This window comes from Pyrus communis, chromosome 8 (assembly GCF_963583255.1).
Source record: "Pyrus communis chromosome 8, drPyrComm1.1, whole genome shotgun sequence".
NCBI classification, from domain to species: Eukaryota; Viridiplantae; Streptophyta; class Magnoliopsida; order Rosales; family Rosaceae; genus Pyrus; species Pyrus communis.
In genome coordinates this window covers 397,229-466,692 of record NC_084810.1, presented here as the reverse complement: position 1 = coordinate 466,692, position 69,464 = coordinate 397,229, and the positions used below count along the sequence as shown (strand labels likewise).

At 38.0% G+C, this 69,464-nt stretch overlaps 9 protein-coding genes and 1 long non-coding RNA gene across 14 annotated transcripts in view; 5 read left to right on the top strand and 5 right to left on the bottom strand.

Moving 5' to 3' along the window:
* The window catches only part of LOC137741665 (uncharacterized), an 855-nt gene extending 111 nt beyond the window's left edge, over window positions 1-744 (top strand). Inside the window, exons 1-3 of the long non-coding RNA XR_011069323.1 lie at window positions 1-87; window positions 444-552; window positions 654-744. The exon at window positions 1-87 is cut by the window's left edge and continues 111 nt beyond it. This is a non-coding gene — a long non-coding RNA (uncharacterized lncRNA). The remainder of the gene's footprint in view (window positions 88-443; window positions 553-653) is intronic.
* A 15,813-nt stretch (window positions 745-16,557) lies between these two features.
* Window positions 16,558-19,475, top strand: LOC137743636 (probable E3 ubiquitin-protein ligase BAH1-like 1). The gene is made up of 6 exons (XM_068483563.1): window positions 16,558-17,093; window positions 17,638-17,882; window positions 17,987-18,241; window positions 18,668-18,805; window positions 18,937-18,995; window positions 19,095-19,475. The coding sequence occupies exons 1-6, from the start codon at window positions 16,946-16,948 to the stop codon at window positions 19,198-19,200; spliced, it is 951 nt and encodes a 316-aa protein (XP_068339664.1). The 5' UTR covers window positions 16,558-16,945; the 3' UTR covers window positions 19,201-19,475.
* A 3,081-nt stretch (window positions 19,476-22,556) lies between these two features.
* Window positions 22,557-24,767, top strand: LOC137743363 (ankyrin repeat-containing protein At5g02620-like). Its single transcript, XM_068483247.1, has 2 exons — window positions 22,557-23,294; window positions 24,133-24,767. Exons 1-2 carry the CDS (start codon window positions 22,637-22,639, stop codon window positions 24,726-24,728), a joined length of 1,254 nt encoding a protein of 417 aa, XP_068339348.1. The 5' UTR covers window positions 22,557-22,636; the 3' UTR covers window positions 24,729-24,767.
* A 273-nt stretch (window positions 24,768-25,040) lies between these two features.
* On the top strand, window positions 25,041-25,628 carry LOC137741774 (ankyrin repeat-containing protein ITN1-like). The gene has a single exon (XM_068481492.1). It carries the CDS (start codon window positions 25,041-25,043, stop codon window positions 25,626-25,628), a length of 588 nt encoding a protein of 195 aa, XP_068337593.1.
* Window positions 25,629-25,906: 278 nt separating this feature from the next.
* LOC137743362 (nucleolar protein 16-like) lies at window positions 25,907-27,733 on the bottom strand. The gene is made up of 3 exons (XM_068483246.1): window positions 27,318-27,733; window positions 26,265-26,386; window positions 25,907-26,177 (listed from the first exon to the last, which is right to left on the bottom strand). The coding sequence occupies exons 1-3, from the start codon at window positions 27,664-27,666 to the stop codon at window positions 26,061-26,063; spliced, it is 588 nt and encodes a 195-aa protein (XP_068339347.1). The 5' UTR covers window positions 27,667-27,733; the 3' UTR covers window positions 25,907-26,060.
* Window positions 27,734-28,600: 867 nt separating this feature from the next.
* LOC137741902 (ABC transporter C family member 14-like) lies at window positions 28,601-36,390 on the bottom strand. Of its 2 annotated transcripts, none has more exons than XM_068481598.1 (12): window positions 36,078-36,390; window positions 32,692-34,878; window positions 32,260-32,580; window positions 31,947-32,033; window positions 31,233-31,862; window positions 30,955-31,119; window positions 30,560-30,854; window positions 30,156-30,370; window positions 29,712-30,017; window positions 29,527-29,590; window positions 29,185-29,424; window positions 28,601-29,088 (listed from the first exon to the last, which is right to left on the bottom strand). In XM_068481598.1, exons 2-12 carry the CDS (start codon window positions 34,795-34,797, stop codon window positions 28,988-28,990), a joined length of 4,530 nt encoding a protein of 1,509 aa, XP_068337699.1. In that variant the 5' UTR covers window positions 34,798-34,878; window positions 36,078-36,390; the 3' UTR covers window positions 28,601-28,987. The 2 variants fall into 2 exon arrangements, with proteins under 2 accessions (XP_068337699.1, XP_068337700.1); XM_068481599.1 differs by lacking the exon at window positions 36,078-36,390 and adding an exon at window positions 35,158-35,745.
* Window positions 36,391-44,101: 7,711 nt separating this feature from the next.
* Window positions 44,102-48,156, bottom strand: LOC137741703 (fumarate hydratase 1, mitochondrial). Its single transcript, XM_068481413.1, has 17 exons — window positions 47,906-48,156; window positions 47,698-47,815; window positions 47,475-47,624; window positions 47,252-47,362; window positions 47,089-47,172; window positions 46,908-47,006; window positions 46,723-46,773; window positions 46,582-46,631; window positions 46,178-46,259; window positions 45,941-46,035; window positions 45,780-45,846; window positions 45,604-45,654; window positions 45,358-45,453; window positions 44,941-45,039; window positions 44,801-44,830; window positions 44,652-44,717; window positions 44,102-44,448 (listed from the first exon to the last, which is right to left on the bottom strand). The coding sequence occupies exons 1-17, from the start codon at window positions 48,049-48,051 to the stop codon at window positions 44,362-44,364; spliced, it is 1,482 nt and encodes a 493-aa protein (XP_068337514.1). The 5' UTR covers window positions 48,052-48,156; the 3' UTR covers window positions 44,102-44,361.
* Window positions 48,157-60,074: 11,918 nt separating this feature from the next.
* LOC137742431 (probable polygalacturonase) lies at window positions 60,075-63,759 on the top strand. Of its 4 annotated transcripts, none has more exons than XM_068482296.1 (7): window positions 60,082-60,383; window positions 60,988-61,072; window positions 61,494-61,811; window positions 62,026-62,146; window positions 62,242-62,416; window positions 62,512-62,582; window positions 62,671-63,759. In XM_068482296.1, the coding sequence occupies exons 2-7, from the start codon at window positions 61,061-61,063 to the stop codon at window positions 63,336-63,338; spliced, it is 1,365 nt and encodes a 454-aa protein (XP_068338397.1). In that variant the 5' UTR covers window positions 60,082-60,383; window positions 60,988-61,060; the 3' UTR covers window positions 63,339-63,759. The 4 variants fall into 4 exon arrangements, with proteins under 4 accessions (XP_068338395.1, XP_068338394.1, XP_068338397.1 ...); XM_068482295.1 differs by having other exon boundaries at window positions 60,082-60,399; XM_068482294.1 differs by having other exon boundaries at window positions 60,075-60,383; window positions 60,988-61,076; window positions 61,494-62,146.
* Window positions 63,760-64,677: 918 nt separating this feature from the next.
* LOC137741773 (major allergen Pru ar 1-like) lies at window positions 64,678-65,998 on the bottom strand. The gene is made up of 2 exons (XM_068481491.1): window positions 65,815-65,998; window positions 64,678-65,039 (listed from the first exon to the last, which is right to left on the bottom strand). Exons 1-2 carry the CDS (start codon window positions 65,996-65,998, stop codon window positions 64,678-64,680), a joined length of 546 nt encoding a protein of 181 aa, XP_068337592.1.
* An 825-nt stretch (window positions 65,999-66,823) lies between these two features.
* Window positions 66,824-69,464, bottom strand: part of LOC137742647 (kinesin-like protein KIN-14I) — a 5,817-nt gene continuing 3,176 nt past the window's right edge. The window contains exons 12-19 of the mRNA XM_068482568.1: window positions 69,398-69,464; window positions 69,111-69,289; window positions 68,802-68,963; window positions 68,451-68,704; window positions 68,192-68,355; window positions 67,920-68,114; window positions 67,232-67,719; window positions 66,824-67,145 (exon numbers count right to left, since the gene is read on the bottom strand). The exon at window positions 69,398-69,464 is cut by the window's right edge and continues 40 nt beyond it. Coding sequence (XP_068338669.1) covers window positions 67,022-67,145; window positions 67,232-67,719; window positions 67,920-68,114; window positions 68,192-68,355; window positions 68,451-68,704; window positions 68,802-68,963; window positions 69,111-69,289; window positions 69,398-69,464 — 1,633 coding nt within the window. The 3' untranslated portion in view covers window positions 66,824-67,021. The remainder of the gene's footprint in view (window positions 67,146-67,231; window positions 67,720-67,919; window positions 68,115-68,191; window positions 68,356-68,450; window positions 68,705-68,801; window positions 68,964-69,110; window positions 69,290-69,397) is intronic.

Below are 69,464 nucleotides of genomic sequence, written 5' to 3'. Positions count from 1 at the left end.
TAGTTACTGTTCTTATCGCAGACCAAACCATTGAGATAATAACACTGCATGTAACATTCTTTCGAAGAAATCCATATGTCGATATTGGTAAGTATCGTTTTTCTATTTGTTCACATTGTGGTATTTTAACCAACACTTTGTTATTATAAAGGAAGTAGCTTCATTTTTCACAACTTGATATTTCCAATTTGGTGGATGTACATTATTAACACATTTGAACACAGTTGACCATCTATGCACAGTGTTCAAATTATAGTTTCTGTTTTGGGATTTCTTTATCAAACCCCTTGGGATTTCGTGTGTAAAATTTAGTGTTCCTCCCTTTTGGCTGATAGAATTAGGTTCAAGCTTTATTGTCTTCAGATTATATTTAGTCATGTTAGAAGTTAAATTGCAAAGACTTGATTCTGTAATTAATATTTTGTTTGTTTTCTTTGGTTTAGGTTTGAACTAAAAGCAACTAAGAAATGAATGATGCACATTCGCAATGATATAGAATGCTTACATTGCAACTTCAGCTATACAACTTTTGCCACCCCAATTGATCGACGGGTATATAACCTTCTATTTACACCCTACCAAACAGTGTGTTCTCCTACTTTTCATCCAGCTTTTATCTAATATACATTTGTCATTTTCAATCTTTGTTATAGTGAGACAAAACTAATCAGAGACAAATGCACAAAAGTTGATGAGGTGCTATAAAATTGCTAAAAAAGGTAACCATACTATATTCTTATTTTCTTTACCGTATAATTCCATTGTCATATAAATTTATTTCATGTGTTACAATATTTTCTTTCCTTACCTAGGGTGCTTTCTTATCAATCAACAGTATTGGAGAAAAACTTTGAGCGTTGCAGTAAACAACATTTGTCATATTGTCATTCTAGATTATGTAATATAACTTCCTACAATTTTTGGTGTCTGTTGGATAGATTTTCATATGTAAATAGTATAAATCTTTTATGGCATAGACTTTACATCTTTGAAACATAAGCTTTATTACAATTTTTATTAATCCCGCAGCAACGCGCGGGTAGAACTTTCTAGTAGTTACTAAACGGGTCCTTCAATTTGGTTTTGTTCATATTCGCTATTGTTTCTCCAGCATCTAGATTTTAATTATTTTATATGTCATCAAGTTATGCAAGGCGATATTAATTTTTCTCTTCTTTTGGCATTTGATAACCATTGAATCATACAAAAATGTTGCGTAGAGTTGGGAGTAAGAATCTCTCCCCTCCTCTCATAATCTTTTTTTTTGTCTTATTCTTTATATAAAAAATTCCAAATAAGATGTAAATATGACGTAATTGTAACCGTTTAAATAGAATATGATGGAAGGAGAGAGAAATTAAGAATTAAGAGAATAGAGTTGGTCATTTGGAAAGTTGACTAGTAGTGAAAAGTGATGCTGGGATGGATTGGGATATGGCGGGTGGCTAGCTGCTAGTATGTACTAGTGTAATTACACAAACAATTCGGAACCAACTCATGATTTTGATTTGGGTAAAATACAAAAAACTACATCAACTATTGGTGTCACGACACTTTCATACCTTATCTTTTAAAATTGACAATGTCATACCTCATCTTTAGAATTTGTGTCAATGTTATACCTTCTATTAGCTTGGGCGTTTATTTTTCAGTTAAATGCTGACATGGCTTGATCCGGACCCATATTCTATTAAAAAATTATTTAAAAAAAAATTTCATTTAATAATTTTTAAATATTAAAATAATTAAAAAAAAGTAAAAATTTAAAATAAAAAAAATAAAATAAAACCCTCACGTTCCCTTTCCCCCACCCCCCCCAACAGTCGCTCTCTTCTCCTCCATCTTCATCTTCTTCCCCCTTCCAGGGCCCTTCCTGCAACCTAGAAAAAAGAAGAAAAAAAAAATCCAATTTATCTCCCCCCCCCCCCCCACTCGTGATTTTGCCCAACCCCCTTTCTTTCTTCCCCCCCTCCTGTCTTCCCTAAATCCGCACCCACCCTCGCACTCATTACCTGCAACCCAAAAAAAATACCCAATTTGTCTGTCCCCCCACCCAACCTACAGAAGAAGAAAAAGAAAAAGAAGAAGAAGAGAGAGAAGGAAAAAAAAAAAAAAAAAAAAAAGGAAACCCAGTTCGTCCGCCCCCTCCCCCGGGGGCGGACACCCACCCTCTTCCCTCCACATCCATTCCCCCCATTTTCTGGACACCCAGGTTCTCAACTTTCAGAATCGCCCTGGTGAAGGTTTCCTGATTCCACGTCCACGGGATCTGGGCTTTTTTTTTTTTTGGGTTGCAGGTAGTGGGTGCGAGGTTAGGTGTAGAGGGTAGGGTGCGAAGGTGGGGAGGTTGGGTGCAAGGAGAGGTGGGGGTTAGGGGGGGGAAGACAAATTGGTTTTTTTTTCCTCTTCTTTTTCCGGGTTGCAATTGCAGGAACGGGGAAGGGAACGAACTGAGAGTTGTTTTTTTCTTTTTTTTTTTAAATTTTTTTATAACTTTTTTTTATTATTTTAATATTTAAAAAATATTAAATGATTTTTTTTAGTTTTTAATCACTTTTTAATAGAAAATGGGTCTCGGATCAAGTCGCATCAGCATTTAACTAAGAAATTCACGCCAAGCTAACGATTATTATAATATTGGCACAAATTCGTAAGATGAGGTATGACATTGTCAATTTTAAAATATGAAGTATTAATGACACACCCCGACCCAGAAAGTCCATTTGGACCTTGAATCGAGCTGTGCTGGCCGACACCTGGAAGGTGACGAAGCCATAAAATGTGATAGTGTGCAAAAAGTGAATAAATTTGAATCTAAAAGTGTCTAAGTACCGGAGTGCGCTACGAGCGAGAGCGAACCCATTTCACACGCGATGTCAGAGCATAAGTAAGGTACAATAGTATGGGTAAGAATCATACCCTCAAAAATATCCATTAATACTAAGATTCACCACAGATTGTTGTCAATACGAACTCAGCAGCTAAAACCTGGAGGGCACCAAACAGAAGGTGTGAGTAAGCAATAAAACCAAGCTTCCCAAAGTTATTACCTCTCAAAAAGTAATGCCCTAATGTAAAACCCGTATCGTTTTCCATAAGACAGTACAACATATATACATATATCCAAACCATACTCAGAAATGACCAAAACCACGGTTTGCCATTAACTCCACCATACATTAATAAGTAGGCCAAATGAACTAAATCAATACAAAGTGATATATCAGTCAGAGTCATCTAAAATGACTTGTACAACTTATCCGTATCTCATCAATCATGGCTAGCATATAAGTCGGAGTCACCTCTAGTGACCTGTACGACGACTTATCCATATCTTATCAATCCTGGCTAGCATATAAGTCGGAGTCACCTATAGTGACCTGTACGACTTATCCATATCTCATCAATCCTGGCTAGCATATAAGTCGGAGTCACCTATAGTGACCTGTACGACTTATCCATATCTCATCAATCCTGGCTAGCATATAAGTCGGAGTCACCTATAGTGACCTGTACGACTTATCCATATCTCATCAATCCTGGCTAGCATATAAGTCGGAGTCACCTATAGTGACCTCTACGACTTATCCATATCTCATCAATCCTGGCTAGCATATAAGTCGGAGTCACCTATAGTGACCTGTACGACTTATCCATATCTCATCAATCCTGGCTAGCATATAGCTCAATAAGTATACCTGCACACGAGTCGGAACCACCTAAAGTGGTCTGTACGACAGGACTGGGTGTAAATAATTAAGCTCAAGTGCTACGATCACGTGAAGACTGGGTGAATAATCGCGGGTCACCTACGAGTCGGAACCACCTAAAGTGGTCTGACGACAGGACTGTGCACCTACCTTGAATCCAAGGTGAGCATAAGGTGCGGGAGGTGAACATCACGTGAAGGACTGTGCCCTGGCCACGGGCGGGAGCACTAACACCGGGGTGCAGGTTTATGAGCTCTCAATGCATCTCAATATAACATGTGCAACTCATGGCAACCAGTACGACAGTATCGAAGTTGCCTAACACATAACTGTAGTCGTGCTATAACGCAATCGATTCAACTAGCACCATAAACTCACCTGAACTTACCTGGGTGTCCTGAGTTCACCTTTGCACTTGAAAGCATTCCCAAGTAATATACATATTGATATACTATGATGCAATCTAATACTCAACCATGTCGTAGCATGTTCAATTATAAACAATACAGTGAGAAGTGTACAATCAATAACGCCTTACTCCCAAACTACTTATTTTCAGGGATAATTATCCATGACGACCCAATTAACACTAATTTAGCTAACTAATTCATAAAACTAAAACTTGCCTTTACCAATTTCCTTCGCCTTACTCAATTTCCCAAGCAAGGCTTTTGTCTCAAATATTTTATGGCTGCATCTAACGTCTCGTTAGACTGCCTACGTACCCTAAATAGGGATCAAGCCATTCGTAGTTCATATCGTACTTCAAGCATTCACAATAATTATATATGAAAGTAATATACCTAATCAATTTAAAAGTGTCGATAGAACTCTCAATAATATGTACGATAAAAAGGAAAAGATCCACTTACTTGGAGTCCACGCTATGATTCTCTAGCGCACACATCGATGCGTCTTGAATGATCGGTCCCTGTGACCAATTATCAAATCACATCTCAGAACTCTTATCCGAAGAGTACGTAATTCACATAAACACAACCTCAATGACATTCTAAAATAGTTTGATACCCATTGACCACAAGTCAACCGTCGATCAAAGATCGTCGGTAGGGTTTACAACCCTGTATAACTTAACCCGGAAGATCCGCATATCAGATTTCCAATCCGCAACTCCCAACGATCCACAATATGTTTCAAGAATAACATACTAAAATTTCATTATGATCCAACGGTCAGATCTCCGCCAATTGCCTAAAACAAGTGGCCATGGACATTTATTTTACTAACTTACAAATCCAATTCAGGAAGATCCGTAAGTCGGATTCCCGATCTGTAAATTCCTATAATCTTTAAATATTACGTATTATAATATATCCCATTTTGGTGACGATCCAACGGTCGGATCATCGATTCACATTTCTATCAAGTAACGTATCGTAACGAATTTAGGTTCCAACTATCAACCTACGTCATTCAAATGACAAAACTGAATTCAAGACATTTGACATAGCCTAAAAATAGCATTGGCGGCCCACTGGCCACGCGCCGCCGCACGCGCCGCCGCGGGTGGCGGTCGGCCGCCCCGACTCGCCGGAAAATTCAACTATTTCCAAAAATTCTCAAACTTCACAGAAATGAAGATCTCAGTGAGTGGAGCAACTTTCATACCTGCCACGAAGTCCAAAAGTGGACGGAAGATGGTCAATTTTGCCCACGAAGCCGGCGGATGCCTAAAACTTCCCGACGTCGATTCGTCGTCTACGGTGGTCCAACGGGGTCAAGGTTGGTTGGGTTTTGCTCCTGGGATGATGGGCTACAAAGCCCAAGTGGTGGAATCGGCCATTGCTTTGCCGATTTGCCGGAAAATCGAAAAGGGTGGCCGGAGCACCATTGATTTTCGTCAACTTTCGTGGCCTCAAACCGCCTCATACCATGGTCAATCAAGGTGGTTCTTGGGTGGGTTTTGTAGAGGGGAATGAGAGCTTCAAGATGGTGGTGGTGGCATCGAAAAACTCCACCGGAGTTGGCCGGAATCGGCCTTGGAAGATGGGTGGTCGCGGGTTAGAAAAACCCACGGGAAAACTTCTTTTTTTTTTTTTTTTTTTTTTTTTTTTTTTTCTTCTTTCTCTTTCCCCATTTCTGATTGGGCTTCACCTTAAATAACCAATTTCGAACGTCCGTAACTGTATCGTTATAATCCGGACTCGCAAACGGCTTTCGCCTATGCGTTCACATCCACAAGTATTACGAGAATATGTTAAAAGAATAAATCATACGTCTCTCTAGACGATGGTCAACGGAAGTCAAAGTCCTTGCCTCTAGGGCAATTTCGTAAATTCACGCTTTTAAAATAAAATAAAAACGTAAAATTTGGATCGGGTTGTCACAATCTACCCACCTTAAGAAAATTTCGTCCTCGAAATTTAAAATCATCAATCCAAAGTAGAATACTCAATATTAAAGAGATATATGTATGTAACTACATACACGAGGAAGACACAAAGTGATAGCGACTACATAAAAGAGAATGACATTCCGTCATGATCGGAGTGTAGTGACTCTTCTTTCATGCCTCCAAATTCCTACTATCCTCTCGTAAACGTGTTCAAAGCGTAACGCACTTCGAAATTAAGCATGTAATATTTTTGGGTCAAGCCCAAACAACCATTAACGAATTAAATAAGTAAATACAAATATTAACGTAGAATAATCTACTTGTTTACTTGCTTAACAACCCAACGAATAAGTTATTAATATTACGGTCTGCACCCCGCAAAACCGACAATTCACTGTTGTCTTGATAAGCAAGTAACAATTCCCGAGGGTGCAATATTACCATCTTGCCCCTCAATGGGAAATACACATGCCAGCCTCGATCGTACTCATTCACTACCTTCTGAGGCAACATCGTCAATAACATAAATTTTCTACATCACAATCTCAATCAAATATTTGTTCGCAATAATCTGCTGTAAATCACAAACTGCACATACAATATTTGTATTATATTTCGAAGGATACCATACTCCTAAACAGGAATGTAACCGTAGTTACCCATAATTCTAACAAAAGTATGCGTTCATTAAATATGCGTTGTGCGTAAAATCTCCATACATCAACTCCAATGATACCATAGTTAACCCGAAATTGTAACCGTGGTTACAAGTGACTAAAATGGAGATAAGGATATACTGCAACCATGCTACTGGTCGGACAAACAAGATGCAACTCGCCCACAAAGGTCTGAGTAACTCATTTCAAACTAATCGTTAATCTAGGGATAGAAATGCAATAAGGAACAACTTCTAATACTCAAAACCTTCCTAACGACTTCCAAAGGCTTGGAAGTGAAACATGTAACACGATGAAATATAAATACACCAAGATGATAATCTTGTCAGGTTTCTGTTTACTGAAATTGGTATAAAAGTCTAGGAGTAGTTTTCTCAAAAAGTCATCGTCATCTGGACGTACTTAGAAAATTGTAGTTGTCCAGAAAATTTTGAACTCTATAACCTCAATATCCTCACAACATTAATCAAAGGCAAGGTCCATCTAGAGTGAGGATTCATTTAAAACACATCAAAGGAAGCCTCGATTTTATCTCTTCCCTACTTCCACATTTGGTCACGTCACAAAGAGAACTTCTAGATCACATCACCCGAAGAGGTTGACTACATCCCACTTCTATCTTAGTGGTCTTCACAAGTGTCTTATTGTTGAAATTTCAACACCCATTTTCAGAAAATAACTATTGTCAATACTTCAATTTTTTGAGCAAGAAGAATATTGTTTTCTACTTAAGTAAACAACCACCAATTGGAACATCATATAAGCGTATCATTGGTTTAGCATCACGATTAATGAATTTCACATTCTTTACATATACCACACATCTCGAACTGCGCATATAAAAAGATACTTCCTAACTCCATTCATACAAAATGATTAAAATCATTTGAACCATTTCTTGATAGATTAAAGGTAACTCTATATCAATACTCATATTTCCCAACCAAATAGAATAGAACATGCTGGAAGTGTGCGAGAGTAGATACACGATAATGCACTCATAGATGCTAATTTAATTCTACTATTGCCTCTGACAAAACTTAGCTTGTTCCAAAAAGTAAATGTAATAAAAAGTTCTAAGATCAATGAAGATTTGGACACACTTTACTGCATAAAAGTCCCAATCAATATTCCAATAAAATTAGAAATTGTTAATTCTAAGTCATAAGTATGATGGTTCATCTTTAGCGGTTCTACCACCGAGAAACATAAGCGTTAACCTACTAAGAAAGTCTGAATCCGAATTGACTCGTCACATCAATCGACAATCACTATGCATCATCAAAATCTCCATCGAGAAGTGTCATTTAGCCTTCGAAATAAGGTAATGACTGTTGACTTTAGGTCAATAAATAAGATGGTTCGTTTCAAACGGTTCTAATCGTGAAAAATAAAAGCAATACTCGGCCATGTTGCCATACCAACTTACCAATGTGGTGGTATCCGCGGTAAGATTTTTGGGATATGACGCCAAAAGTATACGTCATCAAAATTTGCAGTACTACTAACCAACTCTACGACACGAACTAAAAGGTCTTCACAGTTTCCTCGACACTTATAACAATCTAACAGTGAGATATCATCTCGCATTTCGATTCTAATGTCTATGGAAGTGATCGAGAGGTGGTTAGTCAAAGGGTTTTCGTTTACCTAGATAAGTGATAGGGTAAAAACAACAATCATGAGTTTAACGTCCTATTGCAACGCTTATTCCTAAGCTTCCACGATCCTAATTTATTCGGCTCAAGCGAAGTAGTTCATTGATCCTAGGAGGATTTGATGATTGCTTTTCGGATTTCTACAACTCCCAGGATATGACAACTTACATTCGCAAGCCTATTCTCACACATTTAATAAGTACAACTACGAAAGCAAAAATCTGGAATAGCGTTGATTGAAAAATCTCAATGCTAGAAAAAGACCTTGCTTAATATCTACTTTCAAAAAGACTTCATCGACAGTCGATCTTCCTCCTAAAGATCCAACATGAACACAAGTACGCTTGAAGATATTAGTGCTAATAGGGACCGAACAATAATTATCCCTCCGATGATCTTTCGCGAAATGTTACTAAGAAATCAAGACTAACTAAGATTTCCAATCTTTAAAGAATCAATACTAACGGCGGTAGGACAATGATAGAATTATATGGTAATATCTCTGGCGATACCTGATTATCAAAACATTAATTTAGGTCATCAACTTGCCTCAAATCTACACTTCCCCCCCTCAAGGGAAATCTTCGTTTTAGTTCTATGGACATGGCCAAAATGATTTTATAAAATGTCGTCAAGGCCACAAGATTGTCCAAAACTGAAGAAAAGTTAACATATTTTTCCATATTCGACGAGGTGGCATCATTCGAACGTCAGACACAAAAACCAAGAGTGCTCACATCACGCGTGTGATGAACACCATACTGCCCAACATATGCTCTGATACCAAACTGACACACCCCGACCCAGAAAGTCCATTTGGACCTTGAATCGAGCTGTGCTGGCCGACACCTGGAAGGTGACGAAGCCATAAAATGTGATAGTGTGCAAAAAGTGAATAAATTTGAATCTAAAAGTGTCTAAGTACCGGAGTGCGCTACGAGCGGGAGCGAACCCATTTCACACGCGATGTCAGAGCATAAGTAAGGTACAATAGTATGGGTAAGAATCATACCCTCAAAAATATCCATTAATACTAAGATTCACCACAGATTGTTGTCAATACGAACTCAGCAGCTAAAACCTGGAGGGCACCAAACAGAAGGTGTGAGTAAGCAATAAAACCAAGCTTCCCAAAGTTATTACCTCTCAAAAAGTAATGCCCTAATGTAAAACCCGTATCGTTTTCCATAAGACAGTACAACATATATACATATATCCAAACCATACTCAGAAATGACCAAAACCACGGTTTGCCATTAACTCCACCATACATTAATAAGTAGGCCAAATGAACTAAATCAATACAAAGTGATATATCAGTCAGAGTCATCTAAAATGACTTGTACAACTTATCCGTATCTCATCAATCATGGCTAGCATATAAGTCGGAGTCACCTCTAGTGACCTGTACGACGACTTATCCATATCTTATCAATCCTGGCTAGCATATAAGTCGGAGTCACCTATAGTGACCTGTACGACTTATCCATATCTCATCAATCCTGGCTAGCATATAAGTCGGAGTCACCTATAGTGACCTGTACGACTTATCCATATCTCATCAATCCTGGCTAGCATATAAGTCGGAGTCACCTATAGTGACCTGTACGACTTATCCATATCTCATCAATCCTGGCTAGCATATAAGTCGGAGTCACCTATAGTGACCTCTACGACTTATCCATATCTCATCAATCCTGGCTAGCATATAAGTCGGAGTCACCTATAGTGACCTGTACGACTTATCCATATCTCATCAATCCTGGCTAGCATATAGCTCAATAAGTATACCTGCACACGAGTCAGAACCACCTAAAGTGGTCTGTACGACAGGACTGGGTGTAAATAATTAAGCTCAAGTGCTACGATCACGTGAAGACTGGGTGAATAATCGCGGGTCACCTACGAGTCGGAACCACCTAAAGTGGTCTGACGACAGGACTGTGCACCTACCTTGAATCCAAGGTGAGCATAAGGTGCGGGAGGTGAACATCACGTGAAGGACTGTGCCCTGGCCACGGGCGGGAGCACTAACACCGGGGTGCAGGTTTATGAGCTCTCAATGCATCTCAATATAACATGTGCAACTCATGGCAACCAGTACGACAGTATCGAAGTTGCCTAACACATAACTGTAGTCGTGCTATAACGCAATCGATTCAACTAGCACCATAAACTCACCTGAACTTACCTGGGTGTCCTGAGTTCACCTTTGCACTTGAAAGCATTCCCAAGTAATATACATATTGATATACTATGATGCAATCTAATACTCAACCATGTCGTAGCATGTTCAATTATAAACAATACAGTGAGAAGTGTACAATCAATAACGCCTTACTCCCAAACTACTTATTTTCAGGGATAATTATCCATGACGACCCAATTAACACTAATTTAGCTAACTAATTCATAAAACTAAAACTTGCCTTTACCAATTTCCTTCGCCTTACTCAATTTCCCAAGCAAGGCTTTTGTCTCAAATATTTTATGGCTGCATCTAACGTCTCGTTAGACTGCCTACGTACCCTAAATAGGGATCAAGCCATTCGTAGTTCATATCGTACTTCAAGCATTCACAATAATTATATATGAAAGTAATATACCTAATCAATTTAAAAGTGTCGATAGAACTCTCAATAATATGTACGATAAAAAGGAAAAGATCCACTTACTTGGAGTCCACGCTATGATTCTCTAGCGCACACATCGATGCGTCTTGAATGATCGGTCCCTGTGACCAATTATCAAATCACATCTCAGAACTCTTATCCGAAGAGTACGTAATTCACATAAACACAACCTCAATGACATTCTAAAATAGTTTGATACCCATTGACCACAAGTCAACCGTCGATCAAAGATCGTCGGTAGGGTTTACAACCCTGTATAACTTAACCCGGAAGATCCGCATATCAGATTTCCAATCCGCAACTCCCAACGATCCACAATATGTTTCAAGAATAACATACTAAAATTTCATTATGATCCAACGGTCAGATCTCCGCCAATTGCCTAAAACAAGTGGCCATGGACATTTATTTTACTAACTTACAAATCCAATTCAGGAAGATCCGTAAGTCGGATTCCCGATCTGTAAATTCCTATAATCTTTAAATATTACGTATTATAATATATCCCATTTTGGTGACGATCCAACGGTCGGATCATCGATTCACATTTCTATCAAGTAACGTATCGTAACGAATTTAGGTTCCAACTATCAACCTACGTCATTCAAATGACAAAACTGAATTCAAGACATTTGACATAGCCTAAAAATAGCATTGGCGGCCCACTGGCCACGCGCCGCCGCGGGTGGCGGTCGGCCACCCCGACTCGCCGGAAAATTCAACTATTTCCAAAAATTCTCAAACTTCATAGAAATGAAGATCTCAGTGAGTGGAGCAACTTTCATACCTGGCACGAAGTCCAAAAGTGGACGGAAGATGGTCAATTTTGCCCACGAAGCCGGCGGATGCCTAAAACTTCCCGACGTCGATTCGTCGTCTACGGTGGTCCAACGGGGTCAAGGTTGGTTGGGTTTTTCTCCTGGGATGATGGGCTACAAAGCCCAAGTGGTGGAATCGGCCATTGCTTTGCCGATTTGCCGGAAAATCGAAAAGGGTGGCCGGAGCACCATTGATTTTCGTCAACTTTCGTGGCCTCAAACCGCCTCATACCATGGTCAATCAAGGTGGTTCTTGGGTGGGTTTTGTAGAGGGGAATGAGAGCTTCAAGATGGTGGTGGTGGCATCGAAAAACTCCACCGGAGTTGGCCGGAATCGGCCTTGGAAGATGGGTGGTCGCGGGTTAGAAAAACCCACGGGAAAACTTTTTTTTTTTTTTTTTTTTTTTTTTCTTCTTTCTCTTTCCCCATTTCTGATTGGGCTTCACCTTAAATAACCAATTTCGAACGTCCGTAACTGTATCGTTATAATCCGGACTCGCAAACGGCTTTCGCCTATGCGTTCACATCCACAAGTATTACGAGAATATGTTAAAAGAATAAATCATACGTCTCTCTAGACGATGGTCAACGGAAGTCAAAGTCCTTGCCTCTAGGGCAATTTCGTAAATTCACGCTTTTAAAATAAAATAAAAACGTAAAATTTGGATCGGGTTGTCACAATTAAAATGTCGTGACACCAATAATTGAGGTAGTTTTTTGTATTTTACCTTTTTATTTTAATTACGGCAAATTAGTAAAGCTATCATAACTGCTTAATTAGTGCCAATCATTGTTTTAACTTCTTCTTTCTTTTTTAGAAATAAATCATTATTGAAGATGTATCATAGTTTTAACTGGTCCTCAAGTTCCTGTGGGACTGAAGGAGACGATCTTCTCACGCAGAAATATATGCCCTGAAAGAAAATTAGTAAGAGAAATTATCTTATCAGAAAATCCCACAATCAGCTGACTTGAAAATAAGGATTTGGTAGTTTTACAAATCGGAAGTTGTATACAGAGAACTTATACTCGTTTGTATATAGAAGTGATCAACAGAAAGACTAAAACAAAAGGAGAATATCCTGAAATCAGTACTGCTGAGCCTTCCAAGGTAAAAGTGCTGCAAAATTTACCGAATAACAGATGGCTCAAGTGGAGTGAAACCAAGAGCCCGAGATTCTTTATGCTGGTGAAGATAGACAACATGCCTAGCCATCTCAAGATTACTATCCATATCTGCTCGATCCAGGATTAACCATAAAAGATCAAATCTCGACAAATGGGCCAGTGGAAGATTAATGTTTTCAGCAGGAGTTCTACGCAGGTCATTTCTCCCCCTTCAAGAATATATATAGCAACCATAGTAAGAGTTTGCACGAAGAAAGTTAGCTTCCAGGTTCCAGCAGTAGAAAAGGTACCACATACGGAGATAATCACCATCTTCATTCAGCATGCCATCATTTGTAGGCCTGACAACTTTTTGCAAGATCTGTTAACCTAACACGAAAATAATAGGTTGTGGATACACTCTTAACGAGTCGGGTCATTGTAGGATCACTCGTTAAGAGTCCGCTAACAAGTCAGGTCGTTGTTGGGTAACCGGTTAAGAACCTTATCGTCAGAGGCGGTGCTGAAGGGGAGCAAAAGTACAATCGCACAGGGCCTCAAAATTTGAAGGGCTCCCAAAATTTTTTGGTATCTTATATTTATATGTAATAATTTTATATATTTAAAAAAAATTACTTTTATTAGCATTTTAAAATCTTATAGTGCATTTTTACAAGTGTAATTTTTTTTTTTCCTTTCTAAATATAAAAATTTGGAGTGCACAATGAGATCTTAGGAGTGCCAATAACAACACCTTACAAACAATTTTCTTTTCAATTTTATTAATTATATAATAATGCTATATATTCAAGTGAAACTCTAAAGTTAGAGTTTTTGAAGCTTTTTTTTTTCTCTATCTGATTGCTTAAGATTGAATTGTTTTTTTATTTTTGGTGAAGGTTATGTTTGTAATTCTTTTTACTTATTTAATGATACTTGTAAACTTACAATCAGTGAGTCCTAAATGTTGTTTTGATTTAAGTTATTATTTTCTAGTACCAATATATTGTCATACTTTAAAAAATATATATCTTAAAAAGGAGTCCTTTTATAAATTTCGCACAGGGCCCCTGAAATCTCAGAGACGGCCTTGCTTATCGTTTACTAGACTTAGAGGCCGGCATGACAATTTCTTGTATAGCCCGTTAATTCAACATAAAACGACACGATCCATTAACAAATGGGGTCATTATCGTGTCATATGTTAAGAACTGTTAAGATAACGAGTTGGCACGACCCACCTTAAGATAACAAATATGCCACAAAAATGACACAAACGCAATCCATCATGCTTAATCATAGGTACGTGCATGCATTTGGGTTAAATAAATCAACAAAGTATTCGGACAATGATGGTTTTAGCTTTTCACTCTGCAGTTTGTTGTTCTTCAAACAAGTTAAACCTAAGAATATATCTCTCCTTTTTGCATTGTGCTTTGGACTGACTGGATCACAGAGCTTGAGCAGTTGTGTGCTCTCGATCGACAATTCGTAGTGCTTCTTCCACTCACAAACCCTTCCCCACCCCCCTTATAGGCCTTAATTTTATGTTTTCGAAGTGACATGGAAAATCAATCTACGATTCTCTCATTTTCGAAGTGAGACTTTACATTCTTCAACACCCATTATACATTTGAGAAATCGATCATGGAAAAGCAATTATACAATTTGCATATGTGCATCTACTATACAAATGGGAAACAACTTGGTGGCAAAATATATTTTGTCATCCTAAAGTCAAAGGGCGCATGCATCGCACTGCTATATATTATCTCAAGTGGTTTTATAGGGTTGGACTAAATCAGAGCCAGTCTAAAGGTAAGGCCAACAACACATATGTTATAAACTAATTCACTTCCAATAGGCTTCATACGTTTTCACGCATTTATTCTACATATACCTTAAATTTCTTTATTAATGGTATTCTCCACAACGCATGTGATTTATAAATCATATGGATACATATAGAATGGTTTGAGAGAAAGACATGGAGTTGGAGGGCTCAACTTTCGTAGATGACAAGCAAAGCAAATTAAGCAGTGATGTGGAAAAACACGTTCTTCTTCTTCAAGACCGGGCGGGGCCATACTAGTGTCGCGTACCAGTTTTACACGTAACAAAACAGTTGGCTTTTGCTGCTATTTTTTCACGTAACGTAAATAATCATCTTGTGTTATAAAACGCAAGTGGCCTTTTATCACAGTGGTAGAAAGGAGTTGAGTTTTTGTACCACGACGTGAGTTTGAATCCTGTAGGTGACCTATCTAAAAAATAAAAAAAAATACTTGTGTATCACTTAAACGTATATAAGTCTCATTTCTATTAGAGAGATGATACAAATAATGATAGGATTTTCACATTGAAACCATGCATGAGATTTATTTGCATGCCAACGAAAACCAATGGAGATGGTTGGATGTCAGGACACTCTATTTGCTTTCCCCTTTATTTTACTTGGTAGCTAGCAAATTCAAATGACACTTGGTTTTTCAAATCCACATGATCCTATGTAAAACATGATGTGACATGGAAGTTCCAAGATGTCAAATATAAATGTTAAAATTTTATTTTATGACTTATGTGGCTATTTGATGTTGATGTAAAAAAAAAAAAAAATTATTCCAAGGGATGTGTTAAATTATTATTTTATTATATATTGTGTGTTTTTTTGTTTGCTATCTCACACGTGAGGATGAGGCATCTCTATTAACCTGAGAGGCTTAGAGCGTGCTTAAAGTAATTTCACAAGAGTGGTGAACAACTTTCAAACACCATTCCTCACTTAATTAAGGCTCAAATCACCCATTAATCGCTTTAATGCCCTACTTAGTGACAAGTCTTCTCTACCAAACTCGGTTTAATTTATTCTATATTGGACCACACTACTACAATTTTTTTTTTAAATAGTTTAGAATATTGTAATTGTATATCCTATTGATGAATTATGAAACATCACACATTAAATAACAAAATTGACTTTATCTTAGTTTGCTGTAAAAAAAGATTGCTAGAAAGCAAAGTGCCAAATGACTCGGCTATCATGTCAACTATGATATCTCCCTTGAAGAAAACTTTAATGTCTATAAATCCAAAGTTGACGTATTTGACATCTTCTTTAGAGATGCTCTATAATATGTTATTCATAGCAAAATGTCAAGTTGAGATAAGGGTGGTGCTCTAATCAACTCCTATTTGATCTCAATTTTAACATGACAAAACCTTTGTAGGTTATCGACCCACATTTTAATAGATAATTTACAAAACACAGCCTTAATCATTTAAATTATCAGCATCGTTCAAATAAATCATATACACGTATTATTCTTCTATTTTTAGTGAATGATAACTTTTTCGGATGAACTTACACGCACATATTAGCTAAATAATTTCTTCCTTCACGGTGAAAGGAGGTTGTAGATGATTTCTTTTGGACATCTCATCTAATATTAGAGTCACTTTCTCGGCCACCAATCAACCAAGAAAAACAAAGAAAAATGGGAAGTCTCACATCAGTGACAACTGGAACATAAACAATTTTTCTATCCAGTATTACCCTCGATTTAGAAATGTCTTCCAATCTGGATTTATCCCAAAAGAAAACGTTTTCAAGTCCGCTTTTAAAGTTCCCGAGAAATCCTCCGCCAAAAAAGAAGGAACTTTTCCGGAACAATCCTTGACTTTTTCTCGGGAAAATCAGCACCTCAGTATTATCCGATACGATATGTTGTCCTCTTCTTCCTTTATATATGTGTTCTTCAAGCGCGTAGACCCGGTCGACAGGGAGGAGAGAGAGGAGAGAGAGAGAAACCGTTACACATCCTATGTACACAGACATCAGCAGATGATTAAACTATATATCTAATCAGTGATTAGCGTTAAAGATTTGATGTTTTTGGCATTTCAATCGCCATTTCAATCGCAACCCATCTCTGATATCCAGTGAATTTAATTGAAGTCGAAGGATTTGGGTTAAATATTGATGAAAAATGAAGTTCTGCAAGACATACCAGGAGTACATGCAAGGCCAGAAGAAGAAGCAGCCCGGGGTTGGATTCAAGAAGCTTAAGAAGATCTTGAAGAAATGCCGCAGAGAAGATTTCCATGACGTCCGTACTTGCCCCGACCATTGCCCAGGTAATTTAAATTTCAGTTACAGATTTTTGGTTTTTAATCTGTTTCTGAATATTGTTATGATTAAAATTTTTAACTTAATTTGCTAGTTCTTTTGGCTCTTTGAATCCCAATTAGCATTTAGTTTCTTGTTCATGTCGGATATATATATATATATATATATATATATATCATGTGTGTATATATTGTTAATTTCATTGGAAATCTTTGAGATGAAAGGTCAACATCTTGCGTTCATTTCATTCAATTGTTTGAAGCCAAATGTTGGAGATTATGTACAAGTTACAACAACTGAAATTTTTAGCCAGTCAGACGTGAATTAGGTCACTTGGTTAGGACAATGTATCCACCCCATCGTCTAAGTTCGAATTCTTATCTCGTAAACTACAGTAAGTTTAGAATATTGTCTTTGTAGGAAAAAGTAATCGATTTTCAGAGCACATGGAACCTGTTTTATCTTCTAATTTCGAAGGTTACTGAATCCTCAGTGATATTGATTTTTGTGCCGGGCAATGGAGTTTATGCTGATTTAATTGAATTTTGGTAGTGTGTGATGGGAGCTTTTTCCCGGCCCTTCTCGATGAGATGTCTGCTGTGGTGGGTTTCTTTCATAAGCGTGCACAGAAATTGCTTGAACTCCATCTTGCTTCTGGCTTTCGTAAGTACATGTTTTGGGTCAAAGGTAAACGTCGAGGGGGCCATGGTGCCTTAATAGAAGAAGGCAAGGACCTCGTTACTTATGCTCTGATCAACGCCATTGCCATTCGGAAAATACTAAAGAAATATGATAAGGTATGTGAATCCAACTGCTCAAAATTGGTAGTGCGTTTATCGAAAGTTTCGGTAATCCAGTTAAATATATATGTTTATAATTTTCATTTGTGTTATGGGAACAGATTCATTACTCAACACAAGGACAGGCCTTTAAGTCGCAAGCTCAAAGTATGCACATTGGACTCCTTCAGAGCCCATGGCTTTTTGAGCTTATGGCTTTTCACATCAATTTAAGGGAAACCAATACTAAGTCGAGGAAGGCACCGGCTTTGTTTGAGGGATGCTCCCTCAAGATTAATGATGAGAAACCATCTCTCGCCTGTGAGCTCTTTGATTCCGTTAAGCTTGATATTGATTTGACTTGTTCTATATGCTTGGTAAGTATCAAGGTTTCCATGTAACGGATTATTGACAGCGTATTTGTGTTGTTACCATGTTAACACTACACAGCGTTTTATCCTACCTGTGAATTCAAGTCTTGAATAAGAGGTTTTGAAAATTGATATGAAAGTTGTAGCGCTCTTACAATATCACTCTCGCTCTTCAATAGATTAATTGCATATTTCATGCCTCTTATTATGTAGGAGCACATATGACTAGAGCATAACACTCGACATTTTTTCCCGCAAACTGCAAACAAAGTGACGTACAATTTTGATTAGCTCAACTAAAACGTAAACCCTCAGTAGCTGTAGTGTAGCAATACCAAGACATTAGTAGGAGTTGTTGGGAAGAAAGCATGTTGCTATTGTTGCACTTCATTTGAGGTTTCGTGTGATTTATTTTTTTCTTCCGCTTTATAGGACACGGTTTTTGATCCAGTTGCTCTTACATGCGGTCATATATTCTGCCACATGTGTGCTTGCTCGGCTGCATCAGTGACTATTGTCGATGGATTAAAGTCTGCAGAACCTAAAGAAAAATGCCCTCTATGCCGAGAGGTGAGTAATTATCTTCTTTCTAATTGGAGTTTTGTAGAGCTGTAATCTTTTAGGACCTGGAGAATGAGCTGCATCGCTACAATCAAAATTATTGTTGCTCACTGTTTTGTGATTGTTCGTGCTGATTTCAGGCAAGAGTTTTTGAAGGCGCTGTACATTTAGAAGAGCTTAGTATGTTACTTAGCCGAAAGTATGTTTTTGTTCAGCATATTCTCACTTAGAATCCTTATGAGTAAATGATCATCCTATACATGCAATTTCTTATTCTTATTTATTCATGTTTTAACAGCTGCCGTGAATACTGGGAGCAGAGACTCCAGACCGAGAGGGTAGAGAGGGTTCGGCAAGCAAAGCAGCACTGGGAATCCCAGTGCCGGGCATTCATTGGCCCTTAGTAGCTGCCCCCACGGTTGGGGCTTTGTAACCCGCCAACTATTTTGTAGTTTGGAAAGCCATTACCTTCTTGTTTCTGGATGTTTAGCTTCTTGTATATAGCTTTTGAATAACATATGGTCTTCAAAGTTTTGGGACTTAAACATTTGGTTCATGTAAATTTGCATTTTTGGATTATGGTCAAGTGCATCCTGGCTCCTTGAACCTTGCTACAAAGTATCCGAGGGTGCGATTATAATTTATAATGCTATTTGTATCATATTTATTGATCACTTTGCTGCCCAACTATATGTGATATCCAGCTACATTAGAATTTAGAGAGTCCAAAGAGCGGCTCTATTATTTCAGGGGTGGGATCCTCTTTGGAATCCCATGCATGGCTTGGACGCATATCGTCTTGGCAAGCTTTTCTTCGTGGAGTGCCGGGGAATTACGTTCAATTGCTTTCGGAGGTTGTGGTACCTGCAGTGAGAATTGCTGCTGTCAATACTTGGCAGGGCAAGGACCCCGAACCAATGCTTCGGTTTTGAAGTCTTGGGAGAATTTGTCGCCCCCTCGTGTTCTTGAAGCCATGTACGGTAGTCTTGCCTAAACTCAAGGATGCCTTTGATTTGTGGAACTGCGTGAATACACTATTCCTATCACGTGTGGTTGCGTCCATGGCAACCATACTTGGGACACAAGTTAGAGGATTTGTGTCCCACCTTACATTTCAAGTTGAGTAATGTTCTTGGCGCATGGCACCTGAGCGATGGATCAGCTTATACGGTTCTCTCACCCTGGAAGAATGTGTTTGATTCTGCTAGTTGGGAACAGCATACACGTACATTTATAGTTCCGAAGTTGCAGCTTGTGCTCCAAGGAACCCAAGTGAAACCTCCAAACGGGAGGGTTGATGAGTTATTTGGGTCATGAGTTGGGCTTCAGCCACCCCCATTCATCTCTTGGTACATATCATGGTGAAATTTTTTCTTCCCCAAATATATAAAGGGAAATTTTATTTGAACTCATCTAACCTCTTTCTACACCTAACTTATCCTCTTCACCCATATTATTTTTTATTAAAGAATTAATATCTCTTTAAACCCAAATTTATTACCTAAACTACCATCTCAAACTCAATTCAAAATGTAAAATTATCTTTACATCCATATGCTAATTAGCTTATAACAATGCATGATTGGATTGGGATCAAGATTGGGGTTGAGAATGAGATTGAGAATGAGAGGTGTCGGCTCGCTGTAGGTGTTTTTTCCTGTATCTCCATGCTACTTGGATGCATCTTTCTGCAAGGCCTCTCCAGTAATGTGACTCATAACTGCCATAAAAACCAAACTTCAACATCAATGTTCTGTCATAAACCATTCCCACATGCATCCTAGACGATTTCTTGCAGACCACGTATGCATATGTCACCAGTCTTCAATCGTGTATGCATACATGAGATATGAATAGCTTAAATTAAATAAACCTTATGGCTCCTTGAACACGTGGTTTGCGCAAGAATCTGGAGAAAACACTGGTGACTTGTTCAATGTCAGCTGCGGCAATCAATGGAAGAGACCTACACGGGTGGACTGCTCTCCATAGAGCCTGTTTCAAAAGGGAGGATATAAGTTATTCAAACGCTGTCTGAGGTGTAGATATGGATGCTAAAGATGAGGATGGATACACCGCGTTGCACTGTGCAGCGGAGTTGGGACAAGCGGATGTGATTGAGATGTTGGTAAAGAAAGGAGATGATGCTGAAGCTCGAACTAATAAAGGTGTGATTGCACTGTAGATTGCTGAGTCTTTGCACTACGTTGGGATTACTAGGATACTTATTCAGAGAGGTGCAACAAAAGACAATAGTAAAATGCCACATATCTTGACCCATGCCTCAGTTTCATTTGGGAAAAAAATCTATGGGACTAGAGGAGGAGATCATCAAAGGAAGAATGAAGAAGAAGAGATCGAGTCAATCTAGAGCTCTTTGTGGGAGTTTCGATCGTTCGATGCCATTGGCTGTTGTTTAGCTAGTAAAGCTGGAATTAATATTGGTGCATTGGTATTTTGATAAACGTAGGATAAATTGGAGGATTCAAAACTTCAAAATCACAATCCAACAATAAAAAAAACTTGTGTTTCTCTATGAGATCTATTAGGGTTTTAGCCGGAATTAATGTAGGATAAACAAAGAGTGATCCTAGGGTTTAATTATAATGTTTGGGTTTATCGACAATTTTGAGTTTTATTATTAATTTCATTTTGTACTTATAGTAATTATGCAAATGGGTAAAATAGACAATTAACATTTAAAATTTAAGTTGGATGTAAAAAGATGTTACATTGGTCTAAATAAAATTTCCCATATATAAATGCGCTGAAAATCTGGTTGCTTTCGAACCCCAACTTGAAGAGGTTTCAAATTGGCATAACGGGTTGGAAGGAACTTATGCACGAGGAGCTTCACAATTCACACTATTGAAATCATCCACGAGAAGCTTAAATGTGGTCTTGAAAGATGAGTACAAGAACATTGCAATGTTGATTTAATCTCCCTTAATCAGTCTTGTTTATTGATATATGCAAACTTATAAGATGATGTTATGCGGATATAAGAACAACAAGGTACACACGCCACACACAAACACAAAGAATTTAGCCAGGTTTGGCGAACTTTGGCTACTTCTTATGTGATCTTTCTTGAGAAACCACTTGCACTGTGGAGAATAGCAACTCAGTTACAAGAACTTATTGAAAACTTATGCTAAACCCCAAAACCTCACTTTAGATCTCTCTATCACTCTTGGCTTTCTACCCCTGTATTTTATATACTGTTCGTTTGAATAATCAGCCCCAACAAGCCTATTTTAGACCGATTGTTACATGACTTACAAATATAGGATTCTTGAATCCTTTCAGAATAGGGAAAACTAAGTTATTTCCTAATCTTAAACTGATGGGATTATAAAGAAGAACCTATTTCCCAATTGTTATGGAAAATAACCAGTGCACATTCCTTTCTCTTTTCCCAACACCAATTGAAAACTTAAACCTAATTGGCCTTGATATTTTGACGAGCCATATCACAACAATATACATTTTTGCATCCGAAAATCACTTTAAGGCCATGAAACACAAAAGTTTTCACACATACAATGACATAAAAATTCTGCAGTAATGCATTTGAACAAGCGGACACATGCAAGGATAGGAATTGACAAGAAAACGGCTTCAGTCCATACACAGTTTTGCACAACAGTACAAGAACGAACAAGTAGACAAAAAGGATAGGTATTGATAGGAAGAGGACTCTAGTCCATACATAACACAAAGCAACAAGCCAGAACTTTCATGAGATTCCAATCACGTACGGCCGGGGACTAATTGGCAATTTTCCCGTTACTGGGTTAAAGTTGAGTGAGAGAGAGAGAGAGAGAGAGCTACATAGCCATGGATCCTTTCCTGTATGAAGCAGCAACATCGGGTGATGTTGGTTTTTTGAGAGACAAAATCAACAGTAAAAATGGTGGTGTATCATCAATTGATCTTCTCCTCCATCAGAAAACGCCTAAAGACAACAACATTCTTCATATCTCCGCCGAATCAAAGCAAATAGATTTCTTCAAAAATGTCGATCCAGATCGATATGGTCAACTGTTTTGGGCTCCCAACAAGAAGGGTAACACTCCACTGCACGTTGCTTCAAGAGTAGGCTGTGTCGAAATAGTCAAGCTACTCATCCAAAACGCCACAACAGCGACAGCGCTAAGCCTCGAAGGAGCTGATGAGGAAAGTGGACTAGTGTCACCAGCTGATAAGGGTGACCCGATCGGACGACAACAACTGCTCCGAATGACTAATTTGCAAAAGGATACAGCCATGCATGTTGCCGTCCGGTCAGGTCACCATCAAGTGGTGCTTCTGTTAATGGAATCCGATCCTCAATTGTGTTGTTTCACTAATAGCGCTAACGAGTCACCATTGTTCCTAGCCACCCTCCACTGGTTTCCACCCCTAGCTTGTTCTATTCTAAACCAGTGTCCAACATCTCCTTCTTTTCAGGGAACCAATGGTCTCACATCTTTGCATGTTGCGGCAGCTCGTACGGGTACTGCTCACTCCCTCTTATTTTGTGCTTACGCAAGTGAGTTGGTTTTGGCTTTTTTGGGTTTAATGCTATCACATTGTATTATGGTATTAGAGTAGACTATCTTTCCGTACTTAATATGTAGTACTATGAACTTGTGAACTTGTCAATAATGGTTTAGAGTTTGGATGCTCACGTCCTATTATTCTTAGAGTGATTAGTACGTACTTAGATGTGTTGTCAACCTGCTAATTAGTTTTAAGTTAGGATGCTCACATTTTATTATTCTTAAGAGTAATTATATTGTCACATTCGATCTATTAAAGGCATTATGTACATTTTTAATATGAAATAACTTGTTTGCTCTAACATGAAATTAACTATTGAGGCCAAAACAATATTAATTTAATAATAATAATTATTATATTTTTCAATGCACCCACAAGTTCAATGTAGGATAAAGTGGAAGTTGATCAATTCATAGCAGGAAATCAAATTATTCATGACTGAGAATGGTAGTGTTACTGTTTGTGCAGGTTTTGGTGATCAACTTATGGACAAAGTGCAAGTTGACCAACACCAAGGACTGGAGGCTAGTGAAATAAGTGTGACTGATCCTCATGGTAAGAGAGAGGTAGTGCAATAGTTGAGAACAAGTAATTAAAAGTAGATTTGAGGTGCTTTAAGAAATGACTTACATGTCTTCACTCGATTGGACCTGACAATAGAACCTTATTTTTTATTTTCATCAAATTGTTTGGTTCTTGTAGTTTCTAGTACCTAATTTTCATACCTTTAATTTATCTTCATGTCTAATTTTCATACCTATTTATATGTATCAACATGCAATGCATGCTAGGGCTTGTGAAGATAATGGTGTCCAAAAATCCTGGGATGATGAAAGAAGTTGACACACTTGGGTGGACTCCCTTGCACTATGCAGCTTTGTGGGGCAACTCTGGAGCAGTGTCAATATTGCTGCAAGCTGACAGTTCGGCCTCATACATTCTAGATAAATCTGGATTGTCAGCTCTACATGTCGCGGCGTATGCAGGCCACACCAGTATCATGGAGGAGGTGATTCGATGCCGGCCTGATACTTGTGATTTGCTCAATCACAAAGGCCAAACGGTTCTTCATGCTGCAGTTTTAGGTGGACAAACATCTGTTGTCGAGTACATATTGAAGACGCCGAAGTTTGCAGGACTCATAGATGAAGCGGACGCAGATGGAAACACTCCTTTGCATCTGTCTGCCATTTACAAAGAAGATGGACTTCGAGAAATTTTGACAAACGATCCCAGAGTGAACAAGTCTGCTCTGAATGGTAAATTATACACAGCTTTCGACATTTTGCTTCAAGATCATGACAATTTTACACAGGTATTTCTACGTACATTGCTCAATGATCATCACAACAACACATCAAAGGAAGGAAAACGAAGAACAAACTAATTTCAAACTATAACTCTTACTACGGATTGTTAATAAGACTGCTACATAACACAAAAAGACTACATCTGACCAAAACTTCGTTCTTCTATTAAGTTATAGGGTAAATTTGTAAAGACCTAATTATGAACAAACAGGAAATTAGCAATCATAGACCCCAACACAGAAAATACCAGAATACCACAACACAAAAAAGTAAAATAAAAAACAAATTTCATTGCATATGCTCACTATAACTTTATCTCCACGTTTTAGGTTTTCGAGACTAGCATTGATCCTCGCTGTGAACTGATCGGCCCTGTGAAATCCATTGGCATGCCATTTCTTCAAGAGCATATCCTTCATCATATCATAGAATTGGAACCTACAGAGAAGGAGAGGTCTAGTGAACCGGCCATTGCAGACAAGAAAGAAAAGCCGCTAGAAGATACAGATGAAGAGTTGTGGAAAAAGTTTGATACGAATCTACTCATAGCGACGCTTATTGCAACTGTCACTTTCACTGCAGCTTTCAGCATGCCCGGAGGACTGAAAGATGATGGAACACCGGTTTTACAAGACAAGGCATCATTTCAAGTTTTTCTGTTGTTCGACTCCCTTTCCTTCATTCTCTCAATATTTGTGGTGCTTGTTCATTTAATTACAGCTAATTTAGCTATAAACTTACAAGGTGTGCGGCCAATTTTAATTCATTATTCTGTTATTGGAATGAACATAGCGTTTGCTTCGGCCTTGTTTGCGATGCTTCCCAAGGGTACCCGATGGCTTGGAATTTTGGCCTGTGTAACCTGTGGCTTCATATGCTTGGTAGCCACCCTTATGTACTACTTGCAGAAACGAAGACGGGAAAGGATTATAAAATGGATGTTGTACATGACGAGGACTAGTGCTCGAACAAGATAAGGGGATTCCCATGGAAGGGGTTCCTGGCCTCTGCCTATGATTTAAGCATGCGCCTTTCATCGATCTCAACGGCACGCAAGCGGATAATTAATTTCGGCTGAGGGGTTTTCAGCTTGCAGTTAAGAAGTAGAGGCTTGTTGAACAATCATGGCTGGAGGTGTAAGTTGAATTCGTTTTCAAGTTTCCGCTGTGCAATATGTAATGATAAGTTTTGTCATGTATGGAAGCCTTCAGTACTTTTTGTTCACCATACAGTTTCTGTTAATCGCATTGTTCCGTAACTCAACTTTTCCTTCGAACAAGTAATCATTCATCAGCCAAAGTTTATATTATAAGTCAAAAGCATACAACATATTATAAAGGAAACGAGATCACATTCGTTCCGGAAGGATGCTGATGAGGTCGCCCGCCATGTAAGATCGAGCATATTCCTCAATGAGTCAATATCAAGGGATTTCTATCTTTATGCACATGATACCGTCTGCATAATTTCTCCAAAGTTGCGACAGAATGCTGCATTGCATTTAGTTTCGTATCCATGAACATTCTCTGCAAAAGCAACAAGAACCCACATTAAGGAGAAAAAAGCGACCTTACAAACTTAAATTTCTAACATGACACGAGCTTGTGCCACACCTGATAGTCATCACCATACTCCTCAATGAGCCGACCAAGATGAAGACGCTGCATGGCCGTTAATGGTTGTAGTGGTGCAGATTTTCCATCTCTACGTTTCTTCCCTAGACTAGTTTTCAAATCTACATGACCAAAGAAAGTCGTGCGATTAGAAATAGCAATGAACTACAGAAATGATCTACATTTCGATTTCCCAATTTGGAGAGAGAAGAAAATAAAAGACCCAAGAAGCTCCACAACAAATGCTATATGCAATTCAAAAAAGCAGTAGATCTACGAGTACTGGTTTTCACAAACTAACACAGCTCATTTCTTAGAGCGAACAACAGAAAGTCTCCGTCTTCGCAATCCAGTTAAGCCTCTACATTATTACATTCTGATGGTCTCTATACAGCAGTCAACTGCAGCACCAATGAATTACCTTCTAGAAGTTTGTAAACCAACAAACTAGCCAGCTTAAAGAGGCTCCCAGTTCCCACCAAAGCCAAACTTTTTGAGCTTATAGGCTTTCGAAGTAAGAAACTGAAGTACGCAATGAAATATAAGTATCTGACTAAGCAATTAAATTTTCAAGATTCAGCTTACTCAAATACTGATCTGGAGCAAGAACTTCAAGAAAGCACAACAAACTGAAATCTCATAGAAGAATCCAGCTTGGATATGAAAAAGGTCGAAAAACGAATATGGAGAATAGGCATGAGATTACAGGTTCCATCTGAATCTTTTACCTCTGTTGTTAGCCTGCAATTCTAAAGGTTACTACAACCATTTTTGCAGGAACTTTTGGATTCTGATAACCCAGTAAACGGTTTGGATTATTTACCAATTCTAATTCGGAAACACGAACACTCCTCAACCTCCAGTAGAAATCTTTATCATAAAAAAGCAATCTTTCAAATAAACCCATTTGCAATATGATTTCAATCAGTTATTCAATCAATATAGAAGAACCCCAATCCTCAAATTACTCATTTTAGCAAAAAAATCATAAATTCTCAATTCCTAATTCGAAAACAGAGTAGAGAGAGAGGGGGGGGGGGAGAGAGAACTCACCGTCCTCTTCGAGATCGCTGCCGTCGGCGAAATCGAGCTCTGCGGAGGCGTCAGGGTCATCGGAGGGCGGAGGGGGGACCTGGAGGGAATCGCTCTCGACCATGTGAGAATTGCGAGACCGGAGGCTGAGCAAGTTAGGGTTGGAGACGAAGCCGAAGGACTTGTAGTTTTGGATGACGGAGCCCTCGGCGTCCCATCGGGGGGCTGAGGCCGGGCCTTGCTGCTCCAGCATGGCGCGGAGCTTCGGAGGGAGGCAGAAGGCGGGCTTGAATACGTTGGGCTTCCTCTTCGGCAGCCCCACGCGCACCTTCGTCCGCGACTGCTTGTACTTTCTTCTTGACCTTCCCATCTCTCTCTCTCTCTCTCTCTCTCTCCGCCGCTCTGCGAGTCTCTGTTTTACGGCGGGATGAAGGGTTTATGTTTCCCGGGGTTTTAAGAGTAGCGAAGCTAACTTTGACCTAAACGCTCCGTTTTTATGCACCTTAGACGCTGCGTTTTGTAATGACCTCGCTTTGCCTTGAAATTTTATTTTTATTTAAAACAAAGAGTTAATTAATGTTGAAAAGTGTATTCTATGACATAAATGAAAAAGTTGCTCCCAAATTGTTTATAACTTTTTTTTCTAAGAAGTTTTAACGGAACACTTTTGGTACTATTTATTTTAATGAAAAATAATATTTTTACTTCAAAAAGTCATTCATGATATTATTCACTTACAATACTTTTTTTGTCATTTTGATTAAAACTCAAAAATTTCAAATCATTTTCATTAGTTTTCCTTTTTTCTAATGTTCTCACAAAAAAGTATGCAAAAACTCAATGGTAGTATTTCTCACATAATTTACAAGCTAACACTCATTATTTTTAATTGATTCTAAATTTTTTTCAAAATACATCGATTTCATACCATTGTTGCATCATTCAGAAAATTTTCGAGATTTTTCGGCCCTCAAAAGGCACTTCCAAGACATGCTAGTATTTTCTATCTCTTGATTTTTGTATTTTTCAACCTAATTTTTTTTAAATACTTACAAAATAAAACAAACAATAAGAATGTTTCAAAATAACGTACAACATTTTGCTTCCTTCGCGTGTATACGATAAATTATCAGCTAAGGTTTTCGCAAAACCGTAAACTTATGTTAACTCACGATATTTGATCAATTTTTTCAATTTTTAGTAAACCCCATTTATAAAACGTGTCATTTTCGTCGTACAAAGACTCATCCTAATCCTACCAACAAAAAGGACCCAACTAAGTAGAAACTGGAAAATGATGAGACTGCACGCACAAATTTTGAGTATCTGAAATTTCCAGGAACAATATAATTAAATTTCTCAAGAAGCATCTTGATAAATCTTGTGCAACAAGAAACTTTAAGCATGATTTTCTAATCTAAATACATCCTAAACAGGCTACACAAATGAAGCTGGTAACCCTACCAAATTAGCTACTTCCTGCAGTGGTAGGCTACGCTTGTTCTTGTTGTTCATCATTTGTTTTATTTTCTCGGAGAAAATGATTAGAGCCGACGCCTTTTATGCTCCGGCTGTTGCTATTCTTCGAGGACAGATGCAAGCAGTGATTCTCTGGAAAATTCGCAAGCGTAAATGGAATCACCACCCGAAGCAACGATGAGGAAACGAGAGATGTAGACTTCCAGTGCTGGTTATAGTCCTGACGACCGGTTGGCGTACTCCTGAACCAACGCACCGAACAGTGACGGTCTTTCAAGTAAGCGGGATGGTTTCTCAAATTCCTTAGCCAGTCCTGTTAAAGACAGAAACAGAAGAGTGTCGGCTACAATTTTCGGGTGGTAAACGAATGCCGGATGTGACAAGATATTAAGTTAGAGGGAGCACTTACCTGCATCTACTACTAAAACTCGATTGCAGTCCATCACTGTAGGTATTCTGTGCGCAATGCTGATAATCGTACAGGCAGCGAAATCCTCTCGGATGATCCTTTGTATTACAGCATCGGTCTGTGAATCCACTGATGCAGTGGCCTCGTCCATGAACAAGAGCCGGCTGTGCTTTAACATAACTCGCCCCAAGCAGAGGAGTTGTCTTTGTCCCACGCTCCAATTGTCTCCGTTATCAGCCACTATCAAGATAAAAAATTTATGAAAATTGGTCAGTACATAACCCTAGTGATCAAGTGTCAGTTTCAAGACGCAGAGAGTAAACAATGCGGAGAGCCACATACCTAAAGAGTTGAGTTTTTCGGGTTTTGCAGCAACCACGTCTTTAAGTTGGCAGCGTTCGAGGCTCTACAAGAAAATTGAGACCATTGCAAATAAGCATACAGCATAGTTTCAACTTAGCAAGAGATGACATACAGACACTCTGTATAATTCAATCTTATTACTTTCGACGTAGCATTGTGTTTACCTTCCAAATCTCTTCATCTGAATACATTCCAATTGGATCAATGTTGCTTCTCACAGTTCCTTCAAAAAGGACAGGTTCTTGAGGAATGATCCCAAAGCGAGACCTGAGATCGTGAAGCCCTATCATGGTTATATCGATCCCATCGATGATAATTCTGCCTCCTGAAGGTTCTACCAGCCTAAAGAACACTTGGATTAAAGTGGATTTCCCACTTCCTGTTCGACCAACAACGCCAATCTTCTCACCCCCGAAAATGTTTAGACTAATGCCTTTGAGAACCAAAGGTGTATTTGGGCGATATCTGACCTGCTCACCCCAAAGTTTAAAATATCATCAAAAGAAACCGAGCCCTTTTAGCTTGAGACAAAGTAATGGTGATGACCAACTAAGGAAAACGTGCATTCAGACAGTGGATGTTATAAACAGAACTGAAGACAAACTGACCTGCAAGTCTTTGAGCTCAACGTTGCCACGTGAAGGCCAATTTGGAGGAGGAACACGGTCTACAATCTTCCACGCTGCTTCTGATGGAATGTTTGTAAACTGTTTTATCCTCTCAACCGACACCATCCTATTTTCAACGAAGCAGCTAAAATATATTGCCCAGAACAGCACACCATTAAGGGACAATCCGTAGGAGAGAGTTAAACCAACATTCTCTGCACCATAAAGGAAAAACCGGTTTAGTGAAATCTCTGCAATAGATACTCGTCTACTGTCGCTCGTTATGTTAGATATATCAAAACACAGTGCTAACGTGCACCTCAAATCTTGCTTATAACCGAGACTCAATCAGACGTTGTAATAATAATGCACTAAAACAAGAAGGATCGGGAGGGTTTAAATACCTGGCTTTATAATACTGCTTGGCAACAAGATCATGAATATAGTGGAAATGCAGAGAAGTAAACTCCCAAGTATCTCCAATCGGAAACCCAACCACTCATTGGAACCATTGTTGTGGAAATCCATACGCAAGTTGGCATTAACTCGTTTAACATTTTCCTTGCAGAACATGTTTTGCATTCTGAAAGAGCGAATCGTCATGACCCCAGATATGCTCTCTGAGAAATGATGGATTACAGGAGCTTTCGTGATTGAATCGAGTCGAGTTAACTCTCGAGATGATGCAAGATAGTAACCCTAAAACAAAATAAGTACAAAAATCTTCAGCATTGAGTGCAACATTATAGTTACAGGTTACTGGTAAATATTAACACCGTGACAAAATGAACGAACATACCCGGTACCAGACATTAAGCCAAATAAGCGGAATCAGCAAGAACACAGTGGGCCACGAATATTGGCAAACGATGATAAAGATGCCGAGCACAGTAAAGAACATGGCAATGGTAATACCCAACATGAAGGGAAGAAGTAGATCGATATTCGTCTGATCAGTTGATGCCTGGTGGACAGAAAAATTCTCCGCAGTTAATAAATAGGACTATATATACATGAAGTTAGAGTAAACAGATGACAGTCTTAACAGATATCTCATCAAGTATGACAAAAACGTACCCTACTCAGAATTCTTCCGGAAGGTGTAGTATCGAAAAACGACATGGGAGCATGCAGGATGCTGTGAAGAATTTGCTTGAAAAATGTTTGAGCTGTTTTAAGCCCCACAAACATCACAGCAAGTGCTCTTATCAATACCGCAACAAATGCGACACATGCAATGAGTGCATAGACAATAATAAACACAGATGGTTTGAATGACGCCGCACGCTTTGCTGCAGTTTCATAAGACAGCCAGTAATCACCCGCCATTTGAGACGCTTGCCACATCAGAGTCAATGACAATACTAACACCACACCCCACCATCCGTAAGCCTCTGTGCAATAAACTTTGTAAATGTGAAGGCTGACTTTGCCGGTTTCTTTCTCTTCTTCTTTGATGAGCTTAGAAGTCGCTTTATCAGACTTCGGCTGGTCCAAAGAGTTGTTTTCACCATTTCCTTCCCCGCGTTTTGAGGAGATTTGCTGAGATATTTGAGGTCCAGGGGAACTTATGCTGGGATCAGCGGTGCTCATTTCTACAAGTTCCATGGAGGTATCGTGGGCAGCAACAAGCTCTTTGAAATCCAGGCCAGAATTTAGCAAATCGTTATACTTTCCTGCCTGTACTATCATCCCATCTCTCATGACCTGATAAATATAAGTAGGAGGGATACATGAGCAAATTGCATTTATAATTTCCTCGAGAATACATGAACGATTCCAAATACTTACCAAAATAAGATCAACATTATGCAAGAAGTCAACTTGATGAGTTACAAGTAAAACCGTCTTGTTTTTAAGCGCTCCCCTCACACATTCCTGCAGAAGGCCATAGACATTACAAGCATGAGCGCCATTTTAGATTACGAAGATCTAAACAAGAACGTTGTTTTTCCGTTTTTCTTTCAACACCTTTAGATTACAAAGATCAAATCCGCCATCTAAGCACTAATTTAAGTGTGAGCTAGACTATTCAATCACTGTGAAATCAAAAGTAAATCATTCTTTACTACCAAATGTAGAACAAAATATAAAGTAATGTCACCTTAAATATTTCTGACCCAGTATGAGCATCAACAGCACTGAAGACGTCATCAAGGAGATATATGTCACAATTTTGATACACAGCACGAGCAAGTTGAATCCTCTGTTTCTGGCCACCACTTAGGTTGATGCCACGCTCTCCTATCTCAGTTTGATCTCCGAACTCCATCATTTCCATGTCCTTTTCCAAGCAACAAACCCTGATTACTTCCCGGTATCTCTCTCTGTCCATTGGCAAACCAAATAGGATGTTTTCTTCAATGGTTCCGTTTTGAATCCATGACGTTTGAGCCACATAGGCAGTTGTCCCGCAAACTCGTACCTGTTTTCAAAGATTTTGTTAATTTAACAAGTGATTGAATTGAAGCTTCAATGGAGGGATTTTACATCATAAGAGACATCTAGAAAATGGTTTAATGGTATCAGATTATACCTTTCCGGATAACTTGTGCATCTCACCAAGAATTGAAGCTAGAAGGGAAGACTTTCCGGATCCCACTGTCCCTACAATCGCCGTTAGCTCACCTTTATTAACTTTTATATTTATATTTTTCAAATCCTCTTCATTGCTTTCATCGTCCCAGTTGAACGCGCCATCTTTAACTTCAACAGCAATCCTACTATCACAGCCTTCTACCCTCTCCACCGAATCCTCCAACAATTCCCTACTCTTCATAAAACGATCCAGCCTCCCGAGCGATATCATAGCTTGAGAAATTGATATCATAGATTGCGGGAATGTCCTGACTGGCTCCTGAAGAATTTTGAAGATGGATGTGGTTGTGAACACTGTCCCAGCATCAAGTCGTACACCCAACAAAAGTGCAGTCCCGAACGTGAGAGTTGATGTAATTACTGGGGTGCACCACATGATCACGATATTGGCAGAGATTGAGTAAAAGAACTTGGTCAACCAGCTAAACTCTGACTCCCGGAAAGCTTGGATCCTTTTGTTAAAGTGCTCCTCCCAAGCTTGGAACTTGATCACGCGCATGTAATTAAGCATCTCGTTCGTTGCCTTCATCCTTGAATCCCGATTCTTCATCACATTAAACTGGAACCTGTTGTTCCGCTTCGTTCCCAGCACAACGAACACGAGAATACACATGATTCCGGTTATAGCTGTGATCACTGCTGCACCAAGGCTGTTATATAGAAGGACCAACGCAATGGTAAGTTGCACTGGCATCATCCATATAGCGTGCAGCTGCAGCATCATGTCTGAGAGCTGTTGGGCATCAACCGCCATGTAATTCACAATCTGTCCAACTCCATGAGCCTGCCGAGCTGAGCACGACAACCTCAAACCCTTCTTGTACAAAGAAGTAATAAGGGTGGAACGGATGAGCATCCCAAGCTTCTGGGAGTTGAAGTTAAATTGGTGTGTGGTTAAAACTTCAACGAATTTCGCACATAGAAGGATCAATACGAGGTAGTATCCTTCATAGGCTGAGGTTCTTATTCCCGCGGTGTAATCCACAAAACTTTGGATAAGCAGAGGCCCAACATACATGACACAAAGCCTGATTACAGCAAGGAAAGCTGTGAAAGCAATTTCTTTCCGAAAGCACCGGAGTAATGTTGTTCGAACTGGGTGGTCTGATTTTTCTTGCGGTTTTGGCCACTTTGATTCAAAGAGAATTGACATCACTTCAGCTCTATGTTCCGGGGAAAGGGATGGGACTTCGTCAACCTTCAGCGGGCTTTTGTACCCCTTACTGAGCAGAGGATTCATCCAAATCCAAAAGGTCTTAGAAATTATGGAAGCCGAAGCAAAGCCAGTCACGTTGGATTTGCTTGAAAGGGGTTCGTATAATACCGCATCTCCATTTGTAGCTCCCTCAAATTCTCTGTTCACAGCAATCCCAGTTGATCCTCTAATGGCGATAACAAAAAGAAGAATCGCTAAAGGGAAAGACGCCGTTGAAACTATATCATCCAATCTCAGACTAGGCTCCTGAATTCCTTGAGCATAGACCAAACGAAGTATCCCCGATGCTGTAAACAAGGAAATAACAACAAAGTCTGCAACCCAATAAATCCGAAGGGAAAGCGGGTGCTTAACCACTTGAAATCTCCTCTCGTGCGCCACCAGCATTGTGATCACTGCATGAGTTATGGCCTGAACCAACCAAAAAAACCCTTCTACGAGCTTCCATTGCAACTCGGTGCTTCTAGTGAATGCTAGAATGCAAACAACTGCATAACAAAATGTCAACACAGTGCTCACAATCAGAGAAAGCTTAAACCAAAGAGTAGTTCTGAGATGAGCTCTGTTCTTCCTAATGAGGGGCTTGTTGAGGTCAGAGTTGCGGCCGCCATCCGCGGAGATGAAGCGGGAATAAAGCTTTTGTATTGAAAATGCTAAGAGCGAGAGCAAGAAGAGGAGGTTGAGAGAGGACAGCAGAGCTCTCTGAGGACAGGGAGAGAAGAAAATGAATCTCAGCCATTGAAAGATTGGTGTTACGGCGGTGTCCTCCGAGAACTGAACCACGGATGGCGAACATGAAAAGGACGTGATCCAAGTTGCGGAAGACATAGCTACAAAGCTTTGTAGCAGAGGCTAACGTTGCAGACTTTTGTGCTGAAATCACATCAACATCATTCTTCTTCCCTTCCCCTGAAATTAGCCACAACGAATTCTAAAATTATAAAAACAAACAACAACAACAACAACAACAACAACAACAACAAGGAAAACAAATGTTTTGAAACAACCCCTTCGTAGAAGTCACGAACCTTAAAAAAAGGAAAAATGATACTGTCAATTAGAAATAATTAAATTAAAATTAGCATCAAATTAATCCTCTAAACAAACACATTAATCTCTTTTTTTATATTATTTAGTGTAGGGTTACAAAAAAAAAGTATAAAATATTAGAAATCATCAAGAAAGTACGAGGAAAATCATGAGGGCAAGACTCGTGCCGGATCCGACTGAACCCGAATACTGTGACGACATTGTTTGACTACTTGGAATTTTCACAAATATAGCACATGAACAAAAGAAATAATTTAAAATTAAATTAAAACTAAATAAAGCATTCTTGTCAAAGACGAAACTAAGAAAACAGAATGGACAAAATTAAAACAGTTTGAATTAAATAACCAGTAAATTTGAAAAGGGCAAGTCAGATGAAGATCAATTAGTAGCCAATAATTAAGGTAAATACAAACAGATTTATATTATAATAATCACAGTGTAACAGTGCAAGGAGGGAGTAGTTGGAGAATCTTCAGAGTCATTCAATCTCTTAAACAAAATTTAAACACCAACTATTGAAACAATATCACAATCAAAAGTAATAAATTTCAAGGCAAAAAAGAAAAGAATATTAAGAGCAGAAAATATTTTTTTTGTTCACTTCATTATATGGAGCAAGAAAAGGAAGAAGGTCTTCACCAATTTCTCCTTCCGGTGTATTTCTGACATTTATGTTGAATAAAACAATTTCTCCAAATGCATTTTAAGCTTTGATTGAGTAAATCAAATAACAAAACGATACAGGAATGTGAAGAAAGAGAAAATGTGAAAATTGCTTGCCCAAAAATATTTTGAACGAAATGCAAAAATGAGGGCTAAAGCCAAAAAAAAAAAAAAAAAAAAAAAAAACTATCATGGAACAGGTTGACCATCATTGCGACATACTTGGGAACTAATGCAAGGTACTTGGAGAGATTATTTCACATAACCTTGAATTGGCGCTTCGAAATGTCACAGGAAACTCGTTTTATGTAAGTCTTTTTTCTTATAGCTGATTCATGCAAAAGCAAAACACCCCAATTGACAAAACAAGAGAGAGAGAGCCATGAGCTTACCTGGGTTTGTTGGAAGCTCTGTGAAGGTTGGGTTTGAAGAGGAAGAAAAGCAAGAAATCTAGAGAGAGAGATTCAGACAATGGAACTTGGGTTCAGCTAACTAATTCAGAAGCACAATTGGAAGAAAGAATCACAAGCTGCTGGAAAATCCCAAGGCATAAAACATAGAAAAGTGCCCCTTATCAGCTCTCGACCTCTCAGACCTTCATACCAATATATGGGCGTTGCATATATATAATAACGGGGAGAGAGACAGAAATACTGCTTAGAGCGCGAGAGACTGCTTGGAGAGGGAGAGATGTTTTTCTGTGAGTAAAGGGTCTGTGGCCTTCTATGTAATTAATGGTTTCAATGAAAAGACGTGGAGGAATGGGTTCTGCAGTCTTCCCTGCCATCGTGAGAGTCATACATTTTTATTATTTATTAATTTATTTATTATTCATATTTTAGTTTTATCTTCTTCTTTGTTTTTTATATTTTTTGGGGTCAAAGATTCATTTCATAGGGAGGGATGGGACAGAAAACATACCAAGTTTGCTTCTAACCTCTTAAACCAAATTCATTGTTTTTAGTTTTGGCTGCTTCCAAACGAGGAGAAAACCTTCACCCACGCGCAATGTAAGATCATGGACGGCTACTCCCCGTAAGCCGTCGATAGTCGATTACATTAAGCTGAATGCACATGTGATTGGTATTTCGAACTTTAGAATGTATCAAAAAAATATATATTTATGTTACAAATGCATTGACTGATTATAGTCACTGGGGAAGCCATGTTAAGGGCCCACGGTAGTCCAAATTGCTTTCGGTGAAAATCAAAATTTTATATGTAATTTTTCTTGATTTTCGAATGTAGTCTATTATGTATTTAGTCATTAATTTGAATTTTTTTAGTTTAATTATATAAAATTATATATAGTTTACAAATCATCTCTTTTTCTCATCGTTTTTTGTACATGTACAATAGTAAAGTTTGGATTTGTTTGAATTTTAACACGTATTTGTTTGATAGCGAAAATTATTGGCTCACCTTGTGAAAATTTTCTTAAGTTAGTTAATACTGTTAAAAATACAATATCAAGTTTCGTTGTTTATAAAGATTTAAATCTTTAAGCTAGCCCATTCAGTAAAAAATTCCTAACTCTGCCATTGCTTATAGTTGGTGTTTATAAGTTCTAACTTTGTGTATCATACATTGACAAATATGTTATAAGACTATATTTTAATATCATATAATAATTATTTACTAGAGAAAGAAATTATGGAGCGTGAGTTGTCGTCACATGTAGTCAGTCAGCCTAAGTCACCCATAAGAAATTATCACTTGCATTGAGTCCATCACAATGGGATTGTGTGACAAAAATGAGGGAATTTTGAACGGATATAAAATATAAAAATAAAAAATAAAAAATTATCTAGACTCATATATACTCATGAGAACTAGGTGTGTGGTTTGAAATTGAAAGAAGAAAAAGTTAAGAGAGATAATACTTTTCACCAATGGGGATACAAGTAAGCATGGCAAACCAGTACGTTGTGTTTGTGTTATACCTTTTATATATCTTAATGGGTATGTTATGTCAAACTCGTTATCTTAACAAATACTTAATAGGTGATCTAATTGCAACCTAATTAGTTAACGAGTCGTGTCATTTCGTATCGGATTAACGAGTCATGTAAAAAATTGTCATACCTAATGTTAAGATATGACACACGATATCTTATTAGGTTCTTAACGAATGACATGATAACGATCCGACACGTAAAAGATTCTTAACAAGTTACACTAACGACCCGACTCGTTAACAAATTGATCAGAAATCTGTTATTTTCGTGTAATTTAATGCTGGGTTAACAGGTCATGTGCTTAGTATTTTCCCAAACATAATACAACGTGAGTTAAAAATGTTTGCTAGGATGGCGTGGTCGAAATGGTTTTAACCAAATTTTTTCTTTATTGTCGGACGAATGACATTAACACAATTGTCCAAACCAATGTTTCTTTAACTCGAACGAGTGACGTGGCGCATCAGGTCCATAACCAAGGATCAGGATCTTCTTCTGAGCAAAAGGTAAATATTTTCTTGACCAAGCCTATCGGGTTATTAAAATTTTATCCAACGGTTACAATTATTATAACTTTTAGAGAAGCTTCTGTTTTATACCCTTTGGATAAAATTTCAACGGTCCGATAAACTTGATCAAGAGGATCCTCACCTTTTGCTCAGGAGAGCATCCTGATCCCATAACCAAGACCTTTCTTCACCAATGAACCCGTAATTAAGACACTAAACATGGCGACGTGGCTGAAACTCATTCGTCCACCTAACACTCATAGAAAAGTCGACACGTCTCATGAGTATGATAGAGAAAAGGCTTGATGCGGTTGCCGTCCAAAGCGAGTGTGTCTAGAAACGTTAGCATCGCGTGGACCTAACAAACTTCTAAATTTTCTCTTGTTTTCGATCTCAGATTTGTTTTGTTGTACATAATATTTTCTAACTGCCATGCATAAAGGCGTCGATCCAAAATAATAACATAAAGAAACATTTGAGCGTCCAAATTCCAAATTTGAACGACAATGAGTTCCATTATCTTTTGGTTTTGGCTTACTCCACGTGAGAGGTTTTTGTTTTCAACTTTGCAACTTGTATGCAACGATGCCGATGTATATGTTTTGATTTGTAATAATTTAATTATTAAAGATTCCCTCCAAATTAGGGCATATTTATTATGTAGCACAGCTCGTAGTTCCTTTTTAATTCTTGTCTTTTCTATGTTAACTTAATTTTTTTTAATTTGTAATTAGTAATTACATAGGCGACAATGAACATATGAAAACGAGATAACATTTTTTTTTTCTCTCTAAAACACAACCACGTGATGAGACTATAATTAGACAAAAATTATATGATACCGTATGATGATTCTAGCTTTCAATATCGTATAACACATTATGAGAAATGTTATTTTTATTAGTTTACCTACTTTGTAATACATAAAGTAATACAACACGTCACTTACATTTTGGTTGGTGAGTAATACCTTACCTGGGGCCTCCTAATTATATTTGGTTTGAAATAAGTTCATTATCTTATTGTACCTTTAACAAGTAAAGTTATTATATGAGTTTACTTTCAGAACCATATAATATTTGTTAATTTATTTATTTTTGGTTAATTTCTTCGATGAGATTTCTGAAAATGAAATTGGCACAATACACTTGTACGTAACTTGTTGCAGTGAAAGTAGGTATGTATGTGTGTGTGTGTGTGTGTTATATATGTTATATAGGGGGAGGTAAACGAAAGGTGGTGTTGTCCACACATTCTTTTTTACATCGTACATACCCCTTCTAATTTCCGACCGTTGGATCGAATGAATTGAAGAATATAAAAATAAAAATAAATAAAAAAACAGAAATTAGCAAAAGGGTATGTGGAGATGAAAATGGATGTGCAGACAATACTACCCTAAATGAAATGTGAAAATTGGTATCAGGTGGAATACCTTACAATAAAAACTTAGAAGCAACTGTACTGACTAGCCAAACGTACTAATAAACTGAGTACAAATTATTAGAATCCCACAAGCATATAAATCAAACAAACTTAAAAGGTTAAAACTTAACAAAGTGAACTTCAGTTAAGTTTTAGTCTTAGTACTTGAGTTAAGTTCACTTGATTAATAAAGTGTCAATACTAGCAAACCCTACAATATTTAATTCCAGCAAGGTTATAAATAAGGCTTTGTAAAGTAATGAACACACGTAAGTTTTTGGCCGAAAAAACTCACATCTGGGTTAAAAAATCGAGGACTCTCCACTGAGTCCAGTCCACTAGTGTAAACAAAGGTTCATACAAAGATCCACTTTTTCGGTCTTCTTGAAGTGGCAGCTCCTCCTGACCTCAGTTACACGGGATGGACTTTTTCGGTCTTCTTGAAGTGGCAGCTCCTCCTGACCTCATCACCTTGTGGCACTGAGATCAACACGATCAATGATATGATATGATTTTATGATATGCACAATAGATTTGGATTCAACTAACCAATCAGGTTCCTCAGTCAAATAGTTGAAGAAGAACCTAACATGAATCCGAGAGATTGGCATATGAAGGATATGAAAAAATTAAGTTTACACCAAAAACTTATTGCAAAACCATTAAAACAATGCAACCCTAATACGCAGTGATTGGGTGTTTGTGCATGAGATGGTTTTGGGGTAGGGTTTCGATTTAGAAGCTTAAGAGGTAGCTCTACGCTAAATGCACTCTTTTTCTGAAAATCTGAAAATCCTAACCAAGAATCATAGAAACCTTGAAAACCCTTATAATGGAAGAGATGGATGTTTCAGACAAGGGGAACAAGGGGACACGTGTCACGAGCCAAAGAGACCTTCCCAGATCAAGGGTGAGAAATCCACGCACGGGAAAATGTGTCAGATACCCCATATGGGCTGTCTTATTTTGCATGCCTAGACAGCTGAAAAACAGACGAAACTTTTGACTAGACAACTACACTAAACAAAAGGAATTCTGGAAAAATAAGTCTGACATGCATATGCAAATGTATGATTTAAACATTTTGTAGTGAAGATGGTTGGTGCTTTGACAAGTTCAATCCCCAGTAGTAATTCCAGATTAGCATTGCACCCTAATTCTAACTATGAACATGTGTGGTACCAAATACAAGATTTGACAAGGAAAACCAAACAATAAAACTAGTATTTAACAAAATGCCTTTTATCTTTAGTTGGTTTTCGAGTGTAATTTAATATTATAAAAAGGAAGTTGACAATAAATATGAGTATAGCCAAGTTGTAGGTAATAACAGTATGCTTTTATCTCTACATTCAAGTTTGAACGTTCCTCGTTATAAATTGAAATAAGTTTAATGTAAAATGCGGTTTTATAAAATATAATTATCTCTTATTATTTTATATAAGTGGGCATGATCCTTCTCCTTTTTCTTTTTGGTTGAAACGGAGATCTTATTTTCCATCCATTCCCAATTATCACCAAGCTATTGTCGTTGCATGTATTGAGAGAGCAAAAAAGGATTAGCCAGCTGGTTCCTCAGGAATTTGCTTCTCAAATGCGATTGTTATTTCCGGAAGTTATTCGAATTTTTTGCCCTCATCTGATTGCACTTTTTGCTAGGGTTTACCAAGAAAAAAACAGCGCGATCATCGTCAATAATTCGCCACCTTTCGTTTGTTCTCCACTGTCATTAGACTCATTACGTGCAGAATATATATACCGATTAGTACATGTCGATTTTTCTTTTATATAGATGTGATAGCTGCATTTACCATATAAAATTGAGTGCTTTTTTGCTCATTACCCATCAAATTGTGGCAATGCTCGCCTTTCTATGTATACCGTTAGATTAGTTTAAATTTTGAAATTTGTATCTATCCATTACACAAATCTTGAATTTTAAACTCATTTAAAAATGATAAATAGGGTAATAAGCATCACAACTGCTTGAAAGTGGTGAGCTAAAATATTCTCATGAAAGTATACATGTGGCATTGAAAGTTAAGCTGCATGCAACTTGAATTATGAATATATATGTCCCTTGGTACTTGTTTCTTTAAAATTTTGGAATATTATTGTACCAACTATGCAGGAGGAGTATTTTTTTAAGTTTTTACAATTTAAAATTTGAAATGTTTTATGCCATCCAAACAACATATATCATAGGAGGTAAATCGGCTCTAAAATTTCACCTCGTCTAGTAAGAGAAGGGGAAAAGAAAACGAAAGGAGAAAAGTTGAATCTTAAACTACAGTCCTGCTCTTTTAATGTCCTCATTTTTAGGAACCGTAAAGATTAAATATATATTAGTCACAAGATTATATTAATTTAGATCTAAATGTTTAAAATATTCAACAACTTAATAAAATAAAACTAACTTAAAAGTCATGAACCAACCATTAGAAAACTCATTTTCTTATTTTACTTGATTAAGTTGCCAAATATTTTAAGCCTTTGAATATAAACTAATATAATCTTGTAGCTAATAAGCAATTAGTCCTCACAAATTCTCAAAATGAGGACCTTAGAAGAGTAGGACTCCCTAAACTATTACCCTTTCTGTAAGGAAAGTTAGTAAACCATCAGAATCGATCTCTTGAATCCGACATAGTGTCACACACACATTTATTTATCTCTTATACTCTATTATGTTTCATTTCATTTACGGTACTTATATTTCATGTTCATATTCTTTATTTTGTTGACTAAGTTGAGAGAAGTGTTAGTCTCATGTTGCGTGACATAACTTCTTTGATCTTTTTAGTGTTGAATGTAGCAATATTTTGCAAGTTTTACTGACAGTCGTGGGAAACTGAGTTGTTTAGAGTTGCTAATAAAAAGATAATTTGACCTAAATTTGGGGGGTGGTTTTGGTTCTAGATGTCCCAAATATGAAAAACGAGTGGCAAAGACCAAATAACTCGTGTCACGTCGGTGAAATTAATGCCTCTTTCAGTTAGTTGATGAAATAGATTGAATAAAATGTAAAAATAAATAAATTTTAGATAGCAGTGTATAACAAACATTAAAGCTTTTATCTGTATGACAGGTCTATCTTTTAACACCACCACAAGTTATACAACAGAAATTAGGTAAAATCTCTTGATATTAGTTATATAATATGGCATGTCAACTTTTTTTCTTCAGCCAGCTAGCTAATACATGCATTCACTTCAATAATTCAACACCACACATTCACATTGTAATTGTATGGAAACTTCGCATGTGAACTTTCCCTCTTTGTTGAGAAAAATTTTATATTGATGGAAAGAGAGACCTTACATGAATTTATAAGTAAGTTTGTATACTTTTTATATTGTCAAATTAATTGTATGGTGGAATCTCTTCTTCTTCGTGGTATCAGAGCATATTGTTCTTCGTGTGAAGCCCAAGCCACACGTGCTCCACATCATCCCGTTCGTTTTGTCCACGATGTTAGGCTTATAAATTCACTACACCTAAGAAGGCGTGTTGAGACTGAATCCTACATTGGTGAGAGAATAAATCATGTATTGCCAATTAATATATGATATAAACCTTATCTTTCTTCACTCACTTTGATTGACAAATTTGTAATATTTTATTTTGTTGACCATATGCATGTAAAGAAGTGTTTCGGGCATACATACAATTTACTCAAAAAACATTTTTTGCTAAGAATATCATATGGTCCATACTTCAGGTTCACGGCATCAAATTGAATACATACTTACGCATTGTATGTATACAGTATACAGTATGGTCTTTTCCAGTATTCTCCAATCATTACAAATTACATCACATCTAACATCATCTGATAGAGTTGAGGAAACCCTAATTTGTACGTATGGATATGTATTTGGAAAGATGAACAATTTTCATTTGTTAACTAATTTACCTAGCATCCAAGAAAACAAGCAAAACGGTCGACTACGTGTAATTTGTGGTGTGTCTCTCCATGGTCCAAGGATGTATATTCGTGAAGGACTGATCGAAGAGTGGACTAAAACTAGTCCCATCAGTGCCATCACTATATTGTCAGAAGCTTTGATAGTCCTGGGTCCAACCCAGGAGTTGAATTAATGGGTGTTGTGGAGAACAATTATTCTCCCAACAAGATAATAGAAAGGAGAAAGGATCCTTGCCGGATCGTTCATGTGAGGATTCAGGCAATTCTTTGATCACATCCGTTCATTATATATTGTGCGATCAATTTTGTTAAATACTGTTTATATTCAATTTTAAATAAAAAAATTTATAATAATTTCTAACTGAGAAAAAACCAGACGAACTTGTCCTGCGAAGAGTTCTCACCGTCGTCTTGTTCTCCGTACCGCCGAAGGTAAGAAGAGTATCAATATTACCTGGAGCCGTGTTTGGGTGGATAGGAAGGCTCGGATGGGGCGAAGGCGTAGGACGGCGTGGTGAGTTTATAATTTATTAGAAGACAGTACAAATATGGAATACGAGCAAAATCTTCAGGTGACATTTGGATAGTTTGTATGCAAAGATAGTAACTTTCTACTTTATTTTATTCAGCGACCCAATGAATTGACCCAAATAACAAGGCCGGCCGGCCAGCCATGGAGGAAACAGCCACAAGAATATCGTTCGTAAACACGTTATGAATTACATACGTATCGCTTCTAATCCTTATGCCACCCGCAGAGATAAAATGCAAAGACAAAACGCAAAAGGCAACTGATGCTGCTGAAAACGGGACTTCAATTTTCAACAGCTTCGAAATCTGTCAGTCAGTCAGTCAGTCAGTCGGTTGGGCCAATCATCTTCTCTGGCACCACAAGAGTATCGAATTCTTCGCTGGATAGCATTCCTAGTTTCAATGCGGCTTCCTGCAGAAGGGTTGCATCTTTGTTAGATTCAAAGACTTCAGCCGATGCTCAAACATGGTTTGATAATGCCATGCGTCTAATACCAAACAGTGACAGAATTTTCCAGTACTTATCGAGTTTAAGCTGAATTAGCTATCTGATGGAACAAATAAAGTATTGTGAAAGAAAACATATTGTCACTTAGAGAAGTAGGGAATTAATACCTTCAAAGTGGACCCCTCCTTGTGGGCTGTCTTTGCAACTGCCGCAGCATTATCATAACCAATTTTCTGAAATACAAGCAGATACATAAGTCTTGACTCAAACCGTACTTACACGAGGAAAACATACACATGAATGGGTGGAAACTTACAGGATTCAAGGACGTGACCAACATAAGTGACTGCAAAGCCAAGCATTTTCCATACAGAAACAATTTAAAATCAGTTAGCTCTTAATTCTAAGATATGGAAGACTTAAAAGTTGCACATTCTTCACCAAAAATAAACCAACCTCATGAAGTAACTTTGAAATTCTTTCCCTATTAGCTTGAATTCCTCTCACGCAGTTCTTTTCAAAGGAAGCAGATGCATCCCCAAGCAATCTCACCGACTGTCAGTAAAGAACCAAAAACACCAGTTCAGGAACAAGAGCATGTATATGGTGCTGAAGCACAACACTGGACTCCCAACACAAATCTAGTTACTAGTACATACAATAATAAAGGGGCATTTCTTTAGGAAGTTCCATCATATGGAGAACTCAAGATATCATCCAATTATGAGAAAATGCTTTATGACATTATTGTATCCAGAAATACATTCAAGAAATGCCGGTACTTGATTGCTACGAGTTTAGTTCTGAAATTTCTGTACATACATGATTTTGATTGTGAACTACAAATCATGGAAATATCACAACAGAACTTACATGCAGGAGACCACTAGCAATCATTGGCTTGAACACATTAAGTTCGAAGTGACCGTTTGATCCACCTACCGTAATGGCCACATTGTTACCCATAACCTGCATGCCATAAAAATACAGATTGGTTAGGAGAAAAACTGTAAAAAGAAGATTACAATATCCTAACATCAAAGTATCAAACCAACAAGTAATTAATGACTTTCCAGTTGTTTGCATGTCTTAACGAAACAAAAAAAGGAGACACTTTACCTGAGCACAGACCATTGTGAGAGCCTCACACTGGGTAGGGTTTACCTTCCCCTGAAACAAAAATGAACTCGATCAAAATGACAAGTTTAGTGGGGTTAAAATTTTGCACAGAAAGCTAATTACAGGTATTGGGCTATTTATTCATAAACATATGTAGGTAAGATATGAGAGTTTACAGGCATAATGCTGCTACCAGGCTCATTTTCAGGGAGAATGAGTTCACCAAGGCCACAACGCGGACCACTATACAAGAAATACACCATGAATTCATAATTACATAAAGGGCACATGGAAAGAGGATGAAGAAAAGGCAAGGTGATCCAAATAGTACACAAACCTTCCTAGTAAACGTATATCATTTGCAATCTTCATCAAAGAAGTAGCAACTGTGTTCAGGGCTCCGCTAGTTTGAACAAAAGCATCATGTGCAGCCTGGAAAAAACAATAATGAATAAATAGCATGCAATATTAGTTTGTTGTATACGATGCAAGAATGTTTACCAACTGTTCAATCAAGTTAAATATTTCATCCACCAAAAGAAGAAGAAGATGGACATTTAGTGTAGTGACTCACCAAAGCTTCAAACTTGTTTTCTGCAGTGACAAATGGTAACTTTGTTTCCTCAGCTACTGCTGCAGCTATCTTTACATCAAATCTGGACGGAAGACCCGAAATAAATGCAAATGAAAAACGCATAGAAATTTCACAATGAAAGTTATAATATTTAAACGTTGAGCAATAAGATACAAAGCATGCCTCTCTACTCTATATACAATACTAATTGGGGTGTATGAAGTACTAAAACAAATGGTGAATTAAATACTTATCGTAGAAACTTAAATCTTGAACTATCAGAGCAGGAAAAAGAACTAATAAGAGTTGAAAAGAAACCATGATTCCCCCGGCAGGCAAACGTAGAGAGATAAAGACATGGAAAAAGAACACAAGTATTCTTCAACGCTAAAAGCTATTCATACCCCTTCTTTGTGTTCAATCCAGTCCCAACAGCAGTACCACCCTGTGCAAGCTGCTCAAACAAAAATTTCAATCAATCAGAACGTATAAAAGAAAAAATAAAAGGGGAGGGAAAGCAACTCACAATCCCATGAGTTGCCTACCTGATACATCCTAGGTAGAGTAAGCAAAACTCGTTCAATTCCATATTTCACCTGCAGCCAAAGAAAGAGGCTTTTAATAAGTATCTCCTCGAACAAGATACCAATCTTGTCCAAGAGTTAAAAGTGTAAATAGAATAGTACGGCCCAATGGTGAACAAATCTCTGCCAGAGGAAAGTAAGCTCACTTGTGTTGAATAGCCGCTGAACTCTTGCCCAAGAGTTAAAGGCGTCGCATCTTGTGTGTGAGTACGTCCAATTTTAACAATATCTTTGAATTCTTCAGACTGGTAACAGTAGAAAAGGTGGAATCAAGAACTTTCAATAAGATATACATATGCTTTTGAAGGACAACGGGAGAAATTAAACCTTCGAATGTAGGGCAGCATGCAAAGTTTGCAAATTTGGTATCAGTCTTGAGTTAATTTCCATTGCGGATGCAATGTGCATGACCTGGAAATAACACACAACGTTCAAATAAACAGCAACAAAGCAAAAACTAACCTCACTAAAACAAAAGAAAAAGATTTACCGTTGGGAAAGTGTCATTAGAAGATTGTGATCTATTAACATGGTCATTCGGGTGCACAAACTTTTCGCCGCGCTGATGGCCAAGTATCTCAGCGGCCCTGTTCGCAATGACCTGGGTACAGTCCAATAAATTACCCCATTAATTGACAGTTGACATACACAAGAAGCACGACCCAAGAGCATAACTTTCATGGATCAGTGCTAGCTAGCTGCTAAGAGCTCACCTCATTGGCATTCATGTTACTTTGGGTTCCACTGCCAGTCTGCCAGATGACAAGCGGAAAGTGTTCGTTGAGCTTCCCCTCGGCGACTTCTTGGGCGGCTTGCATTACTGCTTTCCCAATAGTTGGATCAAGACCATACTCCATGTTCACCTGCAGTTAGTCACCACAAAATTCAGCTAGGCAATACATCAAACACCTTACAGGCACACCAAAAAGCACAAACCTTTGCAGCGCATTTTTTGAGCACCCCAAAAGCACGAACAATGGGTTCGGGCATTCGCTCCCGCTCGCCGCCGATATCGAAATTCTGCAGCGATCTCTGAGTCTGCGCCCCCCACAGCCTGAAAAATCACGTCTTGAATAATTAAATCACTTCAAAATTAGAGACATGAAAAATGAAACAGCAGCTGGGAATTGAGAGAAAGACGAACTTGTCTGAGGGAACGTTGATGGGTCCAAAAGTGTCCCTTTCCTCTCTAAACTTCGTCGAATACGGTCTCAAAGAAGTAGCGTAGCGCAACGCTGCCAACGGTGTCGATCCGCTGGCTGCCCGCCGTGACACGAGGTACATCGCCATTTGCAGGTGGTTGAGCTCGGACTGATGGAGAGAAGAACGGAACGGGAGCTGAGTGGTAGGGTGAATCCAAATTATTGAGCGGCGTGCCAGAAAGTGGGATGCTTTTGGACTAGACGCAGTCGCCTTAACAAACCCGACTGTCGTTTTGGGTTGAGATTTGGGTCGTATGGTAGGGCTCATGGGCTGGTGAGTTGGCCCATATGAGGTTGCACTAGGCAGTCCGAGATTCATGTTACCCAATTGGGCCCACTACACATGGAAAAAATAAAATTAATCAAAAGGAAGAAAAATAAAAAGTAAAAGTAATAGCTAAAAAATTATTCAAGTGATGAATTGTTTTGATGGATAATTACATTGTCCTTTAACCTCTGTGTTTCCGGTTAGAGAAGTTTAGAGTAGTGATACCGATTGTTAAAAATAAAAAATAGGATAGCACTCATGTTTTGTATTTGTACCCCGAAGTCACTCTCTAGTCTCTACATCCATTTTTTTATTACACAGATATATGTTTACACAAAAAGGTGGGAGATTTGGGTTAGGCCACACAATAGGCCAATCACCCAATGAATCAACCATAATAAATAGGTATCGAACTCGTCATTAACATGATTCAAACTTAAAACCTCCTATTTATATGTGAAGGAAAAAATCATTAGACTATAGTACTAAGTAACACCCAACCCAATTATTAAAACTTTTCTTTACACTTAAACTAAATTAATTAATTATTAAAATATTAAAAACAAAATCCTAAGTGAATGAAGAATTAAGGGCACGGGCGTCCACTACTAGGTTTAGTATTATTACTTTTTACTTGTAAGTAAGATGTCTTAGGTTTATGTTTAGTAAATGTCGGATTTAATATCAATTTATTTCTCCACTTTTTAATGTAAATGTATCGTTGTATAAAAAAAAGAACTCAACAGAGTCGTTCTTTAGTAGTTATAAAGAAGTAGATATTATAATATTTCCTTTTATAATTGTCCACGCTTGGTTTATCATATTCGAACTCGCAGGACAACACCATTGTCAATAGTGTGGGTACATTAATTAGTTTCCTTAATGTAAACAAATAACCAAATTAATTATCTTTCATTCATATTTTAATTTATCCATGTTCAAAAGTTAGAGACATAAAAAGTAATTTACATGCATGCATGTAGGTTATGCAGCACAACACACTTAAATTTTAAACCAAGCTGTTTGAGAAATACTCGAAATCAAAGAAGAAACAATTAACAATGCAAGAAGACAGATACCTTAAAAGGAAATATAAACAACCGACTGAGCAACATCAACTTGACAGAGAGAGAGAGAGAGAGAGAGAGAGAGAGATAGAGAGAGAGAGAGAGAGAGGTAGATGTTTTACCTGTCTGTAGCTAGCGCTGTATATATATGCAACAAGAGTAAGGAAGACAAGCAAATAAAATGGAGATTTTGGGCTAAGATTTTTGAAGCGCAGTTCCAGTATTTGGAAACAAAACTTCAGAAAGCGGTATATTTATAGACTTACTGAGCACTTTACTTGGATGGATCAGTAGTTGATAAAAACAAAAGGTAAATTAAATACAGACGACTTGGCTCGTCTCGGTTAATTATGCATTTACTAGTATTTGTAGTTGACCACGTTTTCCACACGCCATGTATTGTATATGCAGAGAGCCAATGACCTTCAAATCTGTAGGGCTACCCTGACTATAGCCTAGCTAGGTAACTTTCTATAAAAAAAATTAATATTTTTCATGTAATTTTTATTAATTTTCGAATGTAGCTCATTATATATTTAGTCATTAATTTTAATTTCTTTTGTTTAATTAACTATATAAAATTATATACTACAGTTTACAAACCATCTATTTTTGTTACATCCTTTTTCTCATTGCTTTTTATACATGTACAAGTTTGGATTTGTTTGAATTTTAACACATATTTGTTTAATAACGAAAATTCTCAACTCACCTTGTGAAATTTTCGTAAGCTAGAGCATACTTTGAAAAATACAGTATTAAGTTTCTTTGTTTAAAAGATTTAAGTCTTTAAGTTAGTCCACCCGGTAAAAATTTCCTAACTCCGCCATTGTGTGTAGGTTGTATTGATAAATTTTTATTTTCATTTTCATTGCATGTTGTCTTTAATGGTAATTCTATAACGTAGGCTAGAAAAGAAAAATCACATTAAAGCTTTAATTAGTTCGGCGTAGAGACACAAAACATCTAGATTCAAATGAACTTTCTCAAACTAATACTCTAGATTGGTTCAAATTTTGGGAAATTTTTTTAGTGTGATGGTCATACTATGACGGTGTTGTTAATCTATGTGTTAATAGACACCATGACAAATATCTAGAATAGAATGTATAGATCTATGTGTTATAACATTAGCGGAATGGTAAAATCGGATAGTTAAATTTTTCATTCTACAGTTTGTTACAGTTGGAGGGTTAGATTTAGTAACATAGTTATTACTAGTTTTTTACAGTTTGTTACATTAGTCTTAAGCTAATGACGGAGATTAATTTAGCTTATCACTATTATTGTGAGCTGTACACGTACTAGAATTCTCTATCTAGCTATATGTCTTTCCTTCAACAACGTGACAATTATTACCGAAATGCATGTCTAATAAAATCAAATACACTGATTCAGCATGTTAAATCTTCTTGTAAGTTGTATCGCCTGAAATGTATGCCTTTCATTTCTGGCGTGCATGCATGCAAAAAACATATATATATATATATGTGTGTGTGTGTGTGTGTGTGTGTTGTATATATATGTATTGTATATATAGCATTAGCATATCTATGTCATATATGTGTGTGTGTGTGTGTGTGTGTGTTGTATATATATGTATTGTATATATAGCATTAGCATATCTATATCTAATATAGTATACAAAGCAGTATATGATAGTTAGATGAAGATAAAAAGAATGAACGGTTTCGATTACGATATTTGTACCATGAAGATGCGTTATCATATGTGAGGGGATAACTAGGTTCCCCATGAGGGAACACAAGCATACAATGGCGGAGCGAGGGTAAGAACTTAACTGAGTTGTTCTTTAGTGGTTATTAAGTAGATGCTTTTTTATTTAATTTATTAGTATTAAGGGAAGAGGTGGTTTCAAAACTTTTACAATAAGCAGAGAAGGAAGAGTTTTGAACCTAGGAAGCATGAGTAGAAATTCAACATTCTATCCACTAGAATATTGGGCCACATGCCAATAAATGCATACAAGAACCAACTTAATTAAATTATCTTTCATTCATATATCAGTCACAACTGATAAATGCAATGCGATTTCTTTTTTCAGTAAATGCAATGTGATTAATATAAACAACACAACTTTTCACTTATCCATGTTCAAAAAGTTAGATAAACAAAAAATAATAATTCTCAATTTCACATGCATGCATGTAGATTATGCAACACAACACACTAAATTTTTAAAAATAAGGTGTTTGAGAAATACTCGAAATCAAAGAAGAAACAACGCATGAAGACAGATATCTTAAAAATACGAACAACCGATTGAACGACATCAGTGTGTTTGTATGTATTAACCCCTGAATGTATAATGCCCTAAGTGTATTGAACAGAGATATGTAACCAGAAATGAAGAAAGAGAAGAAGTCGAGAGATTTTGTATTTCACAGATTAGAGAAAGTAAAGTTTTTCAGAATACCAAACATCCCTACAATATCAGCTATTTATACTAGCTAAATATCACATTACACAATGACTCTATTACCCTTTTCTAACAACTCCATTCTAACTAACTCAAACTAAGTAACTAACCAATGACACACTGCCATATGTCAACATGACTATGGTTATTACTCCCCCCACAAACTGAGCTGAGCTAGGGAAGCTAAGTTTGCTGTAGAACCAATACCCAAGCCAAGAGACCTGCAATGTTTCTGAAAAATGGGACTATGCAAACCCTTTGTAAAGACATCGGCCACCTGATCATCTGTGGGAATGTAGTGGACCAGAAGATCCCCTCGTTGAACCTTTTCACGCACAAAGTGATAGTCCGTGTCAAGATGCTTGATCTTGGAGTGAAAAACTGGATTGGAACTCAAAGCCAGGGTAGAAATGTTATCACAGTATAGGGATGGTGGAACTGAGATGGATTGATGAAGATCCTTAAACACAGAACGAATCCAAAACACATCAGCTGCACAGTGAGCTAATGCCTTATACTCTGCCTCCGTGGAGCTTCGAGAAACTGTGGACTGCTTTTTAGACTGCCAAGAAACTGGATTGTTCCCCAAATAGACAACAAAACCTGTGATTGATCGTCTGGTGTTGATATCCGCTGCCCAATCTGAGTCAGAATAGGCAGTAATATTGAATTCCTGGCTTTTGGTATAGTGTAAGCCATAACCAATCGTCCCCTGAATGTACCTCAAAATCCTTTTGACCAAGACCATGTGGACATCAGTTGGTTGTGCCATGAATTGGCAGACCATGTTCACTGAGTAGGCTATATCAGGACGAGTAAAAGTAAGGTACTGGAGAGCCCCAACAATGCTCCTATAGTGACTAGGATCAGACACCAAAGTTCCTTCACCAGCCAGAATTTGAGTATGAGGTTTACATGGCGTAGATGTAGATTTGCAGGTATCCATTCCTGCCTTTTGTAACACATCCTTGGCATATTTAGCTTGGGAGATAAACAAAGAACCATCAGCTCTATATTGTATATGCAATCCCAAAAAATATGTTAACCTCCCCATATCCTTGAGTTCAAATACACCAGCAAGATCATCAATGACAGATTGAATTTTAGTAGAATCTGATCCAGTAAGAATGATGTCATCAACATACAATAAGAGCAAAATGATATCACTACCATCAATCTTGACAAAAAGACTCGAATCAGAAGAAGAGGATTGAAAACCAACAGCTGGAAGATAGCTTGTGACCTTCGAGTTCCAAGCTCGAGGGGCCTGTTTTAACCCATACAGGGATTTGACCAATTTGCAAACATAGCCAGGGCAGGTAGCATCCACAAACCCCTGTGGTTGTTTCATATAAACATCCTCCTCCAAGTCACCATGAAGAAAAGCATTTTTGATATCGAGTTGTCGTAATGACCAACTGAACTGAGTAGCTAAAGCCAAGATAAGCCTCACAGTGGTATGGCGAACCACTGGACTGAAGGTCTCTGAGTAATCCAAGCCTTGCTCCTGAGAATACCCCTGGGCTACCAAACGAGCTTTGAACCGAGATATGCTACCATCTGGATTTTTCTTAACCTTATACACCCATTTACTGCCAATAACAGACCTATGGGAAGGTGGTGGAACAAGTATCCACGTGCCTTGAGATTGTAATGCATGAAACTCCTCTTGCATGGCAGTTTGCCATTCTGGTGACATAGAAGCAGCTTTAAATGTCTTAGGTTCTTCACAAGTTGAAATGTCAGCAATAAAGGAAAATCCCTCAGATACAGGCACACGCAAAGGGGTAGAGGAACCATCAGAATAGAAATCATCAAGTTGTAAAGAGGACAACTGAGGTAGAGAAGCAAGACAACCCACAAAGCTTTTCCTGGGAATAGCACCAGTTCGTAACCTGGTTTGAATACACTCCCTAGGGATAGGTGTGGAGACCAAATTAGGAGTATGTGGAGGTGAGAGAGAAGGAATAACTTGCTGTTGAGAAGCAGAGGCAATGACAGATAGCACTGGAGTAGGAACTGGTGAAGAAGAGTGAACCAGAGATGTGTCAGAGCCCTGAACTTCTGGCTCTGGTGACACACGATCTTCTGATGGGGTATTATTTGGAGAAAATAAATCGACATCTGACTGAGATAAAGAGTGTTGAGAACCTCCAGAAGGTGTATTGTGCTGTGAAGAAGACACTGGTATAGTGACCAACACAGATACAGGTCTTGATTGCTCCTGTTCCTCATGACTAGCCATTCTTGCAGGACTTGTATGTGAAACCATTCTGGCAGGAAATAGAGATTCATCAAAATAGACATGCCTGGAAATAACCATCCTCTTGGTTTGCAAATTATAACATATCACTCCTTTGTATCCTTGGTGATAACCCAAAAATACACACATCACTGATCTTGGTTGTAATTTGTTACTATTGTATGGTCTGAGACATGGAAATACAGCTGAACCAAAGATCTTAAGGACTTGGATATCTGGTAGCTTCTTATATAATGACAAGTATGGAGAACTAAAACACAAGCTTTTGCAAGGCATGTTATTAATGAGCCTAACTGAATGAGCACAAGCAAGATACCAGAACACAGAAGGCAAGCCAGAAGCACTAAGAAGAGTAATTGTAGTGTCCAAAATATGCCTATGTTTCCTCTCAGCAACTCCATTCTGCTGAGGAGTATAAGGACAGGAAATAAGTTGTATAATTCCTTTGGCAGCAAGAAAGGAAGCAAACCTCTTGCTGGTATATTCACCTCCCCCATCTGTTTGTAAGGACTTAATTGGAATGCGAAACTGAGTCAGGACAAACTGATAGAACTGAACAAAAATTGTAAACACATCAGATTTATTGCTCATGGGGAATATCCAAACAAATCTCGTATATTCATCAACAAATGTTACATAATACCTATAGCCCTCTATAGATCTTACAGGTGCTGGTCCCCAGACATCAGTATGTACTTTCTGAAAAGGAGATGTACACCTATCAGTTCTAACAGGAAATGGAAGCCTAGACATTTTGCCTTGAATACAAGAGATACAAGTATGATGATTATCATCTGTTTGAACTGGAATATTCGATTGTTTCAACATGAAAGTCATTACATCATGAGCTGGATGTCCTAATCTCTGATGCCAGACATTATTCTTCACTGCTTTTCCCAGATAAGCTGCTGGACACCTGGTGATATGCTGAGAACCCTTTGCACTTGTGACGACTGGAATCTGGAACAATTCATCAGGCCTACTCTTTCCCTGGTACACTATCTCCCTTGTCCTCTTGTCCTGCACAAAGAATGCAGACTCATCACATATAAACCAGCTGTTATTATCTGCACATAACTGTTTCACAGAAAGTAAACTCCTAGCAATAGTAGGCACATGTAAAACTTTGTTAAGAATCAGGGAATGAGTAGGAGTCTGAAGCTTAGTAGATCCAATATGTTTAATTGGGAGACCAGTACCATTCCCAATTGTTATTTTTTCAGAACCCTCAAAGGGTTTTACTTGAGAAAGAGCACTAATGTCAGAGGTTATATGATGGGACGCACCAGAATCAACAATCCAGGTATCTTGAGGAAAAGAGTGAGGTGACTGCTGTGCATTCATGGCAGACAAAGATGAAGGTGGAGGATGACCTTGATAAACATAGTTTCCCCTGTGATAGCAATCCAAGGCTGAGTGACCTCTCTTCCCACAGATCTGACACTCAACTGCAACACCTGTAAGAGGCATATTGGTATTCCTTTGAAAACAGTTAACTGCAGTATGACCTCTCTTGTTACAGATCTGACACTCAATCACCACTGTAGTCCTATTATCAACAATGCCTGACCAGGTAGTAGGATTCCCAGATTGTCTAGATCCCCCCAAGTACCCTGAGGAATTCCCTCTTCCTCTAAAACCATTATTATGCCTGTAATTGTTACCACCCCTGTAGTTGTTATTACCCCTGTAATTATTTCCAAATGATCCAGAGGGTACATTTGAGGACTGTGATCTAGAGACAGGTGGACCACTAGAATTTGCAGAAAAACCATACCCATATGACTCATTTGGAAACACACCAGGTGGTGGAAAATAATATGGCTGCTGGAATTGAGATTGTGAAGACAAATATGGCTGGGAACTTAGATGTGGTGGTAAAGATGCCAAAGAATCACATGGTACTGCTGTGACAGTACCAGCAGTGACAGCTGGAATATGAGCATGACTGTGAGAATTTGAAGATGAAGCAGACGAGTGAGACCCAGTGTTTGAACTAGAAGCAGTAGCTGGACCAGAACTGGACCCTTGCACATACAAAGCAGACATATTCTGAGTAACTATGTTCATATCCCCCTCAATTTCCCTCTCAGTACCGAGTAACAATGCTCGGAACTCCTTCAACGTGAGTGTGGACTCCCTAGCCAATATAACAGTACGAATAACGCCAAATTCCTTTGGTAAACCAGCAAGACCAGCAATCATAACATCATTATCTGAAATAGTCTCACCTGCAGCACTTAGTTGTTCTCTAATATGCTTGAGCCTCAACAAATATTTATCAATTGTATCAGACCCTTTTTGAATCGTGTGTAGTTCAGTTTTCAAATGATTGATTCTAGATTTAGACACAGTGGCATATCGATCAACAAGATTATTCCAAGCCTCATATGCAGTGCGACATCCAATCACATACTCCATAGCCTCATCAGTTAAAGTAGCAAGCAATAAACTCAATAATGCCATATCAACAGTTTCCCATGCAGTATATGCACCTGTGACCTCTCTTGTAACCCCAAGTTCTGAATCAACAACAAACTTTGATGGACAAGGAGTGGTACCATCAAAATGACCAAACAACTTATACCCCCTTAGCACCGACTGAAACTGAAATGCCCATTTAGCAAAATTATCATCCCTAAGCTTAATAGTAAGCATTCCCAAAACACCTTCAACCTTAAATGAAGACATATCCATGACAGAAAGATTGATAGTTCCACAGATCAAGACAACTATACGATCAAACCAAAACTAGCTCCAGAGAATGACACTCTAAAGAAATCAAGAAAGACGAACACTTGCTTGTAACAAAGCAACCAAATTATAGTACTGCAATCAATACGTCAACTAACAGACAATTTCACAATTCATACACCAGAATCCATTCAACAAATCAGGAGAAAACATGACAGAATCCCCAATTCACCAATTCAGCAATACAGGAGAAAACATAATAGAATCCCCAATTCACGAGAAACATGACAGAATCTCAAACGCCATTTTTGTACAGAACGCAATCAACATTCAAGAAAACCCAGATAAAGAAACATGAACAATCTCACCAGATCAGCGACAGAAAACCCTTGCAAGACCCACCAAGAATCTGCATCAGAGTAGCGGAAAAAACCCCAGGGATCGAACACGGCCGTCAACCTTCACCGGCGATGATACCATATTAACCCCTGAATGTATAATGCCCTAAGTGTATTGAACAGAGATATGTAACCAGAAATGAAGAAAGAGAAGAAGTCGAGAGATTTTGTATTTCACAGATTAGAGAAAGTAAAGTTTTTCAGAATACCAAACATCCCTACAATATCAGCTATTTATACTAGCTAAATATCACATTACACAATGACTCTATTACCCTTTTCTAACAACTCCATTCTAACTAACTCAAACTAAGTAACTAACCAATGACACACTGCCATATGTCAACATGACTATGGTTATTAGTATGTGTGTGTGTGTGCGTGTGTGTGAGAGAGAATGATAGCTTTTTTAAGAGTACGGAAGACAAGGGAAGACGAGCATAAAATGGAGATTTTGGGCAAAGATTTTTGAAGCGCAGTTTCAGTATTTGAAAACAAAACTTCAGAAATAGGTATATTTATACCTTATTGAGCAGTTTACGGGAATCGTATGAAGTAGCTGATAAAAAAGTATAGGAATTAAAGAAATACCACGAGGATCGGTAATACATTTAGTAGTTGTGGTTGAAGAAGTTGTCCACACTTTTTTCATATACTGTATTATATTATGCAGAGGATCTCTCACATGGCTGTGGTTTTATGTTTCTTAATAACTTTGGCTCAAAACGACCTAGTTCTGGCCAGGTCATTTAAAAATATCAATCTATTTTCTTCCTCCTTCTGGTTTGCAGAACCTCCACTGCACTCCGTCTCTGCAGAAAGCTATTGTAAACAATGGCTTTCAAAGGTGTAGACTTTCAAAATGTGTAGGGTGTACTGGTAATTTACATAATATAGAGTAGAAAAGAAAATTCACATTAAAGCTTTAATTGCTCAATCTTTCTCTGACAAAGTAATAAGGAATTGTTCTCAAACTCAAACCTCCAGCAGAATTCGAAGATGGTGGACTTTGCGTCGATCGCCTGAAGAAATTAAGAGCTACAAGCTGGGAAATGATGTTCCGAAATTGCAACCCTTCGATCGGTTGTTGTTGTCTCAAAAAACGTATTAAAAACAAACTTCTTACTGCATTTGGATCCAAATATTTTTCAACGAAACCGAGCACAATGTGTTGAATGGAAGACAAAATCTTATTGTTAAGTTGTTAAAGATAGAAATCCCAACCACAAGATCCGTGGTTGTTGCGTCTTCTATGGATCTGTTTTTTTTTTTTTGGTCAACCTGGTTAAGAATGGAAATTACTATATATTGTTTAACCAAGTACTGGACCGGTGTTGTCAAAAGGCAAAAGTTTTCTGTCAACGAAAATGTTTATCTGTGGTCCTTCAGATACGATGGCTTTCTTTGGTTCGCTGTGCATCATTAATTAGTCGGAAAACTAAGTCTTTAAAGGTAAGACGACGACAACAACCAAGCATTATCACTGCTGCATTATTTCTTTCGAATATGCTGAGTTGGAGATGAATCCCAACTCTTCAACCGATAATTATTACTTGTTATTATCTCATGTATTTTCAGTCTGTAATTTTGTTATTGGAGATAAGACTCCTTGTAACTGAGAATCCACTCTCTACCTAATGAGGTAGATAAAACTTACCTATCTGTAAAAGACACGACGATGATATCTCAAATCACTTGTTCCCGTGTTTAACCATTCATTATTGACTTGAGATATCATCATTGTGGCATTCCAGATACATAGAAATTTTTTCTCATAACGGGGGACCCTCGACCCGTCTCCTGCAGTTATGATGCCCTACTACTGCTGCCCAGTAACACTCATAGTGCTCTACAAGAATTGAGAGACACAAAACTACTACACTGGGCTCCATTTCACTAATCACAAAAGCAAAGTTACGGTCTTTGAAAATTAACTAAATGAAATCAACCAACCCCATTGACCCCATGTCTTTGCAATTTGTCCCTCTCAGGCTCTCAGCCTTCACAAATTAACAAACAAAAAATCAACAAAAATAGGGGAAAAAAAAAGGAGGAAAAAAAAAGGAGGAAAAAAAAAGAGCTTTAATTAATTGAAATTAGGTGTTTAAAGTACTAAAGCTTGTTGCTTTGCTTAAGTTCCTATGTAATATGAATATTTATGAATTTATGATTGATATATATATATATATATATATATATATATATATATATTGGCCGTTTCTAGTTAGCAGCCAAACAATTTAAATTCTAGGTGGCGATTGCTAGCTGGTTTTCTTTGTTCCCCTCCTCCACGGCCGCCGCCGCGGGTTACCCATGTGATTGCGTCCTTTATCCAAGGGTTTTTTTGTCAATATGCTCAAAAACATATCGTTATCGTCAGCCTTTTTCTACAACGAGAAACACTTACAGCTTCGCTTCTGATAAGATAAGCTCCAGCAATTTGATGCCAATCCCTTCTTTTTTGCTTTTCGACAACTACCGGATATTTATAAAAACAAATTACAACGAGGTAATGAACAAATCACCAAACTGTTAAACGTGGATCATCAAACGCACCGTTATCACGTATTTGTGTATGTGGGAGTCAAATTTGAGACTATTGTTAAACTTCAAGCACAATTAGATATCAAATTCATCATTGGCAACTGAAAACGTTTTTAAATAAAATATTTTTAGATTTTAAAAGCACGAAGCATGTACTTTTTGCGTTTTCACTAAAAACATTTTCAATCATTTTAAAGCGTTTTCAATAAAAACATTTTCAATCATTTTAAATGCGTTTTCACTAAAAACAAGTGCTCAGAATGTGTGGCATGTGATGTTGTAAGAAAGTGAGTGAATAGCAGGCATTGTACATTGACAGATTAATAAGCCATTAGGCGTGGAACAAATGGCGCCGCAGATTTTGGTAAAACAACACAAAGTCCTCGGAGAAAACTTAAACTAAAAAAGAAAACAAATACGTGTTCGTAAAAGGTGTGTCATCAGTTGAAGTGTTTGATTTGATGACAGTCTCATAATTGATACTAGGAGGAGGAGGGAATGAGGGAATAAATTCAGCACTCTGAGGAGAAGCAGCGGCAAGAGGGGCTGACAAACACTCATAAAGGAGGAGGAGCCGACGAGGGTGGCCTACACATGGCGGCACAAGTGGTTGCGATCTGGCGCTTTGGCATCTTGGGCTGACGCCAGCCTTGTAGTATCGCCACTTCAATGACATTATGGTCCCTCCGCCCCCACCACCGTGCGCAGTGCACCCAACAGGCAAGTCTTTGCCTTCCAGTAATTTAGTATGTCACCATCACGGTATCTCATCAAACCATATTATACATTACATCTTTATTACCAGACAATCACAATTCACTCATTGTTATTTGTAGAAATTAAAAGATAATTAGTTTGAGGTATCTTCACACCAATCAAATTCTCGTATTAATTACACAGAGTTTGACTGTGTTTTTGTGTCTGTGATGGATGCATGGAGGGTTTTGGGGGCCAAGATTGTGTCGGCAAGACAGGATTTTATGTTGGGAATTGTGGAGGTTTAATTAAATTACTAAATTTGTTTAAGGAACAAGATTACCTTTTTATGTCGAAGATTTTGCAAAAGATAAAAAAAATATATATACATATATATATTATATTCAAATTTGCACTTTCCAACTTTGATGCGTGGAAAATGCTTTTTATTGTTACGCAAGTTGCAAATTTCAGCTGGCTTTTACTTTTTTTAAGCTGTCGTTTTCTCTCACCACCCGTTTGGTTTTGTTTGTTTTTTTGTTTTCATGTACATCATTGGCAATTTATAATTTTATACACCAAACCCTCCTCTTACTTGATCCTTTTCACTTCTTCTTCCTCCTTTCGTTTCACATTTTTACTGGGTTTTTGCAGAGATTTTAGAGCCTGCTGCTCTCTGAGTTTGGTCATTTGGTAATTTTCTGTTAAGTGGAAGGGCAAACGACTAATGAAGAGCCTAGTAAGTACGTTGGTTTTGATTTCTGGTGTTTGATTCATATATACATGTGTGTTTGTATGTTGGTTTTTTATTTTCATCATACGGGAATCTGCAAAAAATGATCTTTTTGATCCGGTGATTGTTGGTTTTTACATTGTATATGGGATTTCCGTACGATGTTTATGAATTCATAATTCTCAGATTGCTTCTTTGTTTTGCCTACATTGTCAAGATCTTCGGACATCGAATGCTGTGTACTTTAGTATCTTCTTTGCTCTCTATATCATTGATTTTTACGTTTGCGCTTTCTGCATCGTTGATTAAGGTTTCGATTTTAGTGTGTTTTTCTTCGTGTTCTACTAAGTTTTGGTTGCAGGATTTTTGTAGGCACATCTCTTACTTCCGTCCAAGGTTAATTTTCTGTTGTTTTCGTATATTTCAGTTGGCTCTGCTTTTGATTCTGGCATTTACTAGTGCTGCTCAGTATGATGGAGAAGGGAAGGACGGAGAATGCGAAAGGAAGAAGCTTTTCGATCCAAGACCTCACAGTGTGTCACTCTTGGAGTTTGGAGCAGTTGGAGACGGGAAAACATTGAACACGGTCGCGTTCCAAAATGCTATTTTCTATGTCAAGTCGTTTGCAGACAAGGGCGGTGCTCAGCTCTATGTTCCGCCCGGAAAGTGGCTTACCGGAAGTTTTAACCTCACCAGCCACCTCACGCTCTTCCTGGAATCTGGCGCCATCATTCTTGGATCCCAGGTTCACATATAACGCAAAGGAAAATTTATTTCCGCACACTTTTTTCTTTCTGTGCACCGTGGTTTATTCATGTCATTTGATTTTTTATCAATTCAAAGGTGGGAGAAAAGGGCGTGTGGAAATCATTTCCGTAACCAAAAATTTTCTCTGCTTTGTTCCAATAGAAACTTTCCCACATTGTAAAAAACACTCGGTGTTGGCAATGCTTATGCAGGATTACACTCACTGGGAAACTGTGGAACCCCTGCCTTCTTATGGTCGAGGGATTGACTTGCCGGGTTGGAGATATCGTAGCTTGATCAATGGAGACAATCTAACAGATGTGATAGTAACAGGTGAGGATTTCATCCGTAAAAAATGCTTGTCTGCTGACATATATCCGAGTTCTGCCTTGTACGTAACTCATTCCACATTCGATAAATTTTACCAGGTGATAATGGAACCATTGATGGACAGGGTTCCGTCTGGTGGGAACAATTCAGCTATCATGCCTTGAATTATAGCCGACCACATCTAGTGGAATTTACCGGATGCGAAAATGTTACTGTATCAAATTTAACCCTCTTGAACTCCCCTGCTTGGCACATTCATCCGACATACTGCAGGTACTGCTCGTAGCTTCTGAGGTCAAATTTTGCATTTCTGGTACCAGTTGCATTTCAAGAACTGATGCTAACCTTTACGTGTCGAAATAATGCAGCAATATGCAAGTTCTAAACATAACTCTTCATGCTTTTCATGCATCTCCATATACTAGCGGTATAGTCCCAGGTGCGTCAAACATTATTTTTCACTGTTTATCTATCACTGCATCTGCATATACAAAGAGCCTAAGTATCTTTCGTTCGTGTAACTTCAGATTCTTCAGAAAATGTTTGCATTGAGAACTGCAACATTAGTATGGGGCATGACGCAATTGTTCTCAAGAGCGGTTGGGATGAGTATGGAATTGCCTTCGGAAAACCAACAAAAAATGTACACATCCGTGGCGTTAACCTTCAGTCTTCTTTAGGCTCCGGCCTGGCATTTGGCAGCGAGATGTCTGGAGGCATATCACATGTACGTGTAGAGCAACTTCGTCTACATGACTCATTCATCGGCATTGCACTCAAGACAGCTATGGGAAGAGGAGGTTATATGAAAGACATAGTTATATCCAATGTTGAAATGGAGAACATTCACTTGGCAATTGAGGCTACTGGTCAGATCGGTTCACATCCTGATGAAAAATATGATCCTGATGAACTGCCAGTAGTTAAAGGAATCACCTTTGAGAATATGGTCGGCACTAATGTTACATTAGCCGGAAGCTTTTCTGGACTCGAAAAATCGCCTTTCACATCCATCTGTCTCTCGAATATCTCATTCTCCCTCACTTGGAATTCGTCTACCTCATGGTTCTGTTCCAACGTGATCGGTTTTTCGCATGAAGTTTCTCCCAAACCATGTCCAAATCTCCAAGACTCGGCTTTTAACTCTTCCGCAGCTTGCTTCTTTCCCTTATATAATTATGCTTCAGTTTTGTGAGATCAACGTCGAAAAAGACAAAATCATTGGTTTTTGGCAATCTGTACATGAGATACCATTTGTACAGAAGAATTTTCCAATAAAGCTCCAACTTCGTATCTTCCATCTCTTTGAATACATACAAACAGGCATTCTCTGCCTTGCTACGAGATCTTTTCAAGTGTCAGCGGCGTCCTGATAGGCTCACGTAGGGCCTCATCTCTTCTTGTACAAGGAAATTTTGGTAGTGCAGTACAACTCAGATAGCCATTTGCTTCCGTTGTCTTTATTTTCCTTTGATTACCTTTAGCTACGATGTAAATTTCGTGTAATGTGGACTGATACCAGATTAATTTTCTGGCACAGGGAGGATTAAGTGACTGATGTGATTGAAATTATGAGTAATTCTTGTTTAATGTCCTGATTCAGTCAGGTTTGGTAATGAATGGACTTGTGGATTCTGCACCGTAGTTGGTTCCGTCATTGTCCGTATTGTTGGAGGAAAACTTACCTACACGGATGTTACAGTGACGGTATTTCAAGCCAATCACGCACTGTCACGTATTTGGATGTGTACTAAAGTTTGTTTCTTACTTTCCGACATGGTAATGTTGCAGATGAAAATAACCATAAACTTTGTAAGCTTACATTCCTCATGTCCCGTGCTTTTAACCCATCTCAATCTGAAAAAAAAAACTTATGCAATGGTCACCACCAACTGTTTTATGTCCCAAATCTTTGGGGTTGCCTATTCCAATAAATGTTGGTTATTTCTTTATGTTATTTGAATCAGTAACCGATTTATGGATGAGTGCTCTTGAAGTAACAAAAGATCTTGAATTTGAGACTTTCTACACAAAAAATATTCTCTTAAATGAAGGTATTCGTGCTTGGATGGTGGCTCAAGATTAGCCTCATGAAAAATCTTATAATCCTTGAGGAGGTTCTACCCCGTAGAAACGCTCTTTAATGGAACTTTATCTTTAGACGGTCATGACCAAGAAACCACCGGTTCATTTGGTGGGCAGGGAATGCCAGACTTATCAATCTATCCCGTAAACTATTGGGGGCTCATGTAGCTCATGCCGGATTAATCGTATTCTGGGCAGGAGCAATGAACCTATTTGAAGTGGCTAGTTTTGTAACAGAGAAGCCTATGTATGAACAAAAGGCTAGGAACAAAAAACTGGATGAAAGGAGAAATGCATACCGTGAAAGTTGACCGGAAAACAAGAATGACGGAGAATATAGAGGGCTTTTCACGTAAAAGACCGTGACAAAGAATGACGGAAATAGAAAGAGCTTTTCACATGCAAGCCCACGACAACTCTACACGAAAATACAGCTGAGGCTGCTGCAACTATTCGTAGGCACCAGGACTTTCGAAGAGGTAAGCTTCAACAACTTTGTACATGCCCATTGCTCTTTCTTTGCCACCCCTGATTTCTTCCTCGTTGATCTCCAAGTCACCCGCGGCATCGTACTCACTCATCATCTTACAAGTACATCCGCCGATGGGGGAAGCTTGAAAGCTCACCTCGTAAGAAATGGACTTAATCTTGCCCTCCAATACATCTCCTTCAACCAGAGGGTACTTGCACACCAAATTCTCCACGTCCAGAGTGTCTTGTAACGCGTACCAGCACAGCATCAACGATGACGAGCATGTAGGCACATTTAGACACAATGGCGGAGTTAGGAATTTTTTATCGGATGGGCTAGCTTAAAAATTTAAATTTTTTATAAATAAAGAAACTTGATACCGTGTTTTTTGTTGTATCAGCTAGCTTAAAAAAATTCACAAGGTGAGCCAAAATTTTTTGTAATTAAATAAATACGTGTTAAAATTCAAACAAATCCAAACTTGTACATGTACAAGAAGCGATAAAAAAAAATGTAAGAAAAAGAGATGGTATGTAAAATGTATTATATAATTTTATATAGTTAAATCTAAAGAATTCGGATTAATGACTAAATATATGATGGGTGAAAATCAATCAAAATTACATGTAAAATTTTATTTTTCACTGGAAGCTACTTGGGCTACCGCCCAGAGCAACCCTTAACCTGGCTCCGCCAGTGTTTAGATGTGAAACAAAGAAATGTGGCACGACAAACGTGATGATTTTTAGTTTGAAGTAACTTCCGCACTCTGCTTTTGTCCACCTCCATTCCTCCTTTTTACTTTAGCCATGGACAAAAACAAAAGTAGGATGCATAAGGAGAAAACGAGAGTGTGAAAATCACTACCTTTTTTATTAGGGTCATCAATTACAAAACAAGTGGTTAAAACTAGACATGTAAAAGAGAAATGCGATGCGACGAAGATGATTTTTTATTTGGGAGTTATTTCCGCCTCCCATTTTTCTCCATTTGCACTCCTTTCACTCTAGCAATGGACAAAGACAATCAAAGGTTGCCTATGGAGAAAATCAGAGTGTGAAAATCACTATGCTTTTGATTAGGGTAAATGATCACATGCTTAATTGATAATTACACTCAGCAAAGTTGATCTGCTTGATGCTTCCTACGCCGCCGTCGCCGTGGATGATTTCGATGCTCTTGATGGCCGTAGGCATGAGCTTGGGGATGAGATTGTCGGAGTCTGTGATCAAGGCCTTGAACAACCTGTCTGCTGCCACTGGACTTGTAAATTCCTGCCTCGAACTTATGGAACTCATGAAAGTTAGCTAATTAATTAGCCTTTTGCTAATATGAAAAATGATAATTAGAGAGTTTAGACGTAGGGTTGAGAGAACTGAATTGAATATAAACTCCTGGATCAAAACTTGAAGATTTGAATTTCTTACTTTTTATAGTTGGCTTTGTTGGACCATATTTATTGCTATAAGCATAAACCATAGAACACAAAATTTGACCTAATCGTCATAGTCTAATAGATATGAAATGAAACAGACATGGAAATGCTTTTAAAATGATTGAAAACCCTAGAGAAAATAAAATACTTTTGGATACTAAACGCACTTGAAGTTTTTCTTGTAAGAAATACATAATTGGTGCTTCTTTGCATGAAGCACTTTAGACGCCTTTTAGGATTTACTTGCATTTTTATTAAGGATTGGTTTCAAAAATATTTTCGCTAAAATACTTTTAATCATTTTAAAAGTACTTCCAAAATAGTCTAATTCAAACGTGTAGATATTTGTATTATTGTTGTTGTTGTTACAATCATCAAACATTGATTTATATAACAAACTGTTCTTGTCCTTGCTAGATTGTTAGACGCATCTAAATCATTTTTCAGACAATATAATCCACCAACTTGTTTGGATAGGTACCTTTTGGTTCATGGTTAAAAATTTAGACTATTTCTCGATTTTTGCATATCGTTTATACAAATATAAAACAGTTAGATGATATTTTTTTATATTAAAAGTAGAGGGCATGTTCGTGTCTCTTGGAGCCAGCGAGCCAAAGAAAAGGCCAAGCTCTATTAAGGAATGGAGAAACAAACTTAAGACCTTGAGTGCATAGATAAACGCTCGTAATCATTAAAAAATTCGCGTAATAATCACAAGAACATATACAAGCAACTGGATTTATTGCTTCACTTTAACTTTGTATATATAACAAGAATGTATTAAAACCTCTCTCTCCGTAATAAATCAAAGAAATCATTGGAAAAAAAAAAGAAGAAAAAAAAAACCTGAATCACTCCGTCAATGTATCGAGTTATAACACCTCTACTTTCTACTCCCAGCTTTGCGTTTCATCTCAGCCGGAACTGGCTGCCTTGCAGTCCGATGTGGTACCCCGTTCAAAGGTTTTCGTGACGGTGAAGGGCCTAGAGAAGGATTAAAGCTCTTGCTGCGAAAAACCATTAGCAGCTCTTTTAGGAATCAGGTAATATAAAACTCATGCAATTTGCAAACAGAAGGCCACGTTCGAATTACCTTGGTTCTAGGCCTTTCATTGGCTTTCCATTAGGTTTCTTGGTTTTCGACGCAATCCCATTGGCTATGCTAGTAAGTTTAGTTTGATTGAATTGCCAGAGCAAATCATGCTCTGAAGAGTCACTGGTGGCAGCATCAAGATCATCCATGTCATCGGTGCTAGCAACATTGAACCCGTTGCTTCCCGCGAACATATTGTAGGATTGTTCTGGATAAACCTTGGAAGAATCCTGGAGATATTTCTGGTAGAAACCATCAGATAAATTCCCACTGTCTGCTCCCCATGATCCTAAAGGATTTCCAGCTCTGCTTGCTTCTAGCTTGTTTACCATAACCTTATCAACCCACTCGCCTGAGCTCATGTCTCTATCATCCTCTCCACAGTTTTGAATAGGACTATCAACTGGGGGCCAGGGAGATGAATTACCTAGTAGCTCATCAAGATCAAAGCTTTGTCTTTTTGTCCTCGAAGCAGAATTGTCGTTAATCTACAAAAGCAAGACGTCAACAAGAGCGCCAAGTCACAGTGATTAGAACATACTAGCCAAATGACCGTTGAAAACAAATCTAGGACAAGAAACTACAAGGCAAAAGAATGAGGCATCAAACTCAAAATTTGACGTGACATCTACTGACAGTTGAAAAACAATGACGTCCTTCAGAATCACCTTCAAAAGCTTACACTTACCTCAATTTTGCCTACATTGATCATTGGTGTCTGGCAACCATTCTGGTCCCCCATCATGTCTGTACCCTGATGGTTAGAATGAAATGGTGACATCTCACCAGATTTCATCCTGTATTTATCAGAGCTGCCAGAGACTGGGGGTTGATTGCGTTCAGCTTCCTCTTTCCTGGCTAGTTGTGCCTTAAGACCAGCAATCTGATCGCAATAGAAAATTTCAGTAATGCATAATGAGAATTGAAACAATACAAGTGAGTGTGACAGTGTGTAAAAACCTGTTCCTTGAGAGCTTTGACATCTGTGCTATCTTTGTTTACTCGGGCTGCACCAAGTTCAACTGTGGCTACTCGCTCTGCAAATTTGAGCGTGCTTATTGTTTCACCAACAGCATCTGCCTCAGGGCTTATGTGAACAAACATAAGTGTCTTGGCCTGTCCACCTGAAATATGATTACAAATAGAGAACCATAAACAAAACTTTCTCAATAAACCAGGCTAAACATCTCTCAAGAAGGCATGTTTTAGTTAACCTTACCAAGTGAATCTTGGAGCAACTGTGTTAGTTTACTATTTCTATAAGGAACATGTGGGTTCTTTTGGGCAAGGGAAGCGATAACATCGCCTAAAGCTGAGAGTGATTTGTTAATATGTTGAGCTTCTTTTAATCTATCCCCAGTCACCTCAGATTTGTCCACCCTCTCACTTCCTGCAAGATCAACCAGATGCATACAGCCACGAAGAATAGCTCCAGATGTCAAATCCCTTCCTTGAACATGAACATTCAAGCAACTGCAGATTGATAAAAGTTCGAGACTTAGAGTTGGCTAATTGCAACAAAACCATTTATACATGCTCTCAAAACACAAAAAGAAGACTAGATTCCTACCTGTGAGAACGACTACTACGGTCATTTAGGGCAGTTGCACCCACAACGCGATTCTTTTGTCCAAGGTTCATCAGATCGATAACATCAGATGTTGATGATACAGGAACAAGATTTGCATCTGGCACACTGAGACCTGTTTGAGAACTATTACGAATTTCTAATGTGCGAATAATTAAGGAAAGCCTGGAATGTGTGAAAGACAACAAAAACACAACTTTTTTAGTTTATCACAAGTGTTTTGACATGTTGCTTGACCTTCAAGACCTATTGGAGAAAAAAATATAAAAGCAGTAAACTAGTAAAGGATATCTTTTGTTACTCCCATCAGTAACAAGGAGATCTCGTACTTGCTCGTTATAGATCTCAATCATTTGAACAGAAACATCATACCGGAAAGTGTCCTTTCTTCGATCTGCTATAAAAAACAAGTCTCCCAATGCCCTATAATTTACACCTTGGCTTTTCTCTGTAAGTTCTCTGGGTCCACTCTAATCAATTAAACAACATAACTTAGTGATAATATGCATAATCAATCAAGCAAAATCTACAATTCATGTAAAAAAAAGATGTATACTGTGATTGACAGCATATATTACCATAGTGTACGTTTTGCCTGATCCAGTTTGCCCGTATGCAAATATGCAAACATTGTAACCATCAAGG

Coding starts and splice junctions, on each gene's coding strand:
- LOC137741902 (XM_068481598.1), bottom strand. CDS start 34,797: ATGTCTTCCGCAACTTGGATCACGTCCTTTTCATGTTCGCCATCCGTG. Junction 32,581..32,691: donor TGCACAAGTTATCCGGAAAG/GTATAATCTGAT, acceptor CTTTGAAAACAG/GTACGAGTTTGCGGGACAAC. Junction 31,863..31,946: donor ATAATGTTGATCTTATTTTG/GTAAGTATTTGG, acceptor TATATTTATCAG/GTCATGAGAGATGGGATGAT.
- LOC137743636 (XM_068483563.1), top strand. CDS start 16,946: ATGAAGTTCTGCAAGACATACCAGGAGTACATGCAAGGCCAGAAGAAG. Junction 18,242..18,667: donor TGACTTGTTCTATATGCTTG/GTAAGTATCAAG, acceptor TCCGCTTTATAG/GACACGGTTTTTGATCCAGT. Junction 18,806..18,936: donor AATGCCCTCTATGCCGAGAG/GTGAGTAATTAT, acceptor TGCTGATTTCAG/GCAAGAGTTTTTGAAGGCGC.
- LOC137741774 (XM_068481492.1), top strand. CDS start 25,041: ATGCCATTTCTTCAAGAGCATATCCTTCATCATATCATAGAATTGGAA.
- LOC137741773 (XM_068481491.1), bottom strand. CDS start 65,998: ATGAGTTCCATAAGTTCGAGGCAGGAATTTACAAGTCCAGTGGCAGCA. Junction 65,040..65,814: donor GCAGATCAACTTTGCTGAGT/GTAATTATCAAT, acceptor TAAATTTTTAAG/CTAGCCCATCCGATAAAAAA.
- LOC137743363 (XM_068483247.1), top strand. CDS start 22,637: ATGGATCCTTTCCTGTATGAAGCAGCAACATCGGGTGATGTTGGTTTT. Junction 23,295..24,132: donor TGTTGCGGCAGCTCGTACGG/GTACTGCTCACT, acceptor AATGCATGCTAG/GGCTTGTGAAGATAATGGTG.
- LOC137743362 (XM_068483246.1), bottom strand. CDS start 27,666: ATGGGAAGGTCAAGAAGAAAGTACAAGCAGTCGCGGACGAAGGTGCGC. Junction 26,387..27,317: donor CAGCGATCTCGAAGAGGACG/GTGAGTTCTCTC, acceptor TTGGTCATGTAG/ATTTGAAAACTAGTCTAGGG. Junction 26,178..26,264: donor AGTATGGTGATGACTATCAG/GTGTGGCACAAG, acceptor TTGCTTTTGCAG/AGAATGTTCATGGATACGAA.
- LOC137741703 (XM_068481413.1), bottom strand. CDS start 48,051: ATGGCGATGTACCTCGTGTCACGGCGGGCAGCCAGCGGATCGACACCG. Junction 47,173..47,251: donor CTAATGACACTTTCCCAACG/GTAAATCTTTTT, acceptor TGTTATTTCCAG/GTCATGCACATTGCATCCGC. Junction 46,632..46,722: donor CTCTACCTAGGATGTATCAG/GTAGGCAACTCA, acceptor TTGTTTGAGCAG/CTTGCACAGGGTGGTACTGC.
- LOC137742431 (XM_068482294.1), top strand. CDS start 61,666: ATGCTATTTTCTATGTCAAGTCGTTTGCAGACAAGGGCGGTGCTCAGC. Junction 62,147..62,241: donor AACAGATGTGATAGTAACAG/GTGAGGATTTCA, acceptor AAATTTTACCAG/GTGATAATGGAACCATTGAT. Junction 62,583..62,670: donor TACTAGCGGTATAGTCCCAG/GTGCGTCAAACA, acceptor GTGTAACTTCAG/ATTCTTCAGAAAATGTTTGC.